We start from the raw sequence: 69,529 nt of genomic DNA, 5'->3' as shown, positions 1-69,529 counted from the left end.
ATAAGGGCCTGAGATGTGTTTAGCAGCAAATGCATTCCTGTAAAGAAAGCCAAGAGCAAAGAGCATCCAGATGCAGAGAAGTCTTTAGAAAAGCATTCCAGACGTGCAAATGAGGGATATGTCTTCCTGCATCTCCCGTTGTTTTTCTCTGTCAGGTTTTGGAGGGGTTTCTCTCCGTGATTTCCCGCAGTCCAGGTGCGTCCCTTCTTTTGTCCAAATCCAGTGCCAGAGGATTGAACAGCTGACGAGGGGGGTCTGGGATGAAAAGGGTTCTCCTAAAATGAGGGAAACAATGCTGGAAGAGAAATGAGCATCCTTTTAATGCCTGGAATAAAAATGCTGGAATGCTGAGGCGTCCCAGGGAAGGCTGAGGCGTCCCCTGCCCGGGGCACTCGGCAGCAAATCCCTGATGTTGAGCGGAAAAAGGAAAGTTCTGGGTTAGTGGGAGGAGGTTTCTGGAATGGAGTTGGGACAGGTGCTGATCCACGCAAGGAATCACGGGGTGGTTTGGCTTGGAAGAGCCACCAAGATCATTTACGCTCTGTTTGTTGTCCGATTCCGCAGCAAAGAACATCCAGAACTGGCACCTCACCCTCACGGACAGCAGGAATGTCTTGCATAGCTGTTGTTTTGGAATGGGAAGGGCCGTTGGGAGCTCTGGCAGGAGCAGGTAAGAACAGAAATGGGATCATTCCGGCTGCTGCTGGAGGTGGTTTTCTGCTTTCAGGCTGTTCTTCTGACTGATCCTTTCACAGCACTGTTCTAGGGCACATTTGAGGGTAATTCCAGGAATTTCAAACCAGATGAAAACTGGTGGGGAAAAAATGTGAACCTGATCCATTTCTGGTAATTCCAAGCTTCTCCCACAACACCGTTCCAGGGGAAAGCTGATGAAAGGGTGAAGATGCAGAGGAGCAAGTGCTGTAAACCCCCCTGGCACTCAGACAGAGCAGACCTTGCCGTACTCCCAGCAGATCTCTTGGAGAAAGTGTGGGATGGCAAGGTTTTCCAGGAAAGCAAAAGGAGGGCAGAGATGAGGGAATAGGCTTCCAGTTATTCCTTTAGCTGAAAGCCTGGGGGAATTGAGAGGGGCCACAAGAACTGTTTGTGTAGGAAAATGGGAGTTTGGGGGCTGAATCGGAGTTTCTCTCTGGGGCATTTTTGAGGGAAAAGCTGAGGTGCTGTTTAAGGGAGGGAATGCACATTTTTGGGGTGCAAAAGGTTTAATCAATATTGTAGAGGAAGTAAAATGTTGGGGGTAAAAGTGGATGCAATCTGGAGGGGACAGAAGGAATATTTTGAAGGCAAAATGGGGAACTCCGTAGTGGACAGAGGGGGAACATTTTGGAGGCAACACTTGACAAACTCTCTGGGGTGGAGAACGAAGACATTGAGGGAAAAATGAGGTGGTGAGCAGTGGGCACGTAGGGAAGGTTGTGGGGGTAAATCTTGAGAAAAGCCCCGTGGTATTCAAGAAATTCTTGGAATCAGGACGGAGGAATTCAGCGGTGGAAAACCAGGGGAATTTTGCGGGGGTAAAACTTTAAAAGATCTAAGAGTTGAGAGTGAGTGTTTTTAGGTGAAAAGGATGTCTTGTTGAAGTTGGGCATCTGGATTGTGGCATTTATGGATCAGAGGGTGTGTTTCCAGAAAGTAGAAGATAAAGAAGACTCCCAAAGCCTCGGTAGCTGTGTTAAGAAATCCCTGCCAGGGAAGAAAGGTACCTAAAGCTCCTAGAAGTAGGGACTAATTAGCATGGGAAGGGAAAAACCCAGCCCAGTGGGAGAGAGGAGGCCGGGTAAGGGAAGAGAAGGATGCCCTTAAGAAGAAGCAGGGAAGGGGAATTTCTCGGTTTGCTCAAATGTATCAAAAAGTTTGGAATCTGGGTCTGTGTGGAGGCCGGGATTTTCTCGGCCACATCCAGAGCCCAGCACTAGGAATAAAGTAATTCCAGGCTTTACAACGCCAAAAATGCAGTACCAGAGAGTTCTGTTGTCCCGAGGACTTGGGGGATAGTTGGCAAAAATTTCTGGGGGCCCAGGCTGGACCGAGCTTTTCACACTCCCCGGATTCACGGGATCGGGGATTCCAGCGTGCCCTGCACGGGTGTTTCAGGGAAGTCCCAAATCCGTGTGAGCACGAAGCAGAATCCCCTGGGAGCTGAAGGCAACGGGATATTTCTTGGGAATTTTGAAGGATTAGGTGAGTCCTCAGTGATAGGTTGGAATGAACGCAAATTGTCCGGGAGTTGCTGGTTTAGGGATGGCCAGGTCTGGATTTGGATTTGTGGGCACCGAGCGTTCCTTGTGTCAGCTTTAGGTCTGGGTTGGTGGGAATTGTCGGAGAAAAGAGAAGGGAATTGCAATGCAGAGCTCCATTCCTGGAGAAAGGATCAGGATGGGAGAGGAAAGGCTGTGGAGCTGCTGGGAGCTCCTGGAGGCCAAAAGGATCTGAGGTCCGGAGGCAAAAGCTGTGGAACAAAGCCTGAAAAGGGTGCGGGGTGGGGCGGGAGGGGGAGGAGGGCACCGCGGGGGGTGGGGGGAAAGAGGGAAAGGCTCCCTGCTCCGGGAATCCAGCAGGGGCCAGGAGAGGATCATTTTCCATCCACTGCTCTCAGTGGAATCCTAATAAGGAAGGTCGAAGGAAAGTGATTCGTTTGTTTGTTCTTAGGTTTGGAATGAAAGGTGCTCTTCCAGAGGGGAATATTCACCTGTTAAAATTCTGTTGGATCCAGGAAAAGAGGGAGGCAGCAGCTGGGGAATGAACGGGTGGATTTTTGGCGGATACAGGCAAAGGCATGGGCAGGGGCACTTAGGTAAAATACACTTCATGGGCAGCACCAGGAAAAGCCTCAACTGCCCTTTTTTTCCAAGCTCTGACATTCCAGAGGAGTAAGCAGCGGTCAGCACATCGCTCTCTAGAATTCCTTGGATGGCCAGTGCTTTGTTGGGAAGAGGTGACATTTGGAAAGGAACAAATCCGGGGATATAATTCCTGATAGTGAGGCCCTGGTTTTGATATCCTTCCAGCACCCGAACGCAACAGAGGGAATCCTGGAGGAGGAGGCGGAAAACGCTGTCGCTCCGTTGGTGGAATTCCTGGGAAGTGGAAAGCAGCAGAAGCAGCAAGAACAGAGTTGGAAGCAGGCTCCAGCCGGGTAAGGCAGACACCAAATCCTTTGGAATTAGAAGTGGGCAGGGGTGGGAAGAATTAATTCTTCAATTTGTAGCCCATGGATTCCTGAGCAGGATCCTGACAGGGAAGACTGCAGGGATCGGCCTGGGGACTGTTCCCGGCTGGGGGCAGCGAGGCTTGGAATTGGCTGGAGGGAAGAAAGGGGGATCCTTTGAGCACAAGGATCAGCTGTGAAATGTGGAGATGGCATCAGACAATTCCTCGGGAGGGTTCGGTTCCTGGGCCAAATGGATCTCCTGCCTTGTGAAGGAGCTCAGAGATCTGGGAATCTCCCTGGCTATTCCCTGTGTGAGTCTTCATCTCCATCCCGCCTTATCCTGATCAAATAAGGGCCTGAGATGTGTTTAGCAGCAAATGCATTCCTGTAAAGAAAGCCAAGAGCAAAGAGCATCCAGATGCAGAGAAGTCTTTAGAAAAGCATTCCAGACGTGCAAATGAGGGATATGTCTTCCTGCATCTCCCGTTGTTTTTCTCTGTCAGGTTTTGGAGGGGTTTCTCTCCGTGATTTCCCGCAGTCCAGGTGCGTCCCTTCTTTTGTCCAAATCCAGTGCCAGAGGATTGAACAGCTGACGAGGGGGGTCTGGGATGAAAAGGGTTCTCCTAAAATGAGGGAAACAATGCTGGAAGAGAAATGAGCATCCTTTTAATGCCTGGAATAAAAATGCTGGAATGCTGAGGCGTCCCAGGGAAGGCTGAGGCGTCCCCTGCCCGGGGCACTCGGCAGCAAATCCCTGATGTTGAGCAGAAAAAGGAAAGTTCTGGGTTAGTGGGAGGAGGTTTCTGGAATGGAGTTGGGACAGGTGCTGATCCACGCAAGGAATCACGGGGTGGTTTGGCTTGGAAGAGCCACCAAGATCATTTACGCTCTGTTTGTTGTCCGATTCCGCAGCAAAGAACATCCAGAACTGGCACCTCACCCTCACGGACAGCAGGAATGTCTTGCATAGCTGTTGTTTTGGAATGGGAAGGGCCGTTGGGAGCTCTGGCAGGAGCAGGTAAGAAGAGAAATGGGATCATTCCGGCTGCTGCTGGAGGTGGTTTTCTGCTTTCAGGCTGTTCTGACTGATCCTTTCACAGCACTGTTCTAGGGCACATTTGAGGGTAATTCCAGGAATTTCAAACCAGATGAAAACTGGTGGGGAAAAAATGTGAACCTGATCCATTTCTGGTAATTCCAAGCTTCTCCCACAACACCGTTCCAGGGGAAAGCTGATGAAAGGGTGAAGATGCAGAGGAGCAAGTGCTGTAAACCCCCCTGGCACTCAGACAGAGCAGACCTTGCCGTACTCCCAGCAGATCTCTTGGAGAAAGTGTGGGATGGCAAGGTTTTCCAGGAAAGCAAAAGGAGGGCAGAGATGAGGGAATAGGCTTCCAGTTATTCCTTTAGCTGAAAGCCTGGGGGAATTGAGAGGGGCCACAAGAACTGTTTGTGTAGGAAAATGGGAGTTTGGGGGCTGAATCGGAGTTTCTCTCTGGGGCATTTTTGAGGGAAAAGCTGAGGTGCTGTTTAAGGGAGGGAATGCACATTTTTGGGGTGCAAAAGGTTTAATCAATATTGTAGAGGAAGTAAAATGTTGGGGGTAAAAGTGGATGCAATCTGGAGGGGACAGAATGAATATTTTGAAGGCAAAATGGGGAACTCCGTAGTGGACAGAGGGGGAACATTTTGGAGGCAACACTTGACAAACTCTCTGGGGTGGAGAACGAAGACATTGAGGGAAAAATGAGGTGGTGAGCAGTGGGCACGTAGGGAAGGTTGTGGGGGTAAATCTTGAGAAAAGCCCCGTGGTATTCAAGAAATTCTTGGAATCAGGACGGAGGAATTCAGCGGTGGAAAACCAGGGGAATTTTGCGGGGGTAAAACTTTAAAAGATCTAAGAGTTGAGAGTGAGTGTTTTTAGGTGAAAAGGATGTCTTGTTGAAGTTGGGCATCTGGATTGTGGCATTTATGGATCAGAGGGTGTGTTTCCAGAAAGTAGAAGATAAAGAAGACTCCCAAAGCCTCGGTAGCTGTGTTAAGAAATCCCTGCCAGGGAAGAAAGGTACCTAAAGCTCCTAGAAGTAGGGACTAATTAGCATGGGAAGGGAAAAACCCAGCCCAGTGGGAGAGAGCAGGCCGGGTAAGGGAAGAGAAGGATGCCCTTAAGAAGAAGCAGGGAAGGGGAATTTCTCGGTTTGCTCAAATGTATCAAAAAGTTTGGAATCTGGGTCTGTGTGGAGGCCGGGATTTTCTCGGCCACATCCAGAGCCCAGCACTAGGAATAAAGTAATTCCAGGCTTTACAACGCCAAAAATGCAGTACCAGAGAGTTCTGTTGTCCCGAGGACTTGGGGGATAGTTGGCAAAAATTTCTGGGGGCCCAGGCTGGACCGAGCTTTTCACACTCCCCGGATTCACGGGATCGGGGATTCCAGCGTGCCCTGCACGGGTGTTTCAGGGAAGTCCCAAATCCGTGTGAGCACGAAGCAGAATCCCCTGGGAGCTGAAGGCAACGGGATATTTCTTGGGAATTTTGAAGGATTAGGTGAGTCCTCAGTGATAGGTTGGAATGAACGCAAATTGTCCGGGAGTTGCTGGTTTAGGGATGGCCAGGTCTGGATTTGGATTTGTGGGCACCGAGCGTTCCTTGTGTCAGCTTTAGGTCTGGGTTGGTGGGAATTGTCGGAGAAAAGAGAAGGGAATTGCAATGCAGAGCTCCATTCCTGGAGAAAGGATCAGGATGGGAGAGGAAAGGCTGTGGAGCTGCTGGGAGCTCCTGGAGACCAAAAGGATCTGAGGTCCGGAGGCAAAAGCTGTGGAACAAAGCCTGAAAAGGGTGCGGGGTGGGGCGGGAGGGGGAGGAGGGCACCGCGGGGGGTGGGGGGAAAGAGGGAAAGGATCCCTGCTCCGGGAATCCAGCAGGGGCCAGGAGAGGATCATTTTCCATCCACTGCTCTCAGTGGAATCCTAATAAGGAAGGTCGAAGGAAAGTGATTCATTTGTTTGTTCTTAGGTTTGGAATGAAAGGTGCTCTTCCAGAGGGGAATATTCACCTGTTAAAATTCTGTTGGATCCAGGAAAAGAGGGAGGCAGCAGCTGGGGAATGAACGGGTGGATTTTTGGCGGATACAGGCAAAGGCATGGGCAGGGGCACTTAGGTAAAATACACTTCATGGGCAGCACCAGGAAAAGCCTCAACTGCCCTTTTTTTCCAAGCTCTGACATTCCAGAGGAGTAAGCAGCGGTCAGCACATCGCTCTCTAGAATTCCTTGGATGGCCAGTGCTTTGTTGGGAAGAGGTGACATTTGGAAAGGAACAAATCCGGGGATATAATTCCTGATAGTGAGGCCCTGGTTTTGATATCCTTCCAGCACCCGAACGCAACAGAGGGAATGCTGGAGGAGGAGGTGGAAAACGCTGTCGCTCCGTTGGTGGAATTCCTGGGAAATGGAAAGCAGCAGAAGCAGCAAGAACAGAGTTGGAAGCAGGCTCCAGCCGGGTAAGGCAGCCACCAAATCCTTTGGAATTAGAAGTGGGCAGGGGTGGGAAGAATTAATTCTTCAATTTGTAGCCCATGGATTCCTGAGCAGGATCCTGGCAGGGAAGACTGCAGGGATCGGCCTGGGGACTGTTCCCGGCTGGGGGCAGCGAGGCTTGGAATTGGCTGGAGGGAAGAAAGGGGGATCCTTTGAGCACAAGGATCAGCTGTGAAATGTGGAGATGGCATCAGACAATTCCTCGGGAGGGTTCGGTTCCTGGGCCAAATGGATCTCCTGCCTTGTGAAGGAGCTCAGAGATCTGGGAATCTCCCTGGCTATTCCCTGTGTGAGTCTTCATCTCCATCCCGCCTTATCCTGATCAAATAAGGGCCTGAGATGTGTTTAGCAGCAAATGCATTCCTGTAAAGAAAGCCAAGAGCAAAGAGCATCCAGATGCAGAGAAGTCTTTAGAAAAGCATTCCAGACGTGCAAATGAGGGATATGTCTTCCTGCATCTCCCGTTGTTTTTCTCTGTCAGGTTTTGGAGGGGTTTCTCTCCGTGATTTCCCGCAGTCCAGGTGCGTCCCTTCTTTTGTCCAAATCCAGTGCCAGAGGATTGAACAGCTGACGAGGGGGGTCTGGGATGAAAAGGGTTCTCCTAAAATGAGGGAAACAATGCTGGAAGAGAAATGAGCATCCTTTTAATGCCTGGAATAAAAATGCTGGAATGCTGAGGCGTCCCAGGGAAGGCTGAGGCGTCCCCTGCCCGGGGCACTCGGCAGCAAATCCCTGATGTTGAGCGGAAAAAGGAAAGTTCTGGGTTAGTGGGAGGAGGTTTCTGGAATGGAGTTGGGACAGGTGCTGATCCACGCAAGGAATCACGGGGTGGTTTGGCTTGGAAGAGCCACCAAGATCATTTACGCTCTGTTTGTTGTCCGATTCCGCAGCAAAGAACATCCAGAACTGGCACCTCACCCTCACGGACAGCAGGAATGTCTTGCATAGCTGTTGTTTTGGAATGGGAAGGGCCGTTGGGAGCTCTGGCAGGAGCAGGTAAGAACAGAAATGGGATCATTCCGGCTGCTGCTGGAGGTGGTTTTCTGCTTTCAGGCTGTTCTGACTGATCCTTTCACAGCACTGTTCTAGGGCACATTTGAGGGTAATTCCAGGAATTTCAAACCAGATGAAAACTGGTGGGGAAAAAATGTGAACCTGATCCATTTCTGGTAATTCCAAGCTTCTCCCACAACACCGTTCCAGGGGAAAGCTGATGAAAGGGTGAAGATGCAGAGGAGCAAGTGCTGTAAACCCCCCTGGCACTCAGACAGAGCAGACCTTGCCGTACTCCCAGCAGATCTCTTGGAGAAAGTGTGGGATGGCAAGGTTTTCCAGGAAAGCAAAAGGAGGGCAGAGATGAGGGAATAGGCTTCCAGTTATTCCTTTAGCTGAAAGCCTGGGGGAATTGAGAGGGGCCACAAGAACTGTTTGTGTAGGAAAATGGGAGTTTGGGGGCTGAATCGGAGTTTCTCTCTGGGGCATTTTTGAGGGAAAAGCTGAGGTGCTGTTTAAGGGAGGGAATGCACATTTTTGGGGTGCAAAAGGTTTAATCAATATTGTAGAGGAAGTAAAATGTTGGGGGTAAAAGTGGATGCAATCTGGAGGGGACAGAAGGAATATTTTGAAGGCAAAATGGGGAACTCCGTAGTGGACAGAGGGGGAACATTTTGGAGGCAACACTTGACAAACTCTCTGGGGTGGAGAACGAAGACATTGAGGGAAAAATGAGGTGGTGAGCAGTGGGCACGTAGGGAAGGTTGTGGGGGTAAATCTTGAGAAAAGCCCCGTGGTATTCAAGAAATTCTTGGAATCAGGACGGAGGAATTCAGCGGTGGAAAACCAGGGGAATTTTGCGGGGGTAAAACTTTAAAAGATCTAAGAGTTGAGAGTGAGTGTTTTTAGGTGAAAAGGATGTCTTGTTGAAGTTGGGCATCTGGATTGTGGCATTTATGGATCAGAGGGTGTGTTTCCAGAAAGTAGAAGATAAAGAAGACTCCCAAAGCCTCGGTAGCTGTGTTAAGAAATCCCTGCCAGGGAAGAAAGGTACCTAAAGCTCCTAGAAGTAGGGACTAATTAGCATGGGAAGGGAAAAACCCAGCCCAGTGGGAGAGAGCAGGCCGGGTAAGGGAAGAGAAGGATGCCCTTAAGAAGAAGCAGGGAAGGGGAATTTCTCGGTTTGCTCAAATGTATCAAAAAGTTTGGAATCTGGGTCTGTGTGGAGGCCGGGATTTTCTCGGCCACATCCAGAGCCCAGCACTAGGAATAAAGTAATTCCAGGCTTTACAACGCCAAAAATGCAGTACCAGAGAGTTCTGTTGTCCCGAGGACTTGGGGGATAGTTGGCAAAAATTTCTGGGGGCCCAGGCTGGACCGAGCTTTTCACACTCCCCGGATTCACGGGATCGGGGATTCCAGCGTGCCCTGCACGGGTGTTTCAGGGAAGTCCCAAATCCGTGTGAGCACGAAGCAGAATCCCCTGGGAGCTGAAGGCAACGGGATATTTCTTGGGAATTTTGAAGGATTAGGTGAGTCCTCAGTGATAGGTTGGAATGAACGCAAATTGTCCGGGAGTTGCTGGTTTAGGGATGGCCAGGTCTGGATTTGGATTTGTGGGCACCGAGCGTTCCTTGTGTCAGCTTTAGGTCTGGGTTGGTGGGAATTGTCGGAGAAAAGAGAAGGGAATTGCAATGCAGAGCTCCATTCCTGGAGAAAGGATCAGGATGGGAGAGGAAAGGCTGTGGAGCTGCTGGGAGCTCCTGGAGGCCAAAAGGATCTGAGGTCCGGAGGCAAAAGCTGTGGAACAAAGCCTGAAAAGGGTGCGGGGTGGGGCGGGAGGGGGAGGAGGGCACCGCGGGGGGTGGGGGGAAAGAGGGAAAGGCTCCCTGCTCCGGGAATCCAGCAGGGGCCAGGAGAGGATCATTTTCCATCCACTGCTCTCAGTGGAATCCTAATAAGGAAGGTCGAAGGAAAGTGATTCGTTTGTTTGTTCTTAGGTTTGGAATGAAAGGTGCTCTTCCAGAGGGGAATATTCACCTGTTAAAATTCTGTTGGATCCAGGAAAAGAGGGAGGCAGCAGCTGGGGAATGAACGGGTGGATTTTTGGCGGATACAGGCAAAGGCATGGGCAGGGGCACTTAGGTAAAATACACTTCATGGGCAGCACCAGGAAAAGCCTCAACTGCCCTTTTTTTCCAAGCTCTGACATTCCAGAGGAGTAAGCAGCGGTCAGCACATCGCTCTCTAGAATTCCTTGGATGGCCAGTGCTTTGTTGGGAAGAGGTGACATTTGGAAAGGAACAAATCCGGGGATATAATTCCTGATAGTGAGGCCCAGGTTTTGATACCCTTCCAGCACCCGAACGCAACCGAGGGAATCCTGGAGGAGGAGGTGGAAAACGCTGTCGCTCCGTTGGTGGAATTCCTGGGAAATGGAAAGCAGCAGAAGCAGCAAGAACAGAGTTGGAAGCAGGCTCCAGCCGGGTAAGGCAGCCACCAAATCCTTTGGAATTAGAAGTGGGCAGGGGTGGGAAGAATTAATTCTTCAATTTGTAGCCCATGGATTCCTGAGCAGGATCCTGGCAGGGAAGACTGCAGGGATCGGCCTGGGGACTGTTCCCGGCTGGGGGCAGCGAGGCTTGGAATTGGCTGGAGGGAAGAAAGGGGGATCCTTTGAGCACAAGGATCAGCTGTGAAATGTGGAGATGGCATCAGACAATTCCTCGGGAGGGTTCGGTTCCTGGGCCAAATGGACCTCCTGCCTTGTGAAGGAGCTCAGAGATCTGGGAATCTCCCTGGCTATTCCCTGTGTGAGTCTTCATCTCCATCCCGCCTTATCCTGATCAAATAAGGGCCTGAGATGTGTTTAGCAGCAAATGCATTCCTGTAAAGAAAGCCAAGAGCAAAGAGCATCCAGATGCAGAGAAGTCTTTAGAAAAGCATTCCAGACGTGCAAATGAGGGATATGTCTTCCTGCATCTCCCGTTGTTTTTCTCTGTCAGGTTTTGGAGGGGTTTCTCTCCGTGATTTCCCGCAGTCCAGGTGCGTCCCTTCTTTTGTCCAAATCCAGTGCCAGAGGATTGAACAGCTGACGAGGGGGGTCTGGGATGAAAAGGGTTCTCCTAAAATGAGGGAAACAATGCTGGAAGAGAAATGAGCATCCTTTTAATGCCTGGAATAAAAATGCTGGAATGCTGAGGCGTCCCAGGGAAGGCTGAGGCGTCCCCTGCCCGGGGCACTCGGCAGCAAATCCCTGATGTTGAGCGGAAAAAGGAAAGTTCTGGGTTAGTGGGAGGAGGTTTCTGGAATGGAGTTGGGACAGGTGCTGATCCACGCAAGGAATCACGGGGTGGTTTGGCTTGGAAGAGCCACCAAGATCATTTACGCTCTGTTTGTTGTCCGATTCCGCAGCAAAGAACATCCAGAACTGGCACCTCACCCTCACGGACAGCAGGAATGTCTTGCATAGCTGTTGTTTTGGAATGGGAAGGGCCGTTGGGAGCTCTGGCAGGAGCAGGTAAGAACAGAAATGGGATCATTCCGGCTGCTGCTGGAGGTGGTTTTCTGCTTTCAGGCTGTTCTTCTGACTGATCCTTTCACAGCACTGTTCTAGGGCACATTTGAGGGTAATTCCAGGAATTTCAAACCAGATGAAAACTGGTGGGGAAAAAATGTGAACCTGATCCATTTCTGGTAATTCCAAGCTTCTCCCACAACACCGTTCCAGGGGAAAGCTGATGAAAGGGTGAAGATGCAGAGGAGCAAGTGCTGTAAACCCCCCTGGCACTCAGACAGAGCAGACCTTGCCGTACTCCCAGCAGATCTCTTGGAGAAAGTGTGGGATGGCAAGGTTTTCCAGGAAAGCAAAAGGAGGGCAGAGATGAGGGAATAGGCTTCCAGTTATTCCTTTAGCTGAAAGCCTGGGGGAATTGAGAGGGGCCACAAGAACTGTTTGTGTAGGAAAATGGGAGTTTGGGGGCTGAATCGGAGTTTCTCTCTGGGGCATTTTTGAGGGAAAAGCTGAGGTGCTGTTTAAGGGAGGGAATGCACATTTTTGGGGTGGAAAAGGTTTAATCAATATTGTAGAGGAAGTAAAATGTTGGGGGTAAAAGTGGATGCAATCTGGAGGGGACAGAAGGAATATTTTGAAGGCAAAATGGGGAACTCCGTAGTGGACAGAGGGGGAACATTTTGGAGGCAACACTTGACAAACTCTCTGGGGTGGAGAACGAAGACATTGAGGGAAAAATGAGGTGGTGAGCAGTGGGCACGTAGGGAAGGTTGTGGGGGTAAATCTTGAGAAAAGCCCCGTGGTATTCAAGAAATTCTTGGAATCAGGACGGAGGAATTCAGCGGTGGAAAACCAGGGGAATTTTGCGGGGGTAAAACTTTAAAAGATCTAAGAGTTGAGAGTGAGTGTTTTTAGGTGAAAAGGATGTCTTGTTGAAGTTGGGCATCTGGATTGCGGCATTTATGGATCAGAGGGTGTGTTTCCAGAAAGTAGAAGATAAAGAAGACTCCCAAAGCCTCGGTAGCTGTGTTAAGAAATCCCTGCCAGGGAAGAAAGGTACCTAAAGCTCCTAGAAGTAGGGACTAATTAGCATGGGAAGGGAAAAACCCAGCCCAGTGGGAGAGAGCAGGCCGGGTAAGGGAAGAGAAGGATGCCCTTAAGAAGAAGCATGGAAGGGGAATTTCTCGGTTTGCTCAAATGTATCAAAAAGTTTGGAATCTGGGTCTGTGTGGAGGCCGGGATTTTCTCGGCCACATCCAGAGCCCAGCACTAGGAATAAAGTAATTCCAGGCTTTACAACGCCAAAAATGCAGTACCAGAGAGTTCTGTTGTCCCGAGGACTTGGGGGATATTTGGCAAAAATTTCTGGGGGCCCAGGCTGGACCGAGCTTTTCACACTCCCCGGATTCACGGGATCGGGGATTCCAGCGTGCCCTGCACGGGTGTTTCAGGGAAGTCCCAAATCCGTGTGAGCACGAAGCAGAATCCCCTGGGAGCTGAAGGCAACGGGATATTTCTTGGGAATTTTGAAGGATTAGGTGAGTCCTCAGTGATAGGTTGGAATGAACGCAAATTGTCCGGGAGTTGCTGGTTTAGGGATGGCCAGGTCTGGATTTGGATTTGTGGGCACCGAGCGTTCCTTGTGTCAGCTTTAGGTCTGGGTTGGTGGGAATTGTCGGAGAAAAGAGAAGGGAATTGCAATGCAGAGCTCCATTCCTGGACAAAGGATCAGGATGGGAGAGGAAAGGCTGTGGAGCTGCTGGGAGCTCCTGGAGACCAAAAGGATCTGAGGTCCGGAGGCAAAAGCTGTGGAACAAAGCCTGAAAAGGGTGCGGGATGGGGCGGGAGGGGGAGGAGGGCACCGCGGGGGGTGGGGGGAAAGAGGGAAAGGCTCCCTGCTCCGGGAATCCAGCAGGGGCCAGGAGAGAATCATTTTCCATCCACTGCTCTCAGTGGAATCCTAATAAGGAAGGTCGAAGGAAAGTGATTCATTTGTTTGTTCTTAGGTTTGGAATGAAAGGTGCTCTTCCAGAGGGGAATATTCACCTGTTAAAATTCTGTTGGATCCAGGAAAAGAGGGAGGCAGCAGCTGGGGAATGAACGGGTGGATTTTTGGCGGATACAGGCAAAGGCATGGGCAGGGGCACTTAGGTAAAATACACTTCATGGGCAGCACCAGGAAAAGCCTCAACTGCCCTTTTTTTCCAAGCTCTGACATTCCAGAGGAGTAAGCAGCGGTCAGCACATCGCTCTCTAGAATTCCTTGGATGGCCAGTGCTTTGTTGGGAAGAGGTGACATTTGGAAAGGAACAAATCCGGGGATATAATTCCTGATAGTGAGGCCCTGGTTTTGATACCCTTCCAGCACCTGAACGCAACAGAGGGAATGCTGGAGGAGGAGGTGGAAAACGCTGTCGCTCCGTTGGTGGAATTCCTGGGAAATGGAAAGCAGCAGAAGCAGCAAGAACAGAGTTGGAAGCAGGCTCCAGCCGGGTAAGGCAGCCACCAAATCCTTTGGAATTAGAAGTGGGCAGGGGTGGGAAGAATTAATTCTTCAATTTGTAGCCCATGGATTCCTGAGCAGGATCCTGGCAGGGAAGACTGCAGGGATCGGCCTGGGGACTGTTCCCGGCTGGGGGCAGCGAGGCTTGGAATTGGCTGGAGGGAAGAAAGGGGGATCCTTTGAGCACAAGGATCAGCTGTGAAATGTGGAGATGGCATCAGACAATTCCTCGGGAGGGTTCGGTTCCTGGGCCAAATGGATCTCCTGCCTTGTGAAGGAGCTCAGAGATCTGGGAATCTCCCTGGCTATTCCCTGTGTGAGTCTTCATCTCCATCCCGCCTTATCCTGATCAAATAAGGGCCTGAGATGTGTTTAGCAGCAAATGCATTCCTGTAAAGAAAGCCAAGAGCAAAGAGCATCCAGATGCAGAGAAGTCTTTAGAAAAGCATTCCAGACGTGCAAATGAGGGATATGTCTTCCTGCATCTCCCGTTGTTTTTCTCTGTCAGGTTTTGGAGGGGTTTCTCTCCGTGATTTCCCGCAGTCCAGGTGCGTCCCTTCTTTTGTCCAAATCCAGTGCCAGAGGATTGAACAGCTGACGAGGGGGGTCTGGGATGAAAAGGGTTCTCCTAAAATGAGGGAAACAATGCTGGAAGAGAAATGAGCATCCTTTTAATGCCTGGAATAAAAATGCTGGAATGCTGAGGCGTCCCAGGGAAGGCTGAGGCGTCCCCTGCCCGGGGCACTCGGCAGCAAATCCCTGATGTTGAGCGGAAAAAGGAAAGTTCTGGGTTAGTGGGAGGAGGTTTCTGGAATGGAGTTGGGACAGGTGCTGATCCACGCAAGGAATCACGGGGTGGTTTGGCTTGGAAGAGCCACCAAGATCATTTACGCTCTGTTTGTTGTCCGATTCCGCAGCAAAGAACATCCAGAACTGGCACCTCACCCTCACGGACAGCAGGAATGTCTTGCATAGCTGTTGTTTTGGAATGGGAAGGGCCGTTGGGAGCTCTGGCAGGAGCAGGTAAGAACAGAAATGGGATCATTCCGGCTGCTGCTGGAGGTGGTTTTCTGCTTTCAGGCTGTTCTTCTGACTGATCCTTTCACAGCACTGTTCTAGGGCACATTTGAGGGTAATTCCAGGAATTTCAAACCAGATGAAAACTGGTGGGGAAAAAATGTGAACCTGATCCATTTCTGGTAATTCCAAGCTTCTCCCACAACACCGTTCCAGGGGAAAGCTGATGAAAGGGTGAAGATGCAGAGGAGCAAGTGCTGTAAACCCCCCTGGCACTCAGACAGAGCAGACCTTGCAGTACTCCCAGCAGATCTCTTGGAGAAAGTGTGGGATGGCAAGGTTTTCCAGGAAAGCAAAAGGAGGGCAGAGATGAGGGAATAGGCTTCCAGTTATTCCTTTAGCTGAAAGCCTGGGGGAATTGAGAGGGGCCACAAGAACTGTTTGTGTAGGAAAATGGGAGTTTGGGGGCTGAATCGGAGTTTCTCTCTGGGGCATTTTTGAGGGAAAAGCTGAGGTGCTGTTTAAGGGAGGGAATGCACATTTTTGGGGTGGAAAAGGTTTAATCAATATTGTAGAGGAAGTAAAATGTTGGGGGTAAAAGTGGATGCAATCTGGAGGGGACAGAAGGAATATTTTGAAGGCAAAATGGGGAACTCCGTAGTGGACAGAGGGGGAACATTTTGGAGGCAACACTTGACAAACTCTCTGGGGTGGAGAACGAAGACATTGAGGGAAAAATGAGGTGGTGAGCAGTGGGCACGTAGGGAAGGTTGTGGGGGTAAATCTTGAGAAAAGCCCCGTGGTATTCAAGAAATTCTTGGAATCAGGACGGAGGAATTCAGCGGTGGAAAACCAGGGGAATTTTGCGGGGGTAAAACTTTAAAAGATCTAAGAGTTGAGAGTGAGTGTTTTTAGGTGAAAAGGATGTCTTGTTGAAGTTGGGCATCTGGATTGCGGCATTTATGGATCAGAGGGTGTGTTTCCAGAAAGTAGAAGATAAAGAAGACTCCCAAAGCCTCGGTAGCTGTGTTAAGAAATCCCTGCCAGGGAAGAAAGGTACCTAAAGCTCCTAGAAGTAGGGACTAATTAGCATGGGAAGGGAAAAACCCAGCCCAGTGGGAGAGAGCAGGCCGGGTAAGGGAAGAGAAGGATGCCCTTAAGAAGAAGCAGGGAAGGGGAATTTCTCGGTTTGCTCAAATGTATCAAAAAGTTTGGAATCTGGGTCTGTGTGGAGGCCGGGATTTTCTCGGCCACATCCAGAGCCCAGCACTAGGAATAAAGTAATTCCAGGCTTTACAACGCCAAAAATGCAGTACCAGAGAGTTCTGTTGTCCCGAGGACTTGGGGGATATTTGGCAAAAATTTCTGGGGGCCCAGGCTGGACCGAGCTTTTCACACTCCCCGGATTCACGGGATCGGGGATTCCAGCGTGCCCTGCACGGGTGTTTCAGGGAAGTCCCAAATCCGTGTGAGCACGAAGCAGAATCCCCTGGGAGCTGAAGGCAACGGGATATTTCTTGGGAATTTTGAAGGATTAGGTGAGTCCTCAGTGATAGGTTGGAATGAACGCAAATTGTCCGGGAGTTGCTGGTTTAGGGATGGCCAGGTCTGGATTTGGATTTGTGGGCACCGAGCGTTCCTTGTGTCAGCTTTAGGTCTGGGTTGGTGGGAATTGTCGGAGAAAAGAGAAGGGAATTGCAATGCAGAGCTCCATTCCTGGAGAAAGGATCAGGATGGGAGAGGAAAGGCTGTGGAGCTGCTGGGAGCTCCTGGAGACCAAAAGGATCTGAGGTCCGGAGGCAAAAGCTGTGGAACAAAGCCTGAAAAGGGTGCGGGGTGGGGCGGGAGGGGGAGGAGGGCACCGCGGGGGGTGGGGGGAAAGAGGGAAAGGCTCCCTGCTCCGGGAATCCAGCAGGGGCCAGGAGAGGATCATTTTCCATCCACTGCTCTCAGTGGAATCCTAATAAGGAAGGTCGAAGGAAAGTGATTCATTTGTTTGTTCTTAGGTTTGGAATGAAAGGTGCTCTTCCAGAGGGGAATATTCACCTGTTAAAATTCTGTTGGATCCAGGAAAAGAGGGAGGCAGCAGCTGGGGAATGAACGGGTGGATTTTTGGCGGATACAGGCAAAGGCATGGGCAGGGGCACTTAGGTAAAATACACTTCATGGGCAGCACCAGGAAAAGCCTCAACTGCCCTTTTTTTCCAAGCTCTGACATTCCAGAGGAGTAAGCAGCGGTCAGCACATGGCTCTCTAGAATTCCTTGGATGGCCAGTGCTTTGTTGGGAAGAGGTGACATTTGGAAAGGAACAAATCCGGGGATATAATTCCTGATAGTGAGGCCCTGGTTTTGATACCCTTCCAGCACCCGAACGCAACAGAGGGAATGCTGGAGGAGGAGGTGGAAAACGCTGTCGCTCCGTTGGTGGAATTCCTGGGAAATGGAAAGCAGCAGAAGCAGCAAGAACAGAGTTGGAAGCAGGCTCCAGCCGGGTAAGGCAGCCACCAAATCCTTTGGAATTAGAAGTGGGCAGGGGTGGGAAGAATTAATTCTTCAATTTGTAGCCCATGGATTCCTGAGCAGGATCCTGGCAGGGAAGACTGCAGGGATCGGCCTGGGGACTGTTCCCGGCTGGGGGCAGCGAGGCTTGGAATTGGCTGGAGGGAAGAAAGGGGGATCCTTTGAGCACAAGGATCAGCTGTGAAATGTGGAGATGGCATCAGACAATTCCTCGGGAGGGTTCGGTTCCTGGGCCAAATGGACCTCCTGCCTTGTGAAGGAGCTCAGAGATCTGGGAATCTCCCTGGCTATTCCCTGTGTGAGTCTTCATCTCCATCCCGCCTTATCCTGATCAAATAAGGGCCTGAGATGTGTTTAGCAGCAAATGCATTCCTGTAAAGAAAGCCAAGAGCAAAGAGCATCCAGATGCAGAGAAGTCTTTAGAAAAGCATTCCAGACGTGCAAATGAGGGATATGTCTTCCTGCATCTCCCGTTGTTTTTCTCTGTCAGGTTTTGGAGGGGTTTCTCTCCGTGATTTCCCGCAGTCCAGGTGCGTCCCTTCTTTTGTCCAAATCCAGTGCCAGAGGATTGAACAGCTGACGAGGGGGGTCTGGGATGAAAAGGGTTCTCCTAAAATGAGGGAAACAATGCTGGAAGAGAAATGAGCATCCTTTTAATGCCTGGAATAAAAATGCTGGAATGCTGAGGCGTCCCAGGGAAGGCTGAGGCGTCCCCTGCCCGGGGCACTCGGCAGCAAATCCCTGATGTTGAGCGGAAAAAGGAAAGTTCTGGGTTAGTGGGAGGAGGTTTCTGGAATGGAGTTGGGACAGGTGCTGATCCACGCAAGGAATCACGGGGTGGTTTGGCTTGGAAGAGCCACCAAGATCATTTACGCTCTGTTTGTTGTCCGATTCCGCAGCAAAGAACATCCAGAACTGGCACCTCACCCTCACGGACAGCAGGAATGTCTTGCATAGCTGTTGTTTTGGAATGGGAAGGGCCGTTGGGAGCTCTGGCAGGAGCAGGTAAGAACAGAAATGGGATCATTCCGGCTGCTGCTGGAGGTGGTTTTCTGCTTTCAGGCTGTTCTTCTGACTGATCCTTTCACAGCACTGTTCTAGGGCACATTTGAGGGTAATTCCAGGAATTTCAAACCAGATGAAAACTGGTGGGGAAAAAATGTGAACCTGATCCATTTCTGGTAATTCCAAGCTTCTCCCACAACACCGTTCCAGGGGAAAGCTGATGAAAGGGTGAAGATGCAGAGGAGCAAGTGCTGTAAACCCCCCTGGCACTCAGACAGAGCAGACCTTGCCGTACTCCCAGCAGATCTCTTGGAGAAAGTGTGGGATGGCAAGGTTTTCCAGGAAAGCAAAAGGAGGGCAGAGATGAGGGAATAGGCTTCCAGTTATTCCTTTAGCTGAAAGCCTGGGGGAATTGAGAGGGGCCACAAGAACTGTTTGTGTAGGAAAATGGGAGTTTGGGGGCTGAATCGGAGTTTCTCTCTGGGGCATTTTTGAGGGAAAAGCTGAGGTGCTGTTTAAGGGAGGGAATGCACATTTTTGGGGTGGAAAAGGTTTAATCAATATTGTAGAGGAAGTAAAATGTTGGGGGTAAAAGTGGATGCAATCTGGAGGGGACAGAAGGAATATTTTGAAGGCAAAATGGGGAACTCCGTAGTGGACAGAGGGGGAACATTTTGGAGGCAACACTTGACAAACTCTCTGGGGTGGAGAACGAAGACATTGAGGGAAAAATGAGGTGGTGAGCAGTGGGCACGTAGGGAAGGTTGTGGGGGTAAATCTTGAGAAAAGCCCCGTGGTATTCAAGAAATTCTTGGAATCAGGACGGAGGAATTCAGCGGTGGAAAACCAGGGGAATTTTGCGGGGGTAAAACTTTAAAAGATCTAAGAGTTGAGAGTGAGTGTTTTTAGGTGAAAAGGATGTCTTGTTGAAGTTGGGCATCTGGATTGCGGCATTTATGGATCAGAGGGTGTGTTTCCAGAAAGTAGAAGATAAAGAAGACTCCCAAAGCCTCGGTAGCTGTGTTAAGAAATCCCTGCCAGGGAAGAAAGGTACCTAAAGCTCCTAGAAGTAGGGACTAATTAGCATGGGAAGGGAAAAACCCAGCCCAGTGGGAGAGAGCAGGCCGGGTAAGGGAAGAGAAGGATGCCCTTAAGAAGAAGCAGGGAAGGGGAATTTCTCGGTTTGCTCAAATGTATCAAAAAGTTTGGAATCTGGGTCTGTGTGGAGGCCGGGATTTTCTCGGCCACATCCAGAGCCCAGCACTAGGAATAAAGTAATTCCAGGCTTTACAACGCCAAAAATGCAGTACCAGAGAGTTCTGTTGTCCCGAGGACTTGGGGGATAGTTGGCAAAAATTTCTGGGGGCCCAGGCTGGACCGAGCTTTTCACACTCCCCGGATTCACGGGATCGGGGATTCCAGCGTGCCCTGCACGGGTGTTTCAGGGAAGTCCCAAATCCGTGTGAGCACGAAGCAGAATCCCCTGGGAGCTGAAGGCAACGGGATATTTCTTGGGAATTTTGAAGGATTAGGTGAGTCCTCAGTGATAGGTTGGAATGAACGCAAATTGTCCGGGAGTTGCTGGTTTAGGGATGGCCAGGTCTGGATTTGGATTTGTGGGCACCGAGCGTTCCTTGTGTCAGCTTTAGGTCTGGGTTGGTGGGAATTGTCGGAGAAAAGAGAAGGGAATTGCAATGCAGAGCTCCATTCCTGGACAAAGGATCAGGATGGGAGAGGAAAGGCTGTGGAGCTGCTGGGAGCTCCTGGAGACCAAAAGGATCTGAGGTCCGGAGGCAAAAGCTGTGGAACAAAGCCTGAAAAGGGTGCGGGGTGGGGCGGGAGGGGGAGGAGGGCACCGCGGGGGGTGGGGGGAAAGAGGGAAAGGCTCCCTGCTCCGGGAATCCAGCAGGGGCCAGGAGAGGATCATTTTCCATCCACTGCTCTCAGTGGAATCCTAATAAGGAAGGTCGAAGGAAAGTGATTCATTTGTTTGTTCTTAGGTTTGGAATGAAAGGTGCTCTTCCAGAGGGGAATATTCACCTGTTAAAATTCTGTTGGATCCAGGAAAAGAGGGAGGCAGCAGCTGGGGAATGAACGGGTGGATTTTTGGCGGATACAGGCAAAGGCATGGGCAGGGGCACTTAGGTAAAATACACTTCATGGGCAGCACCAGGAAAAGCCTCAACTGCCCTTTTTTTCCAAGCTCTGACATTCCAGAGGAGTAAGCAGCGGTCAGCACATCGCTCTCTAGAATTCCTTGGATGGCCAGTGCTTTGTTGGGAAGAGGTGACATTTGGAAAGGAACAAATCCGGGGATATAATTCCTGATAGTGAGGCCCTGGTTTTGATATCCTTCCAGCACCCGAACGCGACAGAGGGAATCCTGGAGGAGGAGGTGGAAAACGCTGTCGCTCCGTTGGTGGAATTCCTGGGAAATGGAAAGCAGCAGAAGCAGCAAGAACAGAGTTGGAAGCAGGCTCCAGCCGGGTAAGGCAGACACCAAATCCTTTGGAATTAGAAGTGGGCAGGGGTGGGAAGAATTAATTCTTCAATTTGTAGCCCATGGATTCCTGAGCAGGATCCTGACAGGGAAGACTGCAGGGATCGGCCTGGGGACTGTTCCCGGCTGGGGGCAGCGAGGCTTGGAATTGGCTGGAGGGAAGAAAGGGGGATCCTTTGAGCACAAGGATCAGCTGTGAAATGTGGAGATGGCATCAGACAATTCCTCGGGAGGGTTCGGTTCCTGGGCCAAATGGATCTCCTGCCTTGTGAAGGAGCTCAGAGATCTGGGAATCTCCCTGGCTATTCCCTGTGTGAGTCTTCATCTCCATCCCGCCTTATCCTGATCAAATAAGGGCCTGAGATGTGTTTAGCAGCAAATGCATTCCTGTAAAGAAAGCCAAGAGCAAAGAGCATCCAGATGCAGAGAAGTCTTTAGAAAAGCATTCCAGACGTGCAAATGAGGGATATGTCTTCCTGCATCTCCCGTTGTTTTTCTCTGTCAGGTTTTGGAGGGGTTTCTCTCCGTGATTTCCCGCAGTCCAGGTGCGTCCCTTCTTTTGTCCAAATCCAGTGCCAGAGGATTGAACAGCTGACGAGGGGGGTCTGGGATGAAAAGGGTTCTCCTAAAATGAGGGAAACAATGCTGGAAGAGAAATGAGCATCCTTTTAATGCCTGGAATAAAAATGCTGGAATGCTGAGGCGTCCCAGGGAAGGCTGAGGCGTCCCCTGCCCGGGGCACTCGGCAGCAAATCCCTGATGTTGAGCGGAAAAAGGAAAGTTCTGGGTTAGTGGGAGGAGGTTTCTGGAATGGAGTTGGGACAGGTGCTGATCCACGCAAGGAATCACGGGGTGGTTTGGCTTGGAAGAGCCACCAAGATCATTTACGCTCTGTTTGTTGTCCGATTCCGCAGCAAAGAACATCCAGAACTGGCACCTCACCCTCACGGACAGCAGGAATGTCTTGCATAGCTGTTGTTTTGGAATGGGAAGGGCCGTTGGGAGCTCTGGCAGGAGCAGGTAAGAACAGAAATGGGATCATTCCGGCTGCTGCTGGAGGTGGTTTTCTGCTTTCAGGCTGTTCTTCTGACTGATTCTTTCACAGCACTGTTCTAGGGCACATTTGAGGGTAATTCCAGGAATTTCAAACCAGATGAAAACTGGTGGGGAAAAAATGTGAACCTGATCCATTTCTGGTAATTCCAAGCTTCTCCCACAACACCGTTCCAGGGGAAAGCTGATGAAAGGGTGAAGATGCAGAGGAGCAAGTGCTGTAAACCCCCCTGGCACTCTGACAGAGCAGACCTTGCCGTACTCCCAGCAGATCTCTTGGAGAAAGTGTGGGATGGCAAGGTTTTCCAGGAAAGCAAAAGGAGGGCAGAGATGAGGGAATAGGCTTCCAGTTATTCCTTTAGCTGAAAGCCTGGGGGAATTGAGAGGGGCCACAAGAACTGTTTGTGTAGGAAAATGGGAGTTTGGGGGCTGAATCGGAGTTTCTCTCTGGGGCATTTTTGAGGGAAAAGCTGAGGTGCTGTTTAAGGGAGGGAATGCACATTTTTGGGGTGCAAAAGGTTTAATCAATATTGTAGAGGAAGTAAAATGTTGGGGGTAAAAGTGGATGCAATCTGGAGGGGACAGAAGGAATATTTTGAAGGCAAAATGGGGAACTCCGTAGTGGACAGAGGGGGAACATTTTGGAGGCAACACTTGACAAACTCTCTGGGGTGGAGAACGAAGACATTGAGGGAAAAATGAGGTGGTGAGCAGTGGGCACGTAGGGAAGGTTGTGGGGGTAAATCTTGAGAAAAGCCCCGTGGTATTCAAGAAATTCTTGGAATCAGGACGGAGGAATTCAGCGGTGGAAAACCAGGGGAATTTTGCGGGGGTAAAACTTTAAAAGATCTAAGAGTTGAGAGTGAGTGTTTTTAGGTGAAAAGGATGTCTTGTTGAAGTTGGGCATCTGGATTGTGGCATTTATGGATCAGAGGGTGTGTTTCCAGAAAGTAGAAGATAAAGAAGACTCCCAAAGCCTCGGTAGCTGTGTTAAGAAATCCCTGCCAGGGAAGAAAGGTACCTAAAGCTCCTAGAAGTAGGGACTAATTAGCATGGGAAGGGAAAAACCCAGCCCAGTGGGAGAGAGCAGGCCGGGTAAGGGAAGAGAAGGATGCCCTTAAGAAGAAGCAGGGAAGGGGAATTTCTCGGTTTGCTCAAATGTATCAAAAAGTTTGGAATCTGGGTCTGTGTGGAGGCCGGGATTTTCTCGGCCACATCCAGAGCCCAGCACTAGGAATAAAGTAATTCCAGGCTTTACAACGCCAAAAATGCAGTACCAGAGAGTTCTGTTGTCCCGAGGACTTGGGGGATAGTTGGCAAAAATTTCTGGGGGCCCAGGCTGGACCGAGCTTTTCACACTCCCCGGATTCACGGGATCGGGGATTCCAGCGTGCCCTGCACGGGTGTTTCAGGGAAGTCCCAAATCCGTGTGAGCACGAAGCAGAATCCCCTGGGAGCTGAAGGCAACGGGATATTTCTTGGGAATTTTGAAGGATTAGGTGAGTCCTCAGTGATAGGTTGGAATGAACGCAAATTGTCCGGGAGTTGCTGGTTTAGGGATGGCCAGGTCTGGATTTGGATTTGTGGGCACCGAGCGTTCCTTGTGTCAGCTTTAGGTCTGGGTTGGTGGGAATTGTCGGAGAAAAGAGAAGGGAATTGCAATGCAGAGCTCCATTCCTGGACAAAGGATCAGGATGGGAGAGGAAAGGCTGTGGAGCTGCTGGGAGCTCCTGGAGACCAAAAGGATCTGAGGTCCGGAGGCAAAAGCTGTGGAAGAAAGGCTGAAAAGGGTGCGGGGTGGGGCGGGAGGGGGAGGAGGGCACCGCGGGGGGTGGGGGGAAAGAGGGAAAGGCTCCCTGCTCCGGGAATCCAGCAGGGGCCAGGAGAGGATCATTTTCCATCCACTGCTCTCAGTGGAATCCTAATAAGGAAGGTCGAAGGAAAGTGATTCGTTTGTTTGTTCTTAGGTTTGGAATGAAAGGTGCTCTTCCAGAGGGGAATATTCACCTGTTAAAATTCTGTTGGATCCAGGAAAAGAGGGAGGCAGCAGCTGGGGAATGAACGGGTGGATTTTTGGCGGATACAGGCAAAGGCATGGGCAGGGGCACTTAGGTAAAATACACTTCATGGGCAGCACCAGGAAAAGCCTCAACTGCCCTTTTTTTCCAAGCTCTGACATTCCAGAGGAGTAAGCAGCGGTCAGCACATGGCTCTCTAGAATTCCTTGGATGGCCAGTGCTTTGTTGGGAAGAGGTGACATTTGGAAAGGAACAAATCCGGGGATATAATTCCTGATAGTGAGGCCCTGGTTTTGATATCCTTCCAGCACCCGAACGCAACAGAGGGAATGCTGGAGGAGGAGGTGGAAAACGCTGTCGCTCCGTTGGTGGAATTCCTGGGAAATGGAAAGCAGCAGAAGCAGCAAGAACAGAGTTGGAAGCAGGCTCCAGCCGGGTAAGGCAGCCACCAAATCCTTTGGAATTAGAAGTGGGCAGGGGTGGGAAGAATTAATTCTTCAATTTGTAGCCCATGGATTCCTGAGCAGGATCCTGGCAGGGAAGACTGCAGGGATCGGCCTGGGGACTGTTCCCGGCTGGGGGCAGCGAGGCTTGGAATTGGCTGGAGGGAAGAAAGGGGGATCCTTTGAGCACAAGGATCAGCTGTGAAATGTGGAGATGGCATCAGACAATTCCTCGGGAGGGTTCGGTTCCTGGGCCAAATGGATCTCCTGCCTTGTGAAGGAGCTCAGAGATCTGGGAATCTCCCTGGCTATTCCCTGTGTGAGTCTTCATCTCCATCCCGCCTTATCCTGATCAAATAAGGGCCTGAGATGTGTTTAGCAGCAAATGCATTCCTGTAAAGAAAGCCAAGAGCAAAGAGCATCCAGATGCAGAGAAGTCTTTAGAAAAGCATTCCAGACGTGCAAATGAGGGATATGTCTTCCTGCATCTCCCGTTGTTTTTCTCTGTCAGGTTTTGGAGGGGTTTCTCTCCGTGATTTCCCGCAGTCCAGGTGCGTCCCTTCTTTTGTCCAAATCCAGTGCCAGAGGATTGAACAGCTGACGAGGGGGGTCTGGGATGAAAAGGGTTCTCCTAAAATGAGGGAAACAATGCTGGAAGAGAAATGAGCATCCTTTTAATGCCTGGAATAAAAATGCTGGAATGCTGAGGCGTCCCAGGGAAGGCTGAGGCGTCCCCTGCCCGGGGCACTCGGCAGCAAATCCCTGATGTTGAGCGGAAAAAGGAAAGTTCTGGGTTAGTGGGAGGAGGTTTCTGGAATGGAGTTGGGACAGGTGCTGATCCACGCAAGGAATCACGGGGTGGTTTGGCTTGGAAGAGCCACCAAGATCATTTACGCTCTGTTTGTTGTCCGATTCCGCAGCAAAGAACATCCAGAACTGGCACCTCACCCTCACGGACAGCAGGAATGTCTTGCATAGCTGTTGTTTTGGAATGGGAAGGGCCGTTGGGAGCTCTGGCAGGAGCAGGTAAGAACAGAAATGGGATCATTCCGGCTGCTGCTGGAGGTGGTTTTCTGCTTTCAGGCTGTTCTTCTGACTGATCCTTTCACAGCACTGTTCTAGGGCACATTTGAGGGTAATTCCAGGAATTTCAAACCAGATGAAAACTGGTGGGGAAAAAATGTGAACCTGATCCATTTCTGGTAATTCCAAGCTTCTCCCACAACACCGTTCCAGGGGAAAGCTGATGAAAGGGTGAAGATGCAGAGGAGCAAGTGCTGTAAACCCCCCTGGCACTCAGACAGAGCAGACCTTGCCGTACTCCCAGCAGATCTCTTGGAGAAAGTGTGGGATGGCAAGGTTTTCCAGGAAAGCAAAAGGAGGGCAGAGATGAGGGAATAGGCTTCCAGTTATTCCTTTAGCTGAAAGCCTGGGGGAATTGAGAGGGGCCACAAGAACTGTTTGTGTAGGAAAATGGGAGTTTGGGGGCTGAATCGGAGTTTCTCTCTGGGGCATTTTTGAGGGAAAAGCTGAGGTGCTGTTTAAGGGAGGGAATGCACATTTTTGGGGTGCAAAAGGTTTAATCAATATTGTAGAGGAAGTAAAATGTTGGGGGTAAAAGTGGATGCAATCTGGAGGGGACAGAAGGAATATTTTGAAGGCAAAATGGGGAACTCCGTAGTGGACAGAGGGGGAACATTTTGGAGGCAACACTTGACAAACTCTCTGGGGTGGAGAACGAAGACATTGAGGGAAAAATGAGGTGGTGAGCAGTGGGCACGTAGGGAAGGTTGTGGGGGTAAATCTTGAGAAAAGCCCCGTGGTATTCAAGAAATTCTTGGAATCAGGACGGAGGAATTCAGCGGTGGAAAACCAGGGGAATTTTGCGGGGGTAAAACTTTAAAAGATCTAAGAGTTGAGAGTGAGTGTTTTTAGGTGAAAAGGATGTCTTGTTGAAGTTGGGCATCTGGATTGTGGCATTTATGGATCAGAGGGTGTGTTTCCAGAAAGTAGAAGATAAAGAAGACTCCCAAAGCCTCGGTAGCTGTGTTAAGAAATCCCTGCCAGGGAAGAAAGGTACCTAAAGCTCCTAGAAGTAGGGACTAATTAGCATGGGAAGGGAAAAACCCAGCCCAGTGGGAGAGAGCAGGCCGGGTAAGGGAAGAGAAGGATGCCCTTAAGAAGAAGCAGGGAAGGGGAATTTCTCGGTTTGCTCAAATGTATCAAAAAGTTTGGAATCTGGGTCTGTGTGGAGGCCGGGATTTTCTCGGCCACATCCAGAGCCCAGCACTAGGAATAAAGTAATTCCAGGCTTTACAACGCCAAAAATGCAGTACCAGAGAGTTCTGTTGTCCCGAGGACTTGGGGGATATTTGGCAAAAATTTCTGGGGGCCCAGGCTGGACCGAGCTTTTCACACTCCCCGGATTCACGGGATCGGGGATTCCAGCGTGCCCTGCACGGGTGTTTCAGGGAAGTCCCAAATCCGTGTGAGCACGAAGCAGAATCCCCTGGGAGCTGAAGGCAACGGGATATTTCTTGGGAATTTTGAAGGATTAGGTGAGTCCTCAGTGATAGGTTGGAATGAACGCAAATTGTCCGGGAGTTGCTGGTTTAGGGATGGCCAGGTCTGGATTTGGATTTGTGGGCACCGAGCGTTCCTTGTGTCAGCTTTAGGTCTGGGTTGGTGGGAATTGTCGGAGAAAAGAGAAGGGAATTGCAATGCAGAGCTCCATTCCTGGAGAAAGGATCAGGATGGGAGAGGAAAGGCTGTGGAGCTGCTGGGAGCTCCTGGAGACCAAAAGGATCTGAGGTCCGGAGGCAAAAGCTGTGGAACAAAGCCTGAAAAGGGTGCGGGGTGGGGCGGGAGGGGGAGGAGGGCACCGCGGGGGGTGGGGGGAAAGAGGGAAAGGCTCCCTGCTCCGGGAATCCAGCAGGGGCCAGGAGAGGATCATTTTCCATCCACTGCTCTCAGTGGAATCCTAATAAGGAAGGTCGAAGGAAAGTGATTCATTTGTTTGTTCTTAGGTTTGGAATGAAAGGTGCTCTTCCAGAGGGGAATATTCACCTGTTAAAATTCTGTTGGATCCAGGAAAAGAGGGAGGCAGCAGCTGGGGAATGAACGGGTGGATTTTTGGCGGATACAGGCAAAGGCATGGGCAGGGGCACTTAGGTAAAATACACTTCATGGGCAGCACCAGGAAAAGCCTCAACTGCCCTTTTTTTCCAAGCTCTGACATTCCAGAGGAGTAAGCAGCGGTCAGCACATCGCTCTCTAGAATTCCTTGGATGGCCAGTGCTTTGTTGGGAAGAGGTGACATTTGGAAAGGAACAAATCCGGGGATATAATTCCTGATAGTGAGGCCCTGGTTTTGATATCCTTCCAGCACCCGAACGCAACAGAGGGAATCCTGGAGGAGGAGGCGGAAAACGCTGTCGCTCCGTTGGTGGAATTCCTGGGAAGTGGAAAGCAGCAGAAGCAGCAAGAACAGAGTTGGAAGCAGGCTCCAGCCGGGTAAGGCAGCCACCAAATCCTTTGGAATTAGAAGTGGGCAGGGGTGGGAAGAATTAATTCTTCAATTTGTAGCCCATGGATTCCTGAGCAGGATCCTGACAGGGAAGACTGCAGGGATCGGCCTGGGGACTGTTCCCGGCTGGGGGCAGCGAGGCTTGGAATTGGCTGGAGGGAAGAAAGGGGGATCCTTTGAGCACAAGGATCAGCTGTGAAATGTGGAGATGGCATCAGACAATTCCTCGGGAGGGTTCGGTTCCTGGGCCAAATGGATCTCCTGCCTTGTGAAGGAGCTCAGAGATCTGGGAATCTCCCTGGCTATTCCCTGTGTGAGTCTTCATCTCCATCCCGCCTTATCCTGATCAAATAAGGGCCTGAGATGTGTTTAGCAGCAAATGCATTCCTGTAAAGAAAGCCAAGAGCAAAGAGCATCCAGATGCAGAGAAGTCTTTAGAAAAGCATTCCAGACGTGCAAATGAGGGATATGTCTTCCTGCATCTCCCGTTGTTTTTCTCTGTCAGGTTTTGGAGGGGTTTCTCTCCGTGATTTCCCGCAGTCCAGGTGCGTCCCTTCTTTTGTCCAAATCCAGTGCCAGAGGATTGAACAGCTGACGAGGGGGGTCTGGGATGAAAAGGGTTCTCCTAAAATGAGGGAAACAATGCTGGAAGAGAAATGAGCATCCTTTTAATGCCTGGAATAAAAATGCTGGAATGCTGAGGCGTCCCAGGGAAGGCTGAGGCGTCCCCTGCCCGGGGCACTCGGCAGCAAATCCCTGATGTTGAGCAGAAAAAGGAAAGTTCTGGGTTAGTGGGAGGAGGTTTCTGGAATGGAGTTGGGACAGGTGCTGATCCACGCAAGGAATCACGGGGTGGTTTGGCTTGGAAGAGCCACCAAGATCATTTACGCTCTGTTTGTTGTCCGATTCCGCAGCAAAGAACATCCAGAACTGGCACCTCACCCTCACGGACAGCAGGAATGTCTTGCATAGCTGTTGTTTTGGAATGGGAAGGGCCGTTGGGAGCTCTGGCAGGAGCAGGTAAGAAGAGAAATGGGATCATTCCGGCTGCTGCTGGAGGTGGTTTTCTGCTTTCAGGCTGTTCTGACTGATCCTTTCACAGCACTGTTCTAGGGCACATTTGAGGGTAATTCCAGGAATTTCAAACCAGATGAAAACTGGTGGGGAAAAAATGTGAACCTGATCCATTTCTGGTAATTCCAAGCTTCTCCCACAACACCGTTCCAGGGGAAAGCTGATGAAAGGGTGAAGATGCAGAGGAGCAAGTGCTGTAAACCCCCCTGGCACTCAGACAGAGCAGACCTTGCCGTACTCCCAGCAGATCTCTTGGAGAAAGTGTGGGATGGCAAGGTTTTCCAGGAAAGCAAAAGGAGGGCAGAGATGAGGGAATAGGCTTCCAGTTATTCCTTTAGCTGAAAGCCTGGGGGAATTGAGAGGGGCCACAAGAACTGTTTGTGTAGGAAAATGGGAGTTTGGGGGCTGAATCGGAGTTTCTCTCTGGGGCATTTTTGAGGGAAAAGCTGAGGTGCTGTTTAAGGGAGGGAATGCACATTTTTGGGGTGCAAAAGGTTTAATCAATATTGTAGAGGAAGTAAAATGTTGGGGGTAAAAGTGGATGCAATCTGGAGGGGACAGAATGAATATTTTGAAGGCAAAATGGGGAACTCCGTAGTGGACAGAGGGGGAACATTTTGGAGGCAACACTTGACAAACTCTCTGGGGTGGAGAACGAAGACATTGAGGGAAAAATGAGGTGGTGAGCAGTGGGCACGTAGGGAAGGTTGTGGGGGTAAATCTTGAGAAAAGCCCCGTGGTATTCAAGAAATTCTTGGAATCAGGACGGAGGAATTCAGCGGTGGAAAACCAGGGGAATTTTGCGGGGGTAAAACTTTAAAAGATCTAAGAGTTGAGAGTGAGTGTTTTTAGGTGAAAAGGATGTCTTGTTGAAGTTGGGCATCTGGATTGTGGCATTTATGGATCAGAGGGTGTGTTTCCAGAAAGTAGAAGATAAAGAAGACTCCCAAAGCCTCGGTAGCTGTGTTAAGAAATCCCTGCCAGGGAAGAAAGGTACCTAAAGCTCCTAGAAGTAGGGACTAATTAGCATGGGAAGGGAAAAACCCAGCCCAGTGGGAGAGAGCAGGCCGGGTAAGGGAAGAGAAGGATGCCCTTAAGAAGAAGCAGGGAAGGGGAATTTCTCGGTTTGCTCAAATGTATCAAAAAGTTTGGAATCTGGGTCTGTGTGGAGGCCGGGATTTTCTCGGCCACATCCAGAGCCCAGCACTAGGAATAAAGTAATTCCAGGCTTTACAACGCCAAAAATGCAGTACCAGAGAGTTCTGTTGTCCCGAGGACTTGGGGGATAGTTGGCAAAAATTTCTGGGGGCCCAGGCTGGACCGAGCTTTTCACACTCCCCGGATTCACGGGATCGGGGATTCCAGCGTGCCCTGCACGGGTGTTTCAGGGAAGTCCCAAATCCGTGTGAGCACGAAGCAGAATCCCCTGGGAGCTGAAGGCAACGGGATATTTCTTGGGAATTTTGAAGGATTAGGTGAGTCCTCAGTGATAGGTTGGAATGAACGCAAATTGTCCGGGAGTTGCTGGTTTAGGGATGGCCAGGTCTGGATTTGGATTTGTGGGCACCGAGCGTTCCTTGTGTCAGCTTTAGGTCTGGGTTGGTGGGAATTGTCGGAGAAAAGAGAAGGGAATTGCAATGCAGAGCTCCATTCCTGGAGAAAGGATCAGGATGGGAGAGGAAAGGCTGTGGAGCTGCTGGGAGCTCCTGGAGACCAAAAGGATCTGAGGTCCGGAGGCAAAAGCTGTGGAACAAAGCCTGAAAAGGGTGCGGGGTGGGGCGGGAGGGGGAGGAGGGCACCGCGGGGGGTGGGGGGAAAGAGGGAAAGGATCCCTGCTCCGGGAATCCAGCAGGGGCCAGGAGAGGATCATTTTCCATCCACTGCTCTCAGTGGAATCCTAATAAGGAAGGTCGAAGGAAAGTGATTCATTTGTTTGTTCTTAGGTTTGGAATGAAAGGTGCTCTTCCAGAGGGGAATATTCACCTGTTAAAATTCTGTTGGATCCAGGAAAAGAGGGAGGCAGCAGCTGGGGAATGAACGGGTGGATTTTTGGCGGATACAGGCAAAGGCATGGGCAGGGGCACTTAGGTAAAATACACTTCATGGGCAGCACCAGGAAAAGCCTCAACTGCCCTTTTTTTCCAAGCTCTGACATTCCAGAGGAGTAAGCAGCGGTCAGCACATCGCTCTCTAGAATTCCTTGGATGGCCAGTGCTTTGTTGGGAAGAGGTGACATTTGGAAAGGAACAAATCCGGGGATATAATTCCTGATAGTGAGGCCCTGGTTTTGATATCCTTCCAGCACCCGAACGCAACAGAGGGAATCCTGGAGGAGGAGGTGGAAAACGCTGTCGCTCCGTTGGTGGAATTCCTGGGAAATGGAAAGCAGCAGAAGCAGCAAGAACAGAGTTGGAAGCAGGCTCCAGCCGGGTAAGGCAGCCACCAAATCCTTTGGAATTAGAAGTGGGCAGGGGTGGGAAGAATTAATTCTTCAATTTGTAGCCCATGGATTCCTGAGCAGGATCCTGGCAGGGAAGACTGCAGGGATCGGCCTGGGGACTGTTCCCGGCTGGGGGCAGCGAGGCTTGGAATTGGCTGGAGGGAAGAAAGGGGGATCCTTTGAGCACAAGGATCAGCTGTGAAATGTGGAGATGGCATCAGACAATTCCTCGGGAGGGTTCGGTTCCTGGGCCAAATGGATCTCCTGCCTTGTGAAGGAGCTCAGAGATCTGGGAATCTCCCTGGCTATTCCCTGTGTGAGTCTTCATCTCCATCCCGCCTTATCCTGATCAAATAAGGGCCTGAGATGTGTTTAGCAGCAAATGCATTCCTGTAAAGAAAGCCAAGAGCAAAGAGCATCCAGATGCAGAGAAGTCTTTAGAAAAGCATTCCAGACGTGCAAATGAGGGATATGTCTTCCTGCATCTCCCGTTGTTTTTCTCTGTCAGGTTTTGGAGGGGTTTCTCTCCGTGATTTCCCGCAGTCCAGGTGCGTCCCTTCTTTTGTCCAAATCCAGTGCCAGAGGATTGAACAGCTGACGAGGGGGGTCTGGGATGAAAAGGGTTCTCCTAAAATGAGGGAAACAATGCTGGAAGAGAAATGAGCATCCTTTTAATGCCTGGAATAAAAATGCTGGAATGCTGAGGCGTCCCAGGGAAGGCTGAGGCGTCCCCTGCCCGGGGCACTCGGCAGCAAATCCCTGATGTTGAGCGGAAAAAGGAAAGTTCTGGGTTAGTGGGAGGAGGTTTCTGGAATGGAGTTGGGACAGGTGCTGATCCACGCAAGGAATCACGGGGTGGTTTGGCTTGGAAGAGCCACCAAGATCATTTACGCTCTGTTTGTTGTCCGATTCCGCAGCAAAGAACATCCAGAACTGGCACCTCACCCTCACGGACAGCAGGAATGTCTTGCATAGCTGTTGTTTTGGAATGGGAAGGGCCGTTGGGAGCTCTGGCAGGAGCAGGTAAGAACAGAAATGGGATCATTCCGGCTGCTGCTGGAGGTGGTTTTCTGCTTTCAGGCTGTTCTTCTGACTGATCCTTTCACAGCACTGTTCTAGGGCACATTTGAGGGTAATTCCAGGAATTTCAAACCAGATGAAAACTGGTGGGGAAAAAATGTGAACCTGATCCATTTCTGGTAATTCCAAGCTTCTCCCACAACACCGTTCCAGGGGAAAGCTGATGAAAGGGTGAAGATGCAGAGGAGCAAGTGCTGTAAACCCCCCTGGCACTCAGACAGAGCAGACCTTGCCGTACTCCCAGCAGATCTCTTGGAGAAAGTGTGGGATGGCAAGGTTTTCCAGGAAAGCAAAAGGAGGGCAGAGATGAGGGAATAGGCTTCCAGTTATTCCTTTAGCTGAAAGCCTGGGGGAATTGAGAGGGGCCACAAGAACTGTTTGTGTAGGAAAATGGGAGTTTGGGGGCTGAATCGGAGTTTCTCTCTGGGGCATTTTTGAGGGAAAAGCTGAGGTGCTGTTTAAGGGAGGGAATGCACATTTTTGGGGTGCAAAAGGTTTAATCAATATTGTAGAGGAAGTAAAATGTTGGGGGTAAAAGTGGATGCAATCTGGAGGGGACAGAAGGAATATTTTGAAGGCAAAATGGGGAACTCCGTAGTGGACAGAGGGGGAACATTTTGGAGGCAACACTTGACAAACTCTCTGGGGTGGAGAACGAAGACATTGAGGGAAAAATGAGGTGGTGAGCAGTGGGCACGTAGGGAAGGTTGTGGGGGTAAATCTTGAGAAAAGCCCCGTGGTATTCAAGAAATTCTTGGAATCAGGACGGAGGAATTCAGCGGTGGAAAAGCAGGGGAATTTTGCGGGGGTAAAACTTTAAAAGATCTAAGAGTTGAGAGTGAGTGTTTTTAGGTGAAAAGGATGTCTTGTTGAAGTTGGGCATCTGGATTGTGGCATTTATGGATCAGAGGGTGTGTTTCCAGAAAGTAGAAGATAAAGAAGACTCCCAAAGCCTCGGTAGCTGTGTTAAGAAATCCCTGCCAGGGAAGAAAGGTACCTAAAGCTCCTAGAAGTAGGGACTAATTAGCATGGGAAGGGAAAAACCCAGCCCAGTGGGAGAGAGCAGGCCGGGTAAGGGAAGAGAAGGATGCCCTTAAGAAGAAGCAGGGAAGGGGAATTTCTCGGTTTGCTCAAATGTATCAAAAAGTTTGGAATCTGGGTCTGTGTGGAGGCCGGGATTTTCTCGGCCACATCCAGAGCCCAGCACTAGGAATAAAGTAATTCCAGGCTTTACAACGCCAAAAATGCAGTACCAGAGAGTTCTGTTGTCCCGAGGACTTGGGGGATAGTTGGCAAAAATTTCTGGGGGCCCAGGCTGGACCGAGCTTTTCACACTCCCCGGATTCACGGGATCGGGGATTCCAGCGTGCCCTGCACGGGTGTTTCAGGGAAGTCCCAAATCCGTGTGAGCACGAAGCAGAATCCCCTGGGAGCTGAAGGCAACGGGATATTTCTTGGGAATTTTGAAGGATTAGGTGAGTCCTCAGTGATAGGTTGGAATGAACGCAAATTGTCCGGGAGTTGCTGGTTTAGGGATGGCCAGGTCTGGATTTGGATTTGTGGGCACCGAGCGTTCCTTGTGTCAGCTTTAGGTCTGGGTTGGTGGGAATTGTCGGAGAAAAGAGAAGGGAATTGCAATGCAGAGCTCCATTCCTGGACAAAGGATCAGGATGGGAGAGGAAAGGCTGTGGAGCTGCTGGGAGCTCCTGGAGACCAAAAGGATCTGAGGTCCGGAGGCAAAAGCTGTGGAACAAAGCCTGAAAAGGGTGCGGGGTGGGGCGGGAGGGGGAGGAGGGCACCGCGGGGGGTGGGGGGAAAGAGGGAAAGGCTCCCTGCTCCGGGAATCCAGCAGGGGCCAGGAGAGGATCATTTTCCATCCACTGCTCTCAGTGGAATCCTAATAAGGAAGGTCGAAGGAAAGTGATTCGTTTGTTTGTTCTTAGGTTTGGAATGAAAGGTGCTCTTCCAGAGGGGAATATTCACCTGTTAAAATTCTGTTGGATCCAGGAAAAGAGGGAGGCAGCAGCTGGGGAATGAACGGGTGGATTTTTGGCGGATACAGGCAAAGGCATGGGCAGGGGCACTTAGGTAAAATACACTTCATGGGCAGCACCAGGAAAAGCCTCAACTGCCCTTTTTTTCCAAGCTCTGACATTCCAGAGGAGTAAGCAGCGGTCAGCACATCGCTCTCTAGAATTCCTTGGATGGCCAGTGCTTTGTTGGGAAGAGGTGACATTTGGAAAGGAACAAATCCGGGGATATAATTCCTGATAGTGAGGCCCAGGTTTTGATACCCTTCCAGCACCCGAACGCAACCGAGGGAATCCTGGAGGAGGAGGTGGAAAACGCTGTCGCTCCGTTGGTGGAATTCCTGGGAAATGGAAAGCAGCAGAAGCAGCAAGAACAGAGTTGGAAGCAGGCTCCAGCCGGGTAAGGCAGCCACCAAATCCTTTGGAATTAGAAGTGGGCAGGGGTGGGAAGAATTAATTCTTCAATTTGTAGCCCATGGATTCCTGAGCAGGATCCTGGCAGGGAAGACTGCAGGGATCGGCCTGGGGACTGTTCCCGGCTGGGGGCAGCGAGGCTTGGAATTGGCTGGAGGGAAGAAAGGGGGATCCTTTGAGCACAAGGATCAGCTGTGAAATGTGGAGATGGCATCAGACAATTCCTCGGGAGGGTTCGGTTCCTGGGCCAAATGGACCTCCTGCCTTGTGAAGGAGCTCAGAGATCTGGGAATCTCCCTGGCTATTCCCTGTGTGAGTCTTCATCTCCATCCCGCCTTATCCTGATCAAATAAGGGCCTGAGATGTGTTTAGCAGCAAATGCATTCCTGTAAAGAAAGCCAAGAGCAAAGAGCATCCAGATGCAGAGAAGTCTTTAGAAAAGCATTCCAGACGTGCAAATGAGGGATATGTCTTCCTGCATCTCCCGTTGTTTTTCTCTGTCAGGTTTTGGAGGGGTTTCTCTCCGTGATTTCCCGCAGTCCAGGTGCGTCCCTTCTTTTGTCCAAATCCAGTGCCAGAGGATTGAACAGCTGACGAGGGGGGTCTGGGATGAAAAGGGTTCTCCTAAAATGAGGGAAACAATGCTGGAAGAGAAATGAGCATCCTTTTAATGCCTGGAATAAAAATGCTGGAATGCTGAGGCGTCCCAGGGAAGGCTGAGGCGTCCCCTGCCCGGGGCACTCGGCAGCAAATCCCTGATGTTGAGCGGAAAAAGGAAAGTTCTGGGTTAGTGGGAGGAGGTTTCTGGAATGGAGTTGGGACAGGTGCTGATCCACGCAAGGAATCACGGGGTGGTTTGGCTTGGAAGAGCCACCAAGATCATTTACGCTCTGTTTGTTGTCCGATTCCGCAGCAAAGAACATCCAGAACTGGCACCTCACCCTCACGGACAGCAGGAATGTCTTGCATAGCTGTTGTTTTGGAATGGGAAGGGCCGTTGGGAGCTCTGGCAGGAGCAGGTAAGAAGAGAAATGGGATCATTCCGGCTGCTGCTGGAGGTGGTTTTCTGCTTTCAGGCTGTTCTTCTGACTGATCCTTTCACAGCACTGTTCTAGGGCACATTTGAGGGTAATTCCAGGAATTTCAAACCAGATGAAAACTGGTGGGGAAAAAATGTGAACCTGATCCATTTCTGGTAATTCCAAGCTTCTCCCACAACACCGTTCCAGGGGAAAGCTGATGAAAGGGTGAAGATGCAGAGGAGCAAGTGCTGTAAACCCCCCTGGCACTCAGACAGAGCAGACCTTGCCGTACTCCCAGCAGATCTCTTGGAGAAAGTGTGGGATGGCAAGGTTTTCCAGGAAAGCAAAAGGAGGGCAGAGATGAGGGAATAGGCTTCCAGTTATTCCTTTAGCTGAAAGCCTGGGGGAATTGAGAGGGGCCACAAGAACTGTTTGTGTAGGAAAATGGGAGTTTGGGGGCTGAATCGGAGTTTCTCTCTGGGGCATTTTTGAGGGAAAAGCTGAGGTGCTGTTTAAGGGAGGGAATGCACATTTTTGGGGTGCAAAAGGTTTAATCAATATTGTAGAGGAAGTAAAATGTTGGGGGTAAAAGTGGATGCAATCTGGAGGGGACAGAATGAATATTTTGAAGGCAAAATGGGGAACTCCGTAGTGGACAGAGGGGGAACATTTTGGAGGCAACACTTGACAAACTCTCTGGGGTGGAGAACGAAGACATTGAGGGAAAAATGAGGTGGTGAGCAGTGGGCACGTAGGGAAGGTTGTGGGGGTAAATCTTGAGAAAAGCCCCGTGGTATTCAAGAAATTCTTGGAATCAGGACGGAGGAATTCAGCGGTGGAAAACCAGGGGAATTTTGCGGGGGTAAAACTTTAAAAGATCTAAGAGTTGAGAGTGAGTGTTTTTAGGTGAAAAGGATGTCTTGTTGAAGTTGGGCATCTGGATTGTGGCATTTATGGATCAGAGGGTGTGTTTCCAGAAAGTAGAAGATAAAGAAGACTCCCAAAGCCTCGGTAGCTGTGTTAAGAAATCCCTGCCAGGGAAGAAAGGTACCTAAAGCTCCTAGAAGTAGGGACTAATTAGCATGGGAAGGGAAAAACCCAGCCCAGTGGGAGAGAGCAGGCCGGGTAAGGGAAGAGAAGGATGCCCTTAAGAAGAAGCAGGGAAGGGGAATTTCTCGGTTTGCTCAAATGTATCAAAAAGTTTGGAATCTGGGTCTGTGTGGAGGCCGGGATTTTCTCGGCCACATCCAGAGCCCAGCACTAGGAATAAAGTAATTCCAGGCTTTACAACGCCAAAAATGCAGTACCAGAGAGTTCTGTTGTCCCGAGGACTTGGGGGATAGTTGGCAAAAATTTCTGGGGGCCCAGGCTGGACCGAGCTTTTCACACTCCCCGGATTCACGGGATCGGGGATTCCAGCGTGCCCTGCACGGGTGTTTCAGGGAAGTCCCAAATCCGTGTGAGCACGAAGCAGAATCCCCTGGGAGCTGAAGGCAACGGGATATTTCTTGGGAATTTTGAAGGATTAGGTGAGTCCTCAGTGATAGGTTGGAATGAACGCAAATTGTCCGGGAGTTGCTGGTTTAGGGATGGCCAGGTCTGGATTTGGATTTGTGGGCACCGAGCGTTCCTTGTGTCAGCTTTAGGTCTGGGTTGGTGGGAATTGTCGGAGAAAAGAGAAGGGAATTGCAATGCAGAGCTCCATTCCTGGAGAAAGGATCAGGATGGGAGAGGAAAGGCTGTGGAGCTGCTGGGAGCTCCTGGAGACCAAAAGGATCTGAGGTCCGGAGGCAAAAGCTGTGGAACAAAGCCTGAAAAGGGTGCGGGGTGGGGCGGGAGGGGGAGGAGGGCACCGCGGGGGGTGGGGGGAAAGAGGGAAAGGATCCCTGCTCCGGGAATCCAGCAGGGGCCAGGAGAGGATCATTTTCCATCCACTGCTCTCAGTGGAATCCTAATAAGGAAGGTCGAAGGAAAGTGATTCATTTGTTTGTTCTTAGGTTTGGAATGAAAGGTGCTCTTCCAGAGGGGAATATTCACCTGTTAAAATTCTGTTGGATCCAGGAAAAGAGGGAGGCAGCAGCTGGGGAATGAACGGGTGGATTTTTGGCGGATACAGGCAAAGGCATGGGCAGGGGCACTTAGGTAAAATACACTTCATGGGCAGCACCAGGAAAAGCCTCAACTGCCCTTTTTTTCCAAGCTCTGACATTCCAGAGGAGTAAGCAGCGGTCAGCACATCGCTCTCTAGAATTCCTTGGATGGCCAGTGCTTTGTTGGGAAGAGGTGACATTTGGAAAGGAACAAATCCGGGGATATAATTCCTGATAGTGAGGCCCTGGTTTTGATATCCTTCCAGCACCCGAACGCAACAGAGGGAATCCTGGAGGAGGAGGTGGAAAACGCTGTCGCTCCGTTGGTGGAATTCCTGGGAAATGGAAAGCAGCAGAAGCAGCAAGAACAGAGTTGGAAGCAGGCTCCAGCCGGGTAAGGCAGCCACCAAATCCTTTGGAATTAGAAGTGGGCAGGGGTGGGAAGAATTAATTCTTCAATTTGTAGCCCATGGATTCCTGAGCAGGATCCTGGCAGGGAAGACTGCAGGGATCGGCCTGGGGACTGTTCCCGGCTGGGGGCAGCGAGGCTTGGAATTGGCTGGAGGGAAGAAAGGGGGATCCTTTGAGCACAAGGATCAGCTGTGAAATGTGGAGATGGCATCAGACAATTCCTCGGGAGGGTTCGGTTCCTGGGCCAAATGGATCTCCTGCCTTGTGAAGGAGCTCAGAGATCTGGGAAGAGCCCAACGAGCGCCGGGAATGGACTGGCAGATAAAACTGCTGGGGAACAGTGGGGAAAAGCATCCGAACAGGGGGCCTCGTTTTGTACAGGAATGGTACAAAAAATTGTCCGAAAGAGCAGGAATCCAATGGGATTTACATGTTCCTTGGAGACCACATTCCAGTGGGAAGTCTGAGACACGGTAACAAAACCTAAAAAGGCAAATGAGCCCAATCTGCCCAAAGCCTCCAATGGCAACATTCCCTGGCATTGCTGAGGAATTCAGCCGAGCTCCAAGCAAAAAGTGAGCCCCTATGGAATCCTTTCTGGGAGACCCTATCCAGCTGGGACTCTTCCTGGAGAAGGCCATGGGATATGGGTTATCCCAGGTCCAGAGAATATGTCATTTCCTTGTGAAAAACACTTGGATCACTGCATCACTTATTGTTTTAGGCTCACCAGTCACCCGGGCTATCCAAGTCCGTCCTCCCCAGCAGGGAGAGCGGGAGCGCATCCGGACATGGAGAATTTCTGGGAGAGCCCGGGAGAAGAAAGAAGGCTCCAGCTTCACAGATCTGTGTCATAACCCATCCTGTCGGCCGCTCCTGTTTAAACCTGGTGGATTGGTCCTCTTGGATTCAACCTGAGCAGCGCTAATTGCTGGGAATGAAGCAGCCTTTGGTACTTCTTTTCCACGAAACCTCTCCATCCTGCCCTTCAATCCTGTTGCAAACACGGGAAAAACCTAAAACTCTGGTTTTTTCCCCCTCTCTCCTTTTCACTTTGCCTCCTCTTTTCTTGCAGGCTTTGGGCTATCCAGGCTTGGATGTGGATTAGGCAGAGCACCCTGTAAGCTCAGCTCCAGGTGGGATTGCAGCAGTGTTGGAAGCACCAGGGATTCTCCCAAGGTTTGGTGTGAGGAGCTGCATCTTGGGAGGGGCTGGGATTTTGTGCACTTCTGGCTGTCCAGGTACAGGGATGGGTTCCTGGGCGATCTAATGATATTATATAACGATCGTACAAGGAGATCTATATAAAAAATCTTCCATTGTCATCCTTCTCCCAGCCCCACTGTGTTTTCAGGATCCTAGAGGCAGAGTTTGGGTCTGGACAAGGCTCTCGGGCACAGGGTGGGATTCTTGGGGTGCAGGGCCAGGATGTGGACTCGATGCTCCCTGTGGGTCCCTTCCAGCCCAGGGAATGCTGCGATCCTGTGCCCGTGGAGGTGAAATAAAGGGGATCGGTGGGGTTTTTGCCCGCTGTGTTCACGGCCCCGCCGGCTCCGGGCGGGTTAAAGGCGCAGCTGCCCCGAGACAGCGGGACCGGCCGGGGCTGCTCGCTCCCGGTGCTGCCGCCTTGTGGGGAGAGCCCGGCACTGCAGCCCGGAACGGCGCTGGACACGGGATCGGCGTGGAACAGCAGCCCAGGGAATGCTGAGGCACCCCAGGGAATGCTGAGGTGCCCCAGGGAATGCTGAGGCGTCCCAGGGAATGCTGAGGCGTCCCAGGGAATGCTGAGGCGTCCCCTGCCCGGGGCACTCGGCAGCAAATCCCTGATGTTGAGCGGAAAAAGGAAAGTTCTGGGTTAGTGGGAGGAGGTTTCTGGAATGGAGTTGGGACAGGTGCTGATCCACGCAAGGAATCACGGGGTGGTTTGGCTTGGAAGAGCCACCAAGATCATTTACGCTCTGTTTGTTGTCCGATTCCACAGCAAAGAACATCCAGAACTGGCACCTCACCCTCACGGACAGCAGGAATGTCTTGCATGGCTCTTGTTTTGGAATGGGAAGGGCCGTTGGGAGCTCTGGCAGGAGCAGGTAAGAACAGAAATGGGATCATTCCGGCTGCTGCTGGAGGTGGTTTTCTGCTTTCAGGCTGTTCTTCTGACTGATCCTTTCACAGCACTGTTCTAGGGCACATTTGAGGGTCATTCCAGGAATTTCAAACCAGATAAAAACTGGTGGGGAAAAAATGTGAACCTGATCCATTTCTGGTAATTCCAAGCTTCTCCCACAACACCGTTCCAGGGGAAACCTGATGAAAGGGTACAGATGCAGAGGAACAAGTGCTGTAAACCCCCCAGGCTCTCTGACAGAGCAGACCTTGCAGTACTCGCAGCAGATCTCTTGGAGAAAGTGTGGGATGGCAAGGTTTTCCAGGAAAGCAAAAGGAGGGCAGAGATGAGGGAATAGGCTTCCAGTTATTCCTTTAGCTGAAAGCCTGGGGGAATTGAGAGGGGCCACAAGAACTGTTTGTGTAGGAAAATGGGAGTTTGGGGGCTGAATCGGAGTTTCTCTCTGGGGCATTTTTGAGGGAAAAGCTGAGGTGCTGTTTAAGGGAGGGAATGCACATTTTTGGGGTGGAAAAGGTTTAATCAATATTGTAGAGGAAGTAAAATGTTGGGGGTAAAAGTGGATGCAATCTGGAGGGGACAGAAGGAATATTTTGAAGGCAAAATGGGGAACTCCGTAGTGGACAGAGGGGGAACATTTTGGAGGCAACACTTGACAAACTCTCTGGGGTGGAGAACGAAGACATTGAGGGAAAAATGAGGTGGTGAGCAGTGGGCACGTAGGGAAGGTTGTGGGGGTAAATCTTGAGAAAAGCCCCGTGGTATTCAAGAAATTCTTGGAATCAGGACGGAGGAATTCAGCGGTGGAAAACCAGGGGAATTTTGCAGGGGTAAAACTTTAAAAGATCTAAGAGTTGAGAGTGAGTGTTTTTAGGTGAAAAGGATGTCTTGTTGAAGTTGGGCATCTGGATTGTGGCATTTATGGATCAGAGGGTGTGTTTCCAGAAAGTAGAAGATAAAGAAGACTCCCAAAGCCTCGGTAGCCGTGTTAAGAAATCCCTGCCGGGGAAGAAAGGTACCTAAACCTCCTAGAAGTATGGACTAATTAGCATGGGAAGGGAAAAACCCAGCCCAGTGGGAGAGAGCAGGCCGGGTAAGGGAAGAGAAGGATGCCCTTAAGAAGAAGCAGGGAAGGGGAATTTCTCGGTTTGCTCAAATGTATCAAAAAGTTTGGAATCTGGGTCTGTGCGGAGGCCGGGATTTTCTCGGCCATATGCAGAGCCCAGCACTAGGAATAAAGTAATTCCAGGCTTTACAACGCTAAAAATGCAGTACCAGAGAGTTCTGTTGTCCCGAGGACTTGGGGGATATTTGGCAAAAATTTCTGGGGGCCCAGGCTGGACCGAGCTTTTCACACTCCCCGGATTCACGGGATCGGGGATTCCAGCGTGCCCTGCACGGGTTTTTCAGGGAAGTCCCAAATCCGTGTGAGCACGAAGCAGAATCCCCTGGGAGCTGAAGGCAACGGGATATTTCTTGGGAATTTTGAAGGATTAGGTGGGTCCTCAGTGTTAGGTTGGAATGAACGCAAATTGTCCGGGAGTTGCTGGTTTAGGGATGGCCAGGTCTGGATTTGGATTTGTGGGCACCGAGCGTTCCTTGTGTCAGCTTTAGGTCTGGGTTGGTGGGAATTGTCGGAGAAAAGAGAAGGGAATTGCAATGCAGAGCTCCATTCCTGGAGAAAGGATCAGGATGGGAGAGGAAAGGCTGTGGGGCTGCTGGGAGCTCCTGGAGACCAAAAGGATCTGAGGTCCGGAGGCAAAAGCTGTGGAAGAAAGGCTGAAAAGGGTGCGGGGTGGGGCGGGAGGGGGAGGAGGGCACCGCGGGGGGTGGGGGGAAAGAGGGAAAGGATCCCTGCTCCTGGAATCCAGCAGGGACCAGGAGAGGATCATTTTCCATCCACTGCTCTCAGTGGAATCCTAATAAGGAAGGTCGAAGGAAAGTGATTCATTTGTTTGTTCTTAGGTTTGGAATGAAAGGTGCTCTTCCAGAGTGGAATATTCACCTGTTAAAATTATGTTGGATCCAGGAAAAGAGGGAGGCAGCAGCTGGGGAATGAACGGGTGGATTTTTGGTGGATACAGACAAAGGCATGGGCAGGGGCACTTAGGTAAAATACACTTCATGGGCAGCACCAGGAAAAGCCTCAACTGCCCTTTTTTTCCAAGCTCTGACATTCCAGAGGAGTAAGCAGCGGTCAGCACATGGCTCTCTAGAATTCCTTGGATGGCCAGTGCTTTGTTGGGAAGAGGTGACATTTGGAAAGGAACAAATCCGGGGATATAATTCCTGATAGTGAGGCCCTGGTTTTGATATCCTTCCAGCACCCGAACGCAACAGAGGGAATCCTGGAGGAGGAGGAGGTGGAAAACGCTGTCGCTCCGTTGGTGGAATTCCTGGGAAATGGAAAGCAGCAGAAGCAGCAAGAGCAGAGTTGGAAGCAGGCTCCAGCCGGGTAAGGCAGACACCAAATCCTTTGGAATTAGAACTGGGCAGGGGTGGGAAGAATTAATTCTTCAATTTGTAGCCCATGGATTCCTGAGCAGGATCCTGGCAGGGAAGACTGCAGGGATCGGCCTGGGGACTGTTCCCGGCTGGGGGCAGCGAGGCTTGGAATTGGCTGGAGGGAAGAAAGGGGGATCCTTTGAGCACAAGGATCAGCTGTGAAATGTGGAGATGGCATCAGACAATTCCTCGGGAGGGTTCGGTTCCTGGGCCAAATGGATCTCCTGCCTGTGAAGGAGCTCAGAGATCTGGGAAGAGCCCAACCAGCACAGGGAATGCACTGGCAGATAAAACTGCTGGGGAACGGTGGGGAAAAGCATCCGAACAGGGGGCCTCGTTTTGTACAGGAATGGTACAAAAAATTGTCCGAAAGAGCAGGAATCCCATGGGATTTACATATTCCTTGGAGACCACATTCCAGTGGGAAGTCTGAGAGACGGTAACAAAACCTAAAAACGCAATTGAGCCCAATCTGCCCAAAGCCTCCAATGGCCACATTCCCTGGGATTGCTGAGGAATTCAGCCGAGCTCCAAGCAGAAGGTGAGCCCCTATGGAATCCTTTCTGGGAGACCCTATCCAGCTGGGACTCTTCCTGGAGAAGGCCATGGGATAAGGGTTATCCCAGGTCCAGAGAATATGTAATTTTCTGGGGAAAAACACTTGGATCACTGCATCACTTATTGTTTTAGGCTCACCAGTCACCCGGGCTATCCAAGTCCGTCCTCCCCAGCGGGGAGAGCGGGAGCATGTCCGGACATGGAGAATTTCTGGGAGAGCCCGGGAGAAGAAAGAAGGCTCCAGCTTCACAGATCTGTGTCATAACCCATCCTGTCGGCTGCTCCTGTTTAAACCTGGTGGATTGGGCCTCTTGGATTCAACCTGAGCAGCGCTAATTGCTGGGAATGAAGCAGCCTTTGGTACTTCTTTTCCACGAAACCTCTCCATCCTGCCCTTTAATCCTGTTGCAAACAGGGGAAAAACCTAAAACTCCGTTTTTCCCCCCCTCTCCCCTTCACTTTGCCTCCTCTTTTCTTGCAGGCTTTGGGCTATCCAGGCTTGGATGTGGATTAGGCAGAGCACCCTGTAAGCTCAGCTCCAGGTGGGATTGCAGCGGTGTTGGAAGCACCAGGGATTCTCCCAAGGTTTGGTGTGAGGAGCTGCATCTTGGGAGGGGCTGGGATTTTGTGCACTTTTGGGGGTTTTTTTTCCTGTTTGCCTTTTGGGCCGGCTCAGAGAAAAAGCTGAAAACCGAAGAAGCTGAGGGGGGTTCCCGAATTCCTTTCCAGCCCTTCAGAGGAGGCACAAAGCCACGTGCAGCTGAGGAAAGGGATGTGAGGAGAATGGCAATAATGGAGCCTCGGGACTCTGCACTTCCTTCTTTTCACGTGTTTGGAGGTGCAGGAAATGCCAAACCCCGCAGGAATTCTGTGTCTGTAACATTGGGTGCAACCTCTTGAAACCCAAGTGCTCAGAGTGGGGTTTTCCCAAGGGTAAATCCCGATGTGACATGGCAAAGCTTCAGTGAGGATTTCCAGGCTTGACTGCACAGCTTTTGGGAAAGCTCAGGAGCCAAACAATATCAGATTTCTATGGGATTTGGATCAAACGTGGCGTTTAAATGTGGGACAGCTCAATTCCCCGGGTGAGAAAGTGCTTGGAGTAGCCAAGCTGAGCCATTTTTGAGAATTCCAAGCATTGTGTCCTTACGCTCCTTAATACAGCGTTTAAATAATTGATACAGAATGGAGACAGTATCAGGGGGATTTGTTAGAGTGGCAGGGATGCTTTTTCACCTGGCAGTGTGTTGGAATAGTCAAGACTCCTTATGTCAGAATTAATTGGTCTTCCTTCTTTTCCTTTCTTTCCTTTCTAGATTGTGGCTGAGTGGGAAGAATGTTTGGGGTAAAGAAACGAAATGCCCGAGGGAAGCTTTGTGTTCCCGTGGGGCTGCTTTAGGTACGTGCAGGTTCTGAGCTGCACCGCGACTTGAGGCTCCCACAGAAGCCTTCCGAAGCTGGAAGGGCTGGGAAAGAGAATTCCAGGAGAGGTGTGGGAAGCGCTTTCTGCCAGGTCTGGGCAGCGTTTAGCCAGCTTTAGTTAAGTTCCTTTTGCACAGGTTTCGTGTTGCTTTGATGGTGAAGTCACCAAACCCTGAAGTTTGCTAAATTACCCCTGAAAAGCTTTAATGAACCAATGCTGAGGGAACTGGGGATTGGATATCTGGGATCTTATGGCCCTTTGAGGCCATGTTGGGTTTACCCCCTGATTTTGGTGCCAAGGGAAACTCCCAAGTTAAGAATAATCCAAATATGAAGCACTTCTCACAAAACTCAGCTTTGCAAACCTTTATTTGGGCTAAAAAATAAGAGATGGGAATGCCCTTGGCAGAAAAGCAGCTGTGAGGCCCAGCAGGCTTCAAATGCCTGTCAGCAGGAGCTCCAGGAGAAATGGCTGCTGGCTCCGGGCATCCTGGGCTTCCCAGGCAGGTTTTGTACTGGATTGCAAGGCAGTTTTCCTGCCTCTGGGGGGTGGCACCTGCATCCCACTGGAAAGGGAAAAATGTGGAGAGAGCGCCAAGCGGGAAGGCGGTTGCTGATGTGTGTCCTTGGATTGCAGTTCCTCCCGGTGGGTCTGTGCTGCTGGAAGTACAAAGGAGATCAGTCCTGGAGTACGTGTGGGTTCGCCGGTGGGGCTTGGGAGAGACGCTGGACGTGAAATTCCAGGGATGTTCCCCTTGCTGGAGTGAGAAGCAGTGGAAGCAGTTTGCTGTCTGCTTCTTCATCCCCTTCACCTCGGTCCCCTGGGGCTCCAGGTAATCCCCTCTCACCTTTGCTTTTCCAAGGGTCTCTAAATGAGGGCTTGAGCTTTGGTGTTGCTCCCTTTTACAGGGAAGATCTGTTCCAGGAAGGGTCTCCTGGTCTGGACTGATGGCGTTGCAGGAAGAGCAGGAAACCCCACAGCTCCTGTGGCTCCCTCATCTGATTTGGCTGCAGGCCGCAAGGCTCATTCCCAAGTGTCATCCCCTGGCTCCGTGACTCGGTGAGGTTGTGTTCCCCCAAAGGCCAGGGGCCGCTTTGTGTTGCAGTTCACGAAAGTCCAGCTCGGTGGTGCTGGGTTTGGTTTTTGTGTGCCATGAAGGCACTAAAACTTCCCCTCCTTCACTGGCACAGCCCTGGAGTGGGAGCAGATTCCCCTTATCCCAGAGTTATCCCGCTCCTGCCCTGGATCCCTGTGGTGCCGTGTGTTCTCCAAGCTCACAGCACTGCTGGCTCTAAACAAGAAAAACAATCCCTGTTCCTTCTCTTCTCCGTCCTTGATGTTCCCAGGCCCTGCATCTCCCTGGCTATTCCCTGTGTGAGTCTTCATCCGCATCCGACCTTATCCTGATCAAATAAGGGCCTGAGACGTGTTTAGCAGCAAATGCATTCTTGTAAAGAAAGCCAAGTGCAAAGAGCATCCAGATGCAGGGAAGTCTTTAGAAAAGCACTCTGGACGTGCAAATGAGGGATGTGTCTTCCTGCATCTCCTGTTGTTTTTCTCTGTCAGGTTTTGGAGGGGTTTCTCTCCGTGATTTCCTGCGATCCAGGTGCGTCCCTTCTTTTGTCCAAATCCAGTGCCAGAGGATTGAACAGCTGATGAGGGGGGTCTGGGATGAAGACGGTTCTGCTAAAATGAGGGAAACAATGCTGGAAGAGAAATGAGCATCTTTTTAATGCTTGGAATAAAAGTGCTGGAGAAGGGCACTTTTTATTTGATATGGTGTCATTCTCCTTTTTTTTCCATGGATAATACTCTGCGGTGAGCAATCAGAGCAGAAATATGAAATGCAGGAGTCTTGCATTCCACAGTGGGATTAACTTCGCTTTTCTGCTCTCTTTCAGGACAGGAGCAACCACTGAACTCGTCCTATCTTTGGCACCAAGAGCTTTGGATGTTGGAGCAGCCAAAGCCAGCTTGGGCCCCCCTTGTCCTGCCCGTGGTGTGGATGAGTGACAGGCTCCTCTTCTCCTCTGTGCTGGGATGAACTGCCTAGGGAATGCTATTTCTGACAGCCCGGTCCTAGCCATGGCTGCTGGAAAAAGGCACAGGTGAAGAGGCAACCTGCCAGAGTTCCTTGGGGATGATAGAATTGTGGTGTTTGGCTGTGCCCGGAGGGGCAGGTTGGGCATTATTTGTGTGTCTGAGGACTGGTTTGGGTGTTGGGGAGCCCAGGGAGCTGAGCTCTCAGTGCATTCCCAGCTCTCCCAGGGGTGGGAGCTGGTGCAGGGCTGGGTGACAGCCTCTGGTTGGGCTCGGGGCAGGCACTGGCCCCGGCACAGACACGGGGTGGTTTGGGGACGCTTGGGGAGCAATGGGAGGAAAATGAGGGATGGTGCTGGGCAGAGCGATCAGCCTGTGCTCGTGTCAGTGCAGCTGTGCAGGGCACTGGGATCTGGGTAAAACTCCAGCTCTCCTGGTGTTCAGGGATGCAAGGTCTGAGGGACTGGATTTACCTGGGGCTTTCCAGGCCAGCAGGAACAAGAGGAAATGTGGTGCCAGAGCTGCGTCTGTGTGTGTCTGTCTGCCTGCGAGAAGAGTGCGTGTGTGGAATGCTTCTAACCTTGTGGGTGTGAGTTTTGCCTTTCAGGCTTTTCAGCTACTTTTTAAACTTAGAGTAAAAACCACCCAGCTCTGCTGTCTGGGGTTTTTTTCCCTCCCAGCTGGGTTTTTTTATCTGGGCCCCGGCCGCTCTGTGAGGTGACGTTCATCGCCAGGGGTTGGGTGCTGACCGTGCCGGGGCTGGGCATTTGTCAGGCGCGATGATTTTGGGGCTCCCGGGAACCGCCTTCCCATGGGGTGCTCTCGAGACGAGAGCGAGGGTGGGTTTGTGTGGAAGCTGAAGGAGGCGGGTGGTGGATGAGTGTTTTGTTCTCTGTCTGCTGCTGTTGTTTTGGGTTTCCTGGACCAATAAGATGTCATACATTTTCCAGAAAGAGAACAATTGTTAGGTTGTACTGCGATGGGGTTGGCTTGTGTTGCTCTGGATTCGTGTTTGCCGCTGCACTTGCACGTATTGCTCTGGATGTCACTTGGACTTTGACCAGTGTGCAGATGGATTGGATTTGTACTTGTGCTTGTGCACATTGTTGTTTCCACTTGCTTTGCTGAAGTGTAACTAAAAAACCCTCATTCGATAAAGTTGAAGAAACCCTAATAAAGATACCCCCCTTCCCCCCTTTGGTTGCTCTCTTCCTTTGGTGTGCTTTAGTAAGTTTTTTGCCGTATTTCTTGCTTTGCTGCTCTGCTTTGCTTTACTTTTTAGTCTATTCCTCACTTGACTTTTTCCAACTCTTTCTCTTTTTCTCACTGTTTAACTCTTTCTGGATGTCTCTGTCACTCTAGTTCTCAGTTGCTCTTTTTCTCTTCAACACTACTTCTCTTTTAAACTCCATTTCTTTTTCTCTCAAACCCGATTCTTCTCTTTCTCTATTCCTTTTTCTCTCTATTTTTCTTTCTTTCTTTCTCTCTGACTTGCTTTCTGCCTTGCTTTCTTTCTGCCTTTCCCTTTCTCTGACTTTCTCTCTTTCTCTGACTTTGACTTTCGAACTACCTTTCTCACCTTCCCTCCTTTGTTCATTTTTACCTTTCTACCTTAGTTTGTTTCTGTAGCAGCTTGGAAAAAAACAGAGACGATTCTTTCTTCAGGCACAATCTGCCCCAGGCTTTGTGTTGCTCTTTTGGGCAAGTTTGAAGAGAGTTTTGGGAATGGGCACAGGGCAAGACCAAACAGATCCATGCCCACACACTTGTCAGGGCAGACTTTCTGCCCCTTTTAGGCCACTGACTCAAACATGAAAGCTCCCAGCTTTCTGGGAGCTGAAGGAAAAGCATTCCCACCTGCTGCTTCTAGCTGGAGTCATGGCCTGGTCTGCATCTTTCCCAAGAGAGCAGAAGGCCCTTCTCGAAGTGAAGATCAATGGAACAAGTTGCTCTTCTCCACAGGGCTCTCCTTAAGGCTGGAATGGCTGCTGCCAGCCTCTGCACTTTCTGCCTCTCCAACTTTCTACCTTTGTTCATTTCTACCTTTTTGACTTTCTACCTTTGTTTGTTTCTAACTTTCTAGATTTGTCCCTTTCTGCCTCTGTTTGCTTCTAACTTTGAAACTTTCTGCCTTTGTTTTTCTCCCCATTTTTACCTTTCTGCCTTTGTTGGTTTCTAACACTCTACATTTCTAACTTTGTGCCTTTCTAAATGTATTTTTTGCTTTCTAACTTTTACCTTTCTAACCTTGTTTCTAACCTTCTTAGAGTGGAGGCTCCTCTGGCCTCAGGCCCAGAGGGAAGCCAAAGCCTTAGGTTTGAATTGAAACCTTTGGACAAGCTGGCATCCATGAAGCCACAGCAAAGTGCAATAGAACTACGGATTTTTAACTTTTAGTAGAAATAGATGCCAAGTGCCTTAGTCATGAAAAAGCTGTAGCAGAGATCTTCAGCACAGCTCTTGCTGCAGCAGTGTTACCTTTTCACAGAATTCTTTACTTTAGACAAAATCTAGATTGAGTGGCACTGTTGCCATTTTTTAGATGGAGTGTTCACATAAACACTAAGAGCTGATAGAAACTGTAGATGCAAATCTGTGTAACACAGATGTAACACTTGTGTGAGGCTTACGACTGTTAGAATTAGACCAGGGTGGGTTAAGAAAAAGAAAACTAGAATCGTGTGTGAATCTTACTGGTCAATTAACAAATATAATCCACACTTCTGTAAGCAAAAAATATAGGGTATGGAGCATATAGAAGCAGCTGGTTTTGCCTGCTGCTGCTGCTTGGCTTTATCATGTAACCCCATTCAAAGTCTGCCTTCAAGACAGCTGTGAGACTGTGAAATCAAGAACTTAGCAGAACAGCAGCCTCCTCTGCTCTTTCACCCTGGTCTGAGAAGGAAGGGTACCCTGTCAAAAGCTCAACACTCGCCTTTCTGACTTTGTCTCTAAATGTCTACCTAACTTTGGTTCTAATTTTTTTTTGTTTCTACCTTTGTTTTTAACTTTCAACCTTTCTACCTTTAGAAATTTGTTCGTTTCTTGTATTGTACCTCTTTGTTTGTTTCTAAATTTCTGCCATTGTAACTTTTTTTCTAACTTTTTACTGTTTAAATTTCATTTGTTTTTAACTTTTTACCATTCCTCCCAGGGAGGGATGTGTGCAGAATACCAAAACCTGCTAAGGTCTTCATTTTGACATCTATAGACAAAGGCGATGGATTTAGATGTAGATTCATTTTGAAATAAGCCAGCCCTCTCGGTCTACTCTGTTGCATATAGGAATATAAGAAGCTGGGACTAGAGATGAGCAAGTTTTGAGCATAACGAGGCGGCGTTTTTCTGTAGGAAGGGAAGAAGCGAGTGCCTGGCGCCAGGAGCCGAGAGGCTGGGGCTGCAGGAGCTGCAGAGCGCCCTGAGCCGGCTTTTGCCTCTGCTCTGTCCGTGCCCCGCAGCGCGGCCCGGCCCCGGGCTGAGCTGGGCGGCGCTGCTGCCGCCTGGTGGCGAGAGCGCGGCACTGCCGGCCCCGGCACGGCGCCCCGGCGCTGCTGCCGCCCGGGGCCGGGGGAGCCGAGAGGGCGGCGGCCTCGGTGGCTGCCGAGCGTGGCAAGGGCAAGGAGCGAGCGGGACCGCGTCTGGCAGCGGAGGGGAGGGGCGAAGGACGGTTCGGAGCGCCAAGGGACACGGGCGTGCATGAGCGGGGCCAGAGCGCTGCAAAGGAGCGGGCGCCGTGCGGGGCGGTGACCGCGACGAATGAGAGCGCGGGGGGCGGCCCGGCGGGGCCGGTTTTGCCGGGCAGCAGAGGCGCGGTCGCAGCGCGAGCCGGGGCGGGGAGCACCGGGCGAGCACGGTGGGAATAGAGCCGCCCGCGTGCCGCTCTCAAGGGGGCGGCTCGGAAAGGAAGGCGCAGTTTGGCGCTTTCGGGACGGCGTAAGTGGCGTTTTTATTCGAACCTGCCAGGACCTTGCAGAGGGTGGATGACACTTCCGCCACACTCAAGATGGCGGACGCAATAGGCCCCTAAGAGAGGTGTCCCTGCCGATGCCTGCCGCCGGTCGCGGGACCGTCGCCCGCCTCCGGCGCCGGTGACCCCACCACCCGTGTCCTCGCACCGGGGACCACCGCGGAAAATCGCGCGGAAAGCGCGGGGCCGGCGTCGGAGTCCGGGCTGGATTCAGGCAGCTGAATAGACAGAAGCTCTTGTGAGGGGGGGGGGGGGGGGGGGGCCTTGTGCGTACCACACTAAAGATGGCGGCTCGACCGGAAGTGGCTTCTGCCAGCACCCAAGATGGCGGCAAAACCGGAAATTAGGTCATCGCCACACTAAAGATGGCGGTCGTTTACGCTATTTTCTGACCTTCTCAAGATGGTGGCAGGGAAGGCCCCCTCTAGCTGCGTCTATTCGGCTGCCTGAACGCGACGCCGACACCAACGCCAGCCCAGCGCTTGCACGCAATTTTCTGAGGCGTTTCCCGCTATGCGGACACCGACTGTGGGGTCAGCGGCGCCTGGGGTAGGCGGGAGCATTCAGGCAGCCGAATAGACGGAGCGGGGTCCTCCACCGCCGCCATCTTGAGAAGGTCGCATCGCCACATTGGTGTGGTCCCGGTAATTTCCGCCCTTCTTCGCCCGACGCGGCAATGGCGGGGAGTCCGGGGAGCAGCGCGGCCGGGCCGGGGGCACCGGGGCGGGTGCTGCGGGCTCGGAGGTGAGCGGGGAACGGGGACAGTCCCGAGCGGACGGTGGGGGCCGCGGGGGATCGGTATTCCGGCCCAGGGATGGGTGTCCCGGGACAGGGGTGGGGGTCCCGGCCCAGGGATGGGTTGCTGGACTATCTAATAAGATTATATAACGATCATACAAGGAGAACTATGTAAAAAATCCTCCCTTGTTACCCTTCTCCCAGCCCCGCTGTGTTTTCAGGATCCTGGGGGCAGAGTTTGGGTCTGGACAAGGCTCTCGGGCACAGGGTGGGATTCTTGGGGTGCAGGACGAGGATGTGGACTCGATGCTCCCTGCGGGTCCCTTCCAGCCCAGGGAATGCTGCGATCCTGTGCCTCTGGGGGTGAAAGAAAGGGGATCGGTGGGGTTTTTGCCCGCTGTGTTCACGGCCCCGCCGGCTCCGGGCGGGTTAAAGGCGCAGCTGCCCCGAGACAGCGGGACCGGCCGGGGCTGCTCGCTCCCGGTGCTGCCGCCTTGTGGGGAGAGCCCGGCACTGCAGCCCGGAACGGCGCTGGACACGGGATCGGCGTGGAACAGCAGCCCAGGGAATGCTGAGGCGTCCCAGGGAATGCTGAGGTATCCCAGGGAATGCTGAGGTGTCCCAGAGAGGGCTGAGGCGTCCCCTGCCCGGGGCACTCGGCAGCAAATCCCTGATGTTGAGCGGAAAAAGGAAAGTTCTGGGTTAGTGGGAGGAGGTTTCTGGAATGGAGTTGGGACAGGTGCTGATCCACGCAAGGAATCACGGGGTGGTTTGGCTTGGAAGAGCCACCAAGATCATTTACGCTCTGTTTGTTGTCCGATTCCGCAGCAAAGAACATCCAGAACTGGCACCTCACCCTCACGGACAGCAGGAATGTCTTGCATGGCTCTTGTTTTGGAATGGGAAGGGCCGTTGGGAGCTCTGGCAGGAGCAGGTAAGAACAGAAATGGGATCATTCCGGCTGCTGCTGGAGGTGGTTTTCTCCTTTCAGGCTGTTCTTCTGATTGATCCTTTCACAGCACTGTTCCAGGGCACAATTGAGGGTCATTCCAGGAATTTCAAACCAGATGAAAACTGGTGGGGAAAAAATGTGAACCTGATCCATTTCTGGTAATTCCAAGCTTCTCCCACAACACCGTTCCAGGGGAAAGCTGATGAAAGGGTGAAGATGCAGAGGAGCAAGTGCTGTAAACCCCCCTGGCACTCTGACAGAGCAGACCTTGCAGTACTCGCAGCAGATCTCTTGGAGAAAGTGTGGGATGGCAAGGTTTTCCGGGAAAGCAAAAGGAGGGCAGAGATGAGGGAATAGGCTTCCAGTTATTCCTTTAGCTGAAAGCCTGGGGGAATTGAGAGGGGCCACAAGAACTGTTTGTGTAGGAAAATGGGAGTTTGGGGGCTGAATCGGAGTTTCTCTCTGGGGCATTTTTGAGGGAAAAGCTGAGGTGCTGTTTAAGGGAGGGAATGCACATTTTTGGGGTGGAAAAGGTTTAATCAATATTGTAGAGGAAGTAAAATGTTGGGGGTAAAAGTGGATGCAATCTGGAGGGGACAGAAGGAATATTTTGAAGGCAAAATGGGGAACTCAGTAGTGGACAGAGGGGGAACATCTTGGAGGCAACACTTGACAAACTCTCTGGGGTGGAGAACGAAGACATTGAGGGAAAAATGAGGTGGTGAGCAGTGGGCACGTAGGGAAGGTTGTGGGGGTAAATCTTGAGAAAAGCCCCGTGGTATTCAAGAAATTCTTGGAATCAGGACGGAGGAATTCAGCGGTGGAAAAGCAGGGGAATTTTGCGGGGGTAAAACTTTAAAAGATCTAAGAGTTGAGAGTGAGTGTTTTTAGGTGAAAAGGATGTCTTGTTGAAGTTGGGCATCTGGATTGTGGCATTTATGGATCAGAGGGTGTGTTTCCAGAAAGTAGAAGATAAAGAAGACTCCCAAAGCCTCGGTAGCTGTGTTAAGAAATCCCTGCCAGGGAAGAAAGGTACCTAAACCTCCTAGAAGTAGGGACTAATTAGCATGGGAAGGGAAAAACCCAGCCCAGTGGGAGAGAGCAGGCCGGGTAAGGGAAGAGAAGGATGCCCTTAAGAAGAAGCAGGGAAGGGGAATTTCTCGGTTTGCTAAAACGTATCCAAAAGTTTGGAATCTGGGTCTGTGTGGAGGCCGGGATTTTCTCGGCCACATCCAGAGCCCAGCACTAGGAATAAAGTAATTCCAGGCTTTACAACGCCAAAAATGCAGTACCAGAGAGTTCGGTTGTCCCGAGGACTTGGGGGATATTTGGCAAAAATTTCTGGGGGCCCAGGCTGGACCGAGCTTTTCACACTCCCCAGATTCACGGGATCGGGGATTCCAGCGTGCCCTGCACGGGTTTTTCAGGGAAGTCCCAAATCCGTGTGAGCACGAAGCAGAATCCCCGGGGAGCTGAAGGCAACGGGATATTTCTTGGGAATTTTGAAGGATTAGGTGAGTCCTCAGTGTTAGGTTGGAATGAACGCAAATTGTCCGGGAGTTGCTGGTTTAGGGATGGCCAGGTCTGGATTTGGATTTGTGGGCACCGAGCGTTCCTTGTGTCAGCTTTAGGTCTGGGTTGGTGGGAATTGTCGGAGAAAAGAGAAGGGAATTGCAATGCAGAGCTCCATTCCTGGAGAAAGGATCAGGATGGGAGAGGAAAGGCTGTGGAGCTGCTGGGAGCTCCTGGAGACCAAAAGGATCTGAGGTCCGGAGGCAAAAGCTGTGGAACAAAGGCTGAAAAGGGTGCGGGGTGGGGCGGGAGGGGGAGGAGGGCACCGCGGGGGGTGGGGGGAAAGAGGGAAAGGATCCCTGCTCCGGGAATCCAGCAGGGGCCAGGAGAGGATCATTTTCCATCCACTGCTCTCAGTGGAATCCTAATAAGGAAGGTCGAAGGAAAGTGATTCATTTGTTTGTTCTTAGGTTTGGAATGAAAGGTGCTCTTCCAGAGGGGAATATTCACCTGTTAAAATTCTGTTGGATCCAGGAAAAGAGGGAGGCAGCAGCTGGGGAATGAACGGGTGGATTTTTGGCGGATACAGGCAAAGGCATGGGCAGGGGCACTTAGGTAAAATACACTTCATGGGCAGCACCAGGAAAAGCCTCAACTGCCCTTTTTTTCCAAGCTCTGACATTCCAGAGGAGTAAGCAGCGGTCAGCACATCGCTCTCTAGAATTCCTTGGATGGCCAGTGCTTTGTTGGGAAGAGGTGACATTTGGAAAGGAACAAATCCGGGGATATAATTCCTGATAGTGAGGCCCAGGTTTTGATATCCTTCCAGCACCCGAACGCAACAGAGGGAATGCTGGAGGAGGAGGTGGAAAACGCTGTCGCTCCGTTGGTGGAATTCCTGGGAAATGGAAAGCAGCAGAAGCAGCAAGAGCAGAGTTGGAAGCAGGCTCCAGCCGGGTAAGGCAGCCACCAAATCCTTTGGAATTAGAACTGGGCAGGGGTGGGAAGAATTAATTGTTACATTCGTAGCCCATGGATTCCTGAGCAGGATCCTGGCAGGGAAGACTGCAGGGATCGGCCTGGGGACTGTTCCCGGCTGGGGGCAGCGAGGCTTGGAATTGGCTGGAGGGAAGAAAGGGGGATCCTTTGAGCACAAGGATCAGCTGTGAAATATGGAGATGGCATCAGACAATTCCTCGGGAGGGTTCGGTTCCTGGGCCAAATGGATCTCCTGCCTTGTGAAGGAGCTCAGAGATCTGGGAAGAGCCCAACCAGCGCAGGGAAAGGACTGGCAGATAAAACTGCTGGGGAACGGTGGGGAAAAGCATCCGAACAGGGGGCCTCGTTTTGTACAGGAATGGTACAAAAAATTGTCCGAAAGAGCAGGAATCCAATGGGATTTACATGTTCCTTGGAGACCACATTCCAGTGGGAAGTCTGAGAGACGGTAACAAAACCTAAAAAGGCAAATGAGCCTAATCTGCCCAAAGCCTCCAATGGCAACATTCCCTGGCATTGCTGAGGAATTCAGCCGAGCTCCAAGCAAAAGGTGAGCCCCTATGGAATCCTTTCTGGGAGACCCTATCCAGCTGGGACTCTTCCTGGAGAAGGCCATGGGATATGGGTTATCCCAGGTCCAGAGAATATGTAATTTCCTGGGGAAAAACACTTGGATCACTGCATCACTTATTGTTTTAGGCTCACCAGTCACCCGGGCTATCCAAGTCCGTCCTCCCCAGCGGGGAGAGCGGGAGCGCGTCCGGACATGGAGAATTTCTGGGAGAGCCCGGGAGAAGGAAGAAGGCTCCAGCTTCACAGATCTGTGTCATAACCCATCCTGTCGGCCGCTCCTGTTTAAACCTGGTGGATTGGGCCTCTTGGATTCAACCTGAGCAGCGCTAATTGCTGGGAATGAAGCAGCCTTTGGTACTTCTTTTCCACAAAACCTCTCCATCCTGCCCTTCAATCCTGTTGCAAACACGGGAAAAACCTAAAACTCTGGTTTTTTCCCCCTCACTCCTTTTCACTTTGCCTCCTCTTTTCTTGCAGGCTTTGGGCTATCCAGGCTTGGATGTGGATTAGGCAGAGCACCCTGTAAGCTCAGCTCCAGGTGGGATTGCAGCGGTGTTGGAAGCACCAGGGATTCTCCCAAGGTTTGGTGTGAGGAGCTGCATCTTGGGAGGGGCTGGGATTTTGTGCACTTCTGGCTGTCCAGGTACAGGGATGGGTTCCTGGGCGATCTAATGATATTATATAACGATCGTACAAGGAGATCTATATAAAAAATCTTCCATTGTCATCCTTCTCCCAGCCCCGCTGTGTTTTCAGGATCCTGGGGGCAGAGTTTGGGTCTGGACAAGGCTCTCGGGCACAGGGTGGGATTCTTGGGGTGCAGGACCAGGATGTGGACTCGATGCTCCCTGCGGGTCCCTTCCAGCCCAGGGAATGCTGCGATCCTGTGCCTCTGGGGGTGAAAGAAAGGGGATCGCTGGGGTTTTTGCCCGCTGTGTTCACGGCCCCGCCGGCTCCGGGCGGGTTAAAGGCGCAGCTGCCCCGAGACAGCGGGACCGGCCGGGGCTGCTCGCTCCCGGTGCTGCCGCCTTGTGGGGAGAGCCCGGCACTGCAGCCCGGAACGGCGCTGGACACGGGATCGGCGTGGAACAGCAGCCCAGGGAATGCTGAGGCACCCCAGGGAATGCTGAGGCGTCCCATGGAAGGCTGAGGCGTCCCCTGCCCGGGGCACTCGGCAGCAAATCCCTGATGTTGAGCGGAAAAAGGAAAGTTCTGGGTTAGTGGGAGGAGGTTTCTGGAATGGAGTTGGGTCAGGTGCTGATCCACGCATGGAATCACGGGGTGGTTTGGCTTGGAAGAGACCACCAAGATTATTTATGCTGTTTGTTGTCTGATTCCACAGCAAAGAACGTCCAAAACTGCCACCTCACCCTCACGGACAGCAGGAATGTCTTCCATAGCTCTTGTTTTGGAATGGAAATGGCTGTTGGGAGCTCTGGCAGGACCAGGTAAGAACAGAAATGGGATCATTCCGGCTGCTGCTGGAGGTGGTTTTCTCCTTTCAGGCTGTTCTTCTGATTGATCCTTTCACAGCACTGTTCCAGGGCACAATTGAGGGTCATTCCAGGAATTTCAAACCAGATGAAAACTGGTGGGGAAAAAATGTGAACCTGATCCATTTCTGGTAATTCCAAGCTTCTCCCACAACACCGTTCCAGGGGAAAGCTGATGAAAGGGTGAAGATGCAGAGGAGCAAGTGCTGTAAACCCCCCTGGCACTCTGACAGAGCAGACCTTGCAGTACTCCCAGCAGATCTCTTGGAGAAACTGTGGGATCACAGGGTTTTCCAGGAAAGCAAAACGAGGGCAGAGATGAGGGAATAGGCTTCCAGTTAAGAATGGTTTGGTGGGTGTAGGAATGATTCTTGTATGTGTGATGCTTCCCTTTTTATTCCTGAATAATTAAAAAATTCTTGCTTTAATAAACCATTTAAATTTAGGAATTTAAATTTGAGAGGGAACAGTGCAAAAATAATACCGGGGGAGGTCATGGAATGATGGAATGGTTTGGGTTGAAAGCCCCATCTCTGAGCCTGTTCTGGGCAGGCTCCTGCCCATCGGCCACTCGGTGCAGGTGGACATGGAAGTCATGGAGGCGTTCAGGGAACGCTGATTGTTTTTCCCTGCCTCTGGCAGTCAGGTCATTACAAAGACTAATTGACCTCTTCCAGTGGGGAGACATTTGAACAAGAGGTGCCAAAAAGAATTGGAGCTTCTGCACGATGAAATCTGCAAGAATCCAACTTAAAATCCCCCCTGGATGGTCACCGGTGCGATTCCCACGGACTGGTCACCTTGGCCAGGAGTGTCCAATCCTGCTGTCAATGCACTGGACCAGGATGTCATTTTCATTTCATGTAAAGACCCTCTGGGTGCCCCCCAGTCACTGGAAGGACCGGACTGGGCTCCCAGGGCAGTAATTCCAGGTGTTCTCTTCATGGGAATAGCACAGGGGCCTTCCCCTTGCCCAGAGGAGCAGCCAGTGCCTCCCTCAGTCCACAAATCCCCAGGACAGAACACAGAGAAAGTAACAGGAATATGGAAATCCCCCACAGTGGGAGATTCTGGTGCTCTGGATTAAATTTTGGATTTATAATGTTAAAGGGAGGGGGGTGTGGAGGGGTTTTTCTCCCTCTCCTGTTCATTATTGTTACCACTGCTCTTGTTGCTCTCACTGTTATTATGTGTTGTCATTAATCTCAAATGATTGTATTTGTCTTGGTTTCCATTCTTAAACTGTTCTGAGCTGGAATTTTGTCTCTGGTCTCTTCCCCATCCCACGGGGGGTGAGGGAGCAGCTGCTGGTGCCCAGCTGGGGTCCAGCTGTGGCCCCGGGCACTTCTGGGGGCTCCGAACCCGAGGGACAGGAGCGGTTTTGGGCTCACAAAAAGAGACCCAGTGCTGCGTTTCGGGGGCTCAAAAGCAGGCGCAGAGCTTAAAAGCAGAGACTAAATCCTGCATTGTGGAGTCCTATTACCGCAGGCCGAGGCCCTAGGGTATATCACTGTGTCCCGCAGCCGCAGGGAGGAGGAGGAGGAGAGAAGATCCAGCAGGCAGGAATTGTGCAGCAAGATTCATTTCTTTAATTATTTTACAAACTCTATTATAGACTTTTTTCTTCATAGTCTAATTGGACAAACGATCAGCCTCCCCTTGGGGGTGATTGGCTAAAATCCTAAACATCCACTCTCAAAATATTTTTCTACTGTACCATTATCAAGACTTTTCAAGGTTGCAGGTGGTGGTTTGGTTGTTTACATTCCCTGCCACCTCTTCTGTGAGAGAGAGAAGTCTCTCACAGACTTAGAAAATAGCAAGAGAACCCTTGCTAACAGCATTTCTCTATCTAAAGAGTCCTGAGAGCAGGCTGGTATGGCCAGAGCTGGGACTCAGAAACAGTGACTAAATCCTGTTTTCAGGGCTTGAGGAAGAGAATGAGTCCTGTGTGTTTGGGCTCACAAAGAGAAACTGAAGTGCTGCGTTTTGCTGGACCTGAATTAAAGCCTAAATGCCGTGTTTTGATGCTCAAAGCGGGCTCTTCGGGCCAGGGCGAGTCTGTGTCTCTGAGCTCCGAGTCCTGCCTTAGGCACAGCCCGAAGCCGGGCTCCCCGGCCTCACGCAGAGCTCGGGAGCAGCGACTCAGCGCCGCGTCCGGGGCTGGCGGCAGAGCCCGGGGCCGCGTCGTGGGGCCCAAGGCGGGCTCCGGGAGGGGCTCAGGGCTGAGCGGAGCCCGGCCCGGCGCGTCGGGCCCGGCTCGGGATCCCGGGGCTGCCCGGGCGCTGGCACAGCCCCGGCTCCCCGCGGAGAGCCGGCCGGAGCAGGAGCGGCAGCGCCGGGCTCGGCCCCAGCGCCCGTCCCGGAGCGGCTCCTCCCGGTCCCGATGCCAGCCCCAATCCCGCCGGGGAAGAGGCGGCGCCGCCCGGGACCCGCAGCGGCCGCCGGCAGGACCCGGAGCCCCGGTCCCAGGAGCGGCCCCGGTGCGCGGGGCGGGCCCGGCCCGGGAGAGAGGGGCGGGGCCCCGAGCGATGGAGCCGCCCCCGGGCAGGGCAGGGCGGGCCCCGGGGCCGGGCGGGGCCGGGGCTCTGGGGCGGTCCCGGGCGGGGCCGGGGGCGCGGCTTCAGGGGCGGCCCCTAATCCGGCTCAGGTGCGCGGGGCGGGGTCCGCACAGGTGCGCGGGGGCCCCAGCGCGGCTGCGCGGGGCGGGGCCGAGGGGATTTAAGGCCCGGAAATCGCCCCCGCCGCCATTTGCGCGCTCAGAAGTCGGTGAGGCTGCCGCCGGGCCGGGCTCCCCCTCTTTCCTCCCCCTCTTTCCTCCCCCTCTTTCTCCTGCCCCTATCCTCCTCCTTCTTCCCCCGCTTATCACCTCTTTCCTACCCCCCCAGTTCTTTCTCTCCCCCACACCCTCCCTTTCCCTCCCAGCCCCCCTCCTGCCCTCTCCCCAGCGCCCCCCACCCTCTCTCCCTGCTCCCCTGCGCATCCCCGACCCCCCCAGCCCTCCTTTGTCCCCCAGCCCTCCTTTCTCCCCTCTCCGTACCCCGCTCCCCAACCCGACTCCCCTCTCTTCCCCTTCTCCCCCTCCTCTGACCATCATCCCTCGCCCTCACCCGGCCTTTCCCTTCCCCCCTCGTTCTCCCCAACGCACCCCGACTCCTCTCCCTACCCTATCTCATTCCTTCCACCTCCCCGTGTTCCTGTTCCCGCTTTCCCCCTCTGCACCTTGACCCCCCCCCACCTGTGCTCCGTCCTCGTCCTCCCCCCCCTCCTTTCCTGTCCCCCCACCCCGCCTCTCCCTGCACACCCCGAACCCCCCACCTGCCCTCCTTCTTTGACCCCCTCTGCTCCCTTATTCCCGTCCTCTGTCCCGTCTTTCTCCCGCAGCCGCGGGGCTCGGGGCGCCGGAGAATAAAGCCCAGAGGGCCGGAGCCCGGCGCCCCTGCCCTCGCTGGAGCCCCACACGGGGCCGGACCCGCTCGGCGGGTCCCCTGTGCAAACAAGAACACCGCCGGGGCTCCGGCTTTCCACACACACACTGGGGATCCCCTCCTCAGGAGGGGGTCCCGGGAGGGGGGGGTGGGTTTCAGGGAGGGTGGTGGGTTGGGGTGGGCCCCCTCCGGAGGAGGGGGTCCCGGGGGGGGTGGGTTGGGGTGGGCCCCCTCCGGAGGAGGGGGTCCCGAGGGGGGGGGTGGGGGGGGGTGGGGGGGGTGGGCCCCCTCCGGAGGAGGGGGGTCCCGGGAGGGGGTCAGGGTGGGCCCCCTCCGGAGGAGGGGGTCCGGGGGAGGGGGGTGGGGCGGAGGGGGGACTTTCCCCCCCTCCAGTCCCCGCCCCCTCTCCCGGACCCCCTCCTCCGGACGGGGCTCCCCCAGGCCCCCTCCCCGGGGCCTCCTCCTCCGGACGGGGCCCCGGGGGGGAGGGAGGGGGGCGGGTGGGGTGGGGGGGAAGCAGAGGGGGTCACGTCACTCTGCAGCATGAACAGACATAGAGACCACAGGCTAAACCAACAGCCCCTCCCGTCGAGCCCCCCCACCCCACCCTCCCTCCCCCCCGGGGCCCCGGTCCGGAGGAGGGGGTCCCGGGGAGGGGGCCGGGGGGAGCCCCGTCCGGAGGAGGGGGTCCGGGAGAGGGGGCGGGGACTGGAGGGGGGGAAAGTCCCCCCTCCGCCCCACCCCCCTCCCCCGGACCCCCTCCTCCGGAGGGGGCCCACCCTGACCCCCTCCCGGGACCCCCTCCTCCGGAGGGGGCCCACCCAACCCACCCCTCCCCGGGACCCCCTCCTCCGGAGGGGGCCCACCCCAACCCACCACCCTCCCCGAAACCCACCCACCCCTCCCGGGATCCCCTCCTCTGGAGGGGGCCCACCCCAACCCACCACCCTCCCTGAAACCCACCCACCCCCCCCCCCCGGGACCCCCTCCTCCGGTGGAGGGGGCCCACCCTACCCCAACACACCCCCCTCCCTGAAACCCACCCCCCGCCCCGGGACCCCCCTCCTGAAGAGGGGATCCCCAGTGTGTGTGTGGAAAGCCGGAGCCCCGGCGGTGTTCTTGTTTGCACAGGGGACCCGCCGAGCGGGTCCGGCCCCGTGTGGGGCTCCAGCGAGGGCAGGGGCGCCGGGCTCCGGCCCTCTGGGCTTTATTCTCCGGCGCCCCGAGCCCCGCGGCTGCGGGAGAAAGACGGGACAGAGGACGGGAATAAGGGAGCAGAGGGGGTCAAAGAAGGAGGGCAGGTGGGGGGTTCAGGGTGTGCAGGGAGAGGCGGGGTGGGGGGACAGGAAAGGAGGGGGGGGGAGGACGAGGACGGAGCACAGGTGGGGGGGGGGTCAAGGTGCAGAGGGGGAAAGCGGGAAGAGGAACACGGGGAGGTGGAAGGAAAGGTGGGAGACAGAGGGGGAGGATTGAGGGCAGGTGGGGGAAATTGGGAGGGGAAGGGGAGCAGGGTGAGGGGGCAGGGGGGACGCGGGATGGGGGGGGGGAGGAACGGTGGAGGAGGGGGGGGGGATGGAGGGGTAGGGCAGGGTTGAGGCGTGTAGGGGGAAAGGGAGGGGGGATGGGGGGGACCGGGCCGGGGGGGAGGGAGGGGAGGGCTAGGGGGGAGAGGGGGGGGGGGTTGGGGGGGGGGGGTGTAGGGGGTGGGGGAGGGGAGGCAGAGGGGGAAGAACAGAGAGGGTTAGAAGAAGAGAAGCAAACACAAATATAAAGAAAAAGAAATACAGAGACACAGAGATATAGAAATATAGAGATATAGAACCCGGTCCGGCCGCAACCTCTCCCACCGAGCACCGAGCGCGCAAATGGCGGCGGGGCCGATTCCCGAGGCTTAAATCCCCTCGGCCCCGCCCCGCGCAGCCGCTCTGGGGCCCCGCGCACCTGTGCGGACCCCGCCCTTCACACCTGTGCCGGCCCCGCCCCGCCCCGCCCGCGCCTGTAAATGCCGGCGGATCCGCGCCCGCTCCGCTTTGTGCGCTGGATGCTCATTCTGCTCGTCCCGGGCTGCGGCGGGACCGTCGTTCGGAGCGCTGTGCGGAGCCCGGCCCCGGGGGCTGCTCCCGGCGCTGCGCCGAGCCCGAGGCGCTGAGGTGGGACCGGGAACGGGGTCCGGGGATTCGGGTCCGAGTCCTGTCGGTGTCTGCTGGGGGTCCCGGGCCGAGCCGCTTGTCCCTCGGCGGGCGGGGTGTGGCTCCCGGGCTCGGAGAACTGAGGTGGGATTGGGGATGGCATTAGGGATCGGGATCGCCGCGGCTGGTTAAAAGCCGCTCCGGGATTGGCGCTGGGGCCGAGCCCGGCGCTGCCGCTCCGGCTGCGGCCAGCGCGGGGCTGCGGTCCCGCCGGAGCTCCGGCTACGGTCCCGCCGCGGCCGCGGGGAGCCGGGGCCGTGCCGGGCGGGCGGCGCTTCCCCGGAGCAGGCGCTGGATCGCGCCTGGAAGCGGGCGGGGCACGGGGACCGCCCGTGCTGGCCCCGGCACCCCCAGAGGCCGCCGCTCCCGCAGCGCCGCCCGCCCCGTGGGGCGGAACCGGAGCGGCGGCGCTCCCGGCCCGGGCCCGCCCGCAGCCCCCGCGGGGACGCGCAGCTCCCCCAGCCCCGGCGCTGCCGAGGCCGCCGCACCCCCTGCGCAGAGCAGCGCCCGCCTCCCCCCGCCCCGGGGCCGCTCCCCCGGGGGCCTCCCGCCCGCCGCGCCCCCGCCCAGCGAGCGCGGCTGCAGCGCCGCGGCCGGGAGGAGCCGCTCCCCCGGGCCGGGCGCTGGCGCCGAGTCCGCTGCTGCCGCTCCTGCTCTGACTGCGCCCGCTCTGGGGCCGGGGCTCGGGCCGCTCAGCCGGTACCTGATGCTCTCCTTCCCCCCCCCCCCCCCCCACTTTCTCTGCGCCTTGCACTCTCTAGTGCAAAAACCTCTGGCTTTGAAAGTCCAGTGGAAACTGTTTCTCCTTTATTTCCAGAGCACAGCATCTCCTGAGTGGGAATGGATACACAAGGAGCACCAAGTCGAACCCTTATGTGAATGCCTCATCTGGGCCTTGAACCCACACCTGGCCATTCTTAGCACCCTGCTCCAACCAAGCCAATCTCAGCTCCTGCCAATGTCCTGCCTGGCATGGCAATGCCAAGTGCCAGCAAGGTAATTCCTTTGCAAATACAGCTCCTTCTTTTATGCTAATGCTGCTTTACACCCCAGCCCCTGCCATGGCCACAGGGCAGAGCTCCATGGCCAGCACCTGATCATGGAACACCACAGGTGATCGCTTGGGGGACAGTACAAAACTCTTCCCATAGCCCTGATTTCCTGCCCTTTCCAGGATTTCCCCAACAGCTGTCAAGGTGCTCATTCCATGTCCCTTTCCAGGGAGAAAGAAGCAAGGCAAGTCCTGAGGGTTCACTTGCTCCATGGCCAAAGTTCTGGAGAGTGTCAGAGCTGCTCCTGCCTGCAGAGGGGCATTTCCCGCAGGTGAGTGTTCACAGGCCAAAATCACAGTGGCGGCTGAGGCAGCTTTTGTGGCCCAGAGCTGCACAGAGCTCTCAGTGACTCCTGCTCGTTGCCAGGAGTGTTCCTTGGTGCTCCTTCTGTGTGTCCCAGCTGGCAGGGAACGGGGGGAGGGAGAAGGCCAGCAGCCCCAGGAAGGGAACCAGCAGCTCTTGTGCTTTGGATTTGCAGAGAGGAGCTGTGCCTGCAGTGTCCTGCCTGTGGCACACAGCATGCCAAACACACATCCCGGGAACGGGCACTGGGCTGCCTGGGCAGCGCTGGGATGGACATGGATAAAGGGCGGCCCCTCGGCCAGGGGCTGCTCTGAACAGGCACCCGGAGATGCTTCGGCCCCGACAGACCCCACTGACGCCCCAAAAATACCCCAAGGAACAGCTGGCACCGGGGAATGTCGGCACGGGCTGTTTGCAGAGGGGCTCAGACAGCAATTCCCGCTGCCGACCTCCCACACACCTGCCAGCTATGTCCCAGCCACCCAAAATGCCTTCCCTTCCAGCCTGAGGACATCATCCCTCAGCAGCGTTAAAGCCAAGGCAAGCTTCCCCCACAGCAATGAAATGCCAAGCAATGCCCTCAGAGATGCCTTCAAATGAAAGGTCAGAGGCAGAGAAATCTCTTTGGATTGAGTTGGCAGGTTTTGGGGAACCAGCTGGAACTGCACAACTGATGGAAAGCTTTCACAGGTGGCTCACACTGCAGGTGCCCTGAAGGCAGGGATGTGCATCCCTTTCCTGAGGGAAAAGAACTTCCAGAGGCTCTGCAATGAAATAGCTCCTGCAGGGAGAGAACTCCTCCCATGGGCACAGGGGCTGCCTCAGCACGGGCTGGGAGCGCGTCCGGCCAGCGCCTTCTCCTGCTTCCAAATATCACCTGGAGCCCGAGCTCGGGGGGTGCAGGCAGCTGAATTCCAGGGAACTCTGTCAGGTGCCCCAGGGACATGGTGGGGGGGGCTGGGGGATGAGGGTTACAAACAGCAAATTCTATGGAACATGAAGCTGTCCTTGCCCTGACCCTGCTGAGCTTCCCTGGAAGCTCTGCTACTTCCTGACACCTGCTGTTAAATAGGCAGCTCTGCATGGGAATATCCATGCTCCAGGAGGCACTAGGAGGCTATTCCAGTGGCAATTCAGGGCTTTGGGTAGAATTCATGTGAACTAGCAAAGCCTAACCCCAAATCTGGGCACCACACAGGGAACAACCTTTGTGCTGCCCTGGCAGCCAAAGCCCCTGGGCTGGGAAATGTCAGCAGGCAAATGGATAGAATGATTTAAATCCCAGCATCCCCCAAAGGGACAATCCACTCACCTCCCTTTGCTCCCAAAGTGTCCACTCTGTTCCCCACAGGTGCCCTGGGGATGCCAGGGAGGTCCCTTTGCCCACAGTGCCTTTCTCCTGCCCCTCTCCAGCCCGAGGCCTCTTCTCCCTTCCCTGCCAGCTGCTGCCAAGGAAGGAGGACACAGTGAGTCCTGAGTTCACCTCCAAATAGTCCTTCCCTCACCTTGAGATGATCTGAGACTTTACCCCCAAAATGTCCCCATCTGTCTCCTTCTGAGTTCCTCATTTTTTACAAGGAAGCATTCTTTCTCTGCTCTGGAGATTACCACAAGATTTGCCCCCAAAACTTTCCCCACCTGTCCACTACCTCTTTCCTCATTTCCACCTCAATATTCTCATTCTTTACCCTACAGACACTTTCAATTTTTACCCCTCAGAACTTCCCTACCTGGCCATAAAACCTCAGTTTACCCCATCAAGTGCATTCTCTCTGCTACAGATCACCTCAGATTCTACCCCCGACATTTTCTGTACCTCTCCACCACGGAGTACTTCATTTTTACTTCAAAATACTCCTTTTCTACCATGGAGATTCCCTCAAGTTTTACCCCTCAGATTTACCCACCTGTCCACAGCAATTCCCTCAGTTTACCTCAGGATGCTCCTGCTCTCTCCTAGAGATGACCTCACATTTTACCCCCTCAATTTTCCCTACCTGCCCAATTCTGATCACCTCCTTTTTACCTCAAAATAGGAGTTCTTTCTTCTACAGATTAACTAGGATTTTATGACCAAAATGTCTATTTTGTCCCCTGTATACTGACCAGATTGTAAAACCAAAACCACGCAAGTTCTGTCTGTCTTATCCCCAAAATGTTCATTCTGTCCCCTACAAATTAGGTCCGATTTTTTTCTCAAAAACACTTACTGTTCCTCCATAATTACCTCAGGGTTTGCCCCCCAAATTCTACCTCCTCTTGACTACTGGTCACCTCATTGCTTCCTCAATATGTTCATTCTCTGCCCTACAGATCTTCCCACGTTTTACACCCCAAATTTCCTTGCCTAGCCCCAGTGACTGCCTCAGTTTATGTCAGTGTGTCATACTCTCCCTAGAGATTACCTCAAGTTTGACCCCCAAAATTTTCCTTAACTGTCCACAACTTATTACCTCATTTTTACCTCAAAATATTCATTCTCAACCTCTAGATTATTTCAAGTTTTACCCCCCCAAAATTCCCCTACCTGTCCACTACTGATTCCCTCTTCTTCCTTCAATATTTATTTACTTTCTACCACATAGCTTCTATCAAGATTTACCACCAAAGTTTTCCATCTGTCTACTACTGATGACCTCATTTTTACCTCAACATGTTCTTTCTACAGCTTATTTAATGTTCTTTTTACACAAGTTTCCCTACCTGCCCACAACTGATTCCCTCATGTTACCTCAGTGTGTTCATGCTCTCCCCTAGAGATTAGCTCAGATTTTCCCCACATGCTCAGTACTCATCACCTCATTTTTCCCTCCAAGTGATCATTCTCTGCTCTTGAGATTTTGTCACGCTTTGCCTCCAAAATTTTCTTTATTTGTCTACTCCTCTATGCCTATGCCAAAATATTCATTCTGTCCCCTACAGGTTACATCAAGTTTTACCCCCCAAATTTTCCTTCCTCTACAATATTAACTCTTTTCTGCCCCAAAAATGTGCATTCTCTCTCCTAAACATCACCTCAGCTTTTCCCTCAAAAATGCCACCTCGCTCCCCTCGACATCCCCTCCCATTTTCCTACACAAACAATTCTTGTGTCCCCTCTCAGTCACCCCAGGTTTTCCCAGTGACGAGCTGCAAGGAATTCAGGCAGGGCCAATGACACCAGGGAACAGCTGTAAATTCAGAGGCAGAGAGAGAAGATCTACCAGGAAAGGGGAAAGGTTCAGAAGACATTTCTGCAATTAATTAATTAATAATTATTTCCAGTTCCCCACTGAGAAGAACACAACCTCACAGCTGTTAAGGCCTGACGGTTCCCTGCAGGGAGAGCTCAGCACACGTGCCCGGAGGCAATCCCAGCATCTGAAAGAAAGAAAGAAGCAGCAAAAGGTGATTGCTTCTCTTTCCAAGTTATTTCAAGTGCTCACACCCAAACCAACCTTTGCTCTTGATTCTGGCCGGGTGCATGGTGAGCGGTGGGCACAGGTCATGTCATCCATGCTGATGTGAGTGATGCTTTCTGGGGGAAATCAGCTGATTTCCAAAGTTCCCTTCCTGCCCTGTGCCTGATCTGCACAGGAGAAAACCCCTTCCCTGAAGGGACTTGTGCTCCCTCTAATCCCATTTGCCCAGTCTGTTCCATGGGGATATTGCCAGCCTGGGGCAGCAGAGGCACCCGCAGCTCTCAGCACTCTCTGCTCCAAGCACAGCTCTGGGCTCCTTTGCAGACTGCCTCTGCCGTGGGGTTTTCTCCAGGAGAAGCCAAGGAATTGCTCATGGAAGGGTGGAGATTAAGTTAGCCCAAAGGGAAGCAAAGAATAAGTACTCCAGGAAGAGCCCTTGGGAGCTGCTGGGCTGAGGTGGGAAGGGGACATTCCTTGCCTGCAGGGCCAATACACAACAACCTCCAACCCAAAGCACAGACTGGCAGGTGGGGTCTGACAGCACCACTCTGACAAACCTCCTTGTCATTCTTCCCTGCAGTGACTTTTGCAATCAAACTCTGAAGCTGACAAGCCCAGCAGCTCTGTCCATCCACTCTGGAAGGAAAGGATACTCCAGGGATGAGGCCCATTCCCAGCAAACGCTCCCAACACAGCCCGGAGGCACCGCTGGAGCTCGGGTGTGGGGCTGGGAAGGGCTGCCAGGAGCACGCAGCCCCCAGGTGGGGTGGCAGCGGCAGCAGCAAATTCCCACAGGCTGATGGCACAACAGAGAGACAAAGGCCAGCAGTGGCCACGGGAGGTGCAGGGTTAATTCTGCTCCCTGCCCTGCCCCATCCCTGCAGGAAAGCTCCAGGGGGGAGAGAAACTCTCAGGGTGCCCAAAATGCAGCATCTGTCACCCTGATCCCGCTTCAACTCAGAGTGTGGGGCCAAGCTCCCCCCACAGGTAAACACTGAGCTGACCTGGTCAGGCTCAAACACAGCCCCAGTTCTCACCTCCAGCCTGCTCCTGGGGCTGCTGCCACATTCCTGACAAGGTGCCAAAGGCCCCTTTGGACAGGGCTCTCTCTGTCTCAGGTGCTGGGCACTGCAGGGACCAGGGCAGCCCCCTCTGGGGACAACTGGGGATTCATCCCACACCACGGGCAGGACCAGGGGCCCTCCAGTACAGGCTGGTGGGGCCAGAGCTCCTTGGGTTTGGCTGCTCAAACACCAAAGCTTTTGGCAAAGATGGGACAAGTTAAGTGGGTTTTCCTGCCCTGAGAGAGAGAGGAAATTGTTAAAATTAAGCATGGAAATTAAGTTCACTGTGGAAGTCAAAGGCTCCTGGCTTTCCCACTCCTGTTCTGATTGCTCACTAGAGGGTTTTATCCATAAAAAAATGAGAGGTGGCACCAAATAAAAGAACTCTTTTTCAACATTTTTCCCCTACTTTCTTTCACACATAAAAAGGATGTCCATTTTTACTTAGTGCATTCTTTGCCTAATTTTAACAGAACTGTTTTCCTTCCAGGCCCCACTTGTGGGTTCTTCACTCCTTTGCCATCGGACTTTGGACAAAGGAAGAGAAGGATCGGCTCCACACGGGTGTCATCCAACGGGGAACACCCCCTGTACCAGCCCCAGCCTTCTCCAAGCACGCTGCCTCACTTTCCCCATTCTGGATGCTGGCTCCAATCCAGTCTGAGTTCTCCCCTGTTTTCCATGTCTAAGGACAGGAACTTGTCCTGGTCAGGGTGTAAGGCCTTAAACTGCACATTGATCTGGGGGGCTGTGACTGGGATTCCAGCAGGGAATTCACTGTTTTACAAATAAAAATTATTCCAGGGAGCTGCTGCTTCACCACACAGTGTCAGCAAAAGAGAGAA

General features: G+C 52.6%; 2 long non-coding RNA genes across 2 annotated transcripts; both read left to right on the top strand.

Annotated features, from left to right (window-relative positions):
* Positions 1-44,055: 44,055 nt before the first annotated feature.
* Positions 44,056-45,735, top strand: LOC138107093 (uncharacterized). The gene is made up of 3 exons (XR_011149220.1): positions 44,056-44,135; positions 44,867-44,949; positions 45,610-45,735. It is a non-coding gene; the product is annotated as an uncharacterized lncRNA (long non-coding RNA).
* A 16,657-nt stretch (positions 45,736-62,392) lies between these two features.
* On the top strand, positions 62,393-69,081 carry LOC138107494 (uncharacterized). Its single transcript, XR_011149556.1, has 2 exons — positions 62,393-62,825; positions 63,682-69,081. It is a non-coding gene; the product is annotated as an uncharacterized lncRNA (long non-coding RNA).
* The last annotated feature ends 448 nt before the right edge of the window (positions 69,082-69,529 follow it).

Source organism: Aphelocoma coerulescens, chromosome 3 (assembly GCF_041296385.1).
Source record: "Aphelocoma coerulescens isolate FSJ_1873_10779 chromosome 3, UR_Acoe_1.0, whole genome shotgun sequence".
Taxonomy (NCBI): domain Eukaryota; kingdom Metazoa; phylum Chordata; class Aves; order Passeriformes; family Corvidae; genus Aphelocoma; species Aphelocoma coerulescens.
The sequence above is the reverse complement of the archived record's forward strand: the minus strand, read 5'-3'. Positions and strand labels throughout refer to the sequence as shown.